The sequence below is a fragment of the Gracilinanus agilis genome, chromosome 3 (assembly GCF_016433145.1).
Source record: "Gracilinanus agilis isolate LMUSP501 chromosome 3, AgileGrace, whole genome shotgun sequence".
NCBI classification, from domain to species: domain Eukaryota; kingdom Metazoa; phylum Chordata; class Mammalia; order Didelphimorphia; family Didelphidae; genus Gracilinanus; species Gracilinanus agilis.
The window spans coordinates 6,991,479-7,063,567 of NC_058132.1; the positions used below are offsets into that span (position 1 = coordinate 6,991,479).

The 72,089-nt window shown below is 39.5% G+C and overlaps 1 protein-coding gene across 1 annotated transcript; it reads left to right on the forward strand.

The window, feature by feature from the left end:
- Positions 1 to 16,483: 16,483 nt before the first annotated feature.
- LOC123240691 (zinc finger protein 260-like) lies at positions 16,484 to 42,707 on the forward strand. Its single transcript, XM_044668411.1, has 5 exons — positions 16,484 to 17,609; positions 17,907 to 18,101; positions 18,891 to 19,012; positions 38,080 to 38,206; positions 42,472 to 42,707. The coding sequence occupies exons 1-5, from the start codon at positions 16,484 to 16,486 to the stop codon at positions 42,705 to 42,707; spliced, it is 1,806 nt and encodes a 601-aa protein (XP_044524346.1).
- The last annotated feature ends 29,382 nt before the right edge of the window (positions 42,708 to 72,089 follow it).

The window sequence follows — 72,089 nt, forward strand, 5'->3', positions numbered from 1 at the left end:
AGTTCAGCTTCCTCTCATTCAGCTTAGGTGTAGGACCCCTGTTACACATACCAACTTCTACATCTGCCTAAGGGCCCCTTGGGTTGGCCTAATACCATCTACACTCTATCCCCTTGTATTGCAGTTAGCTCCTTCAATACAAGAGAAAAGAAGAAAATGTATATTCTACTTTGAAAATTACTGCATGAGAATTTTAAAAAGTGAAGTTTTTTTTATCATATAAAATTTACCAAGAATGATCATGTAATAGTACCTCTAAAATGATGAGAACAGAATATCTGAAAGGTTACCTGAGATTGATAAAATTATAAGAATAATCATCAAGTAAGTTTTAAAGTAAAGATAAAGGGCAATGGAGAAAGACTTTCTAGTACTGTGGACAGAGCATGCTCAAACATAGGTTCGAGTTGTAGTCTAACTGCAAGGAAATTTTTTTAGGTCATTCCTCCATTCTTGAGTTGTGAAGTATGATGAAAATCTTGGGTCTGCCTGTGTCACTGGTCTGTTGTGAGTTTCCATTGTTATTACATGTGAAAGTCTTTCTAAAATCATCCATCTTGCAGTTATGACCAAATGGTGTATCCAAAGAATGATTCTGCTTTCTTGAAGAAATAGGACTTGTTCAGTCACCAGAGAAAACTCCTGCAATTCTCATGTATCTAGGTAACCTTAAGGGAATATCCTTTGGCTCTACTTTAGACCTCATTAGACATCCAAAAACTAAACATGAAGAGATGGTTTTGGGGAATAATAAAGATGGGAGACCTTTAAGTCAGAACTCTGAGCTTTATTCACATCAAATAATCCACTGTGGAGAGAAACCTTATGAATGTAAACACCGTGGAAAGGCTTTCAGAAATAGATCCAGTCTTTCTGACCATCAGAGAATCCACATTGGAAAGAAACCTTATGAATGTAAACACTGTGGAAAGGCTTTCATAAAGAGGGGCCATCTTGCCGCACATCAAAGAATCCACACTGGAGAGAAACCTTATGACTGTAAACAATGTGGAAAGGCTTTCACTGGGAGTGGCAATCTTGCTAGACATCAGAGAATCCACACTGGAAAGAAACCTTATGAATGTATCAATGTGGAAAGGTTTTCATTTGTAGTGACCATCTTGCTAGACACCAAGGAATTCACACTGGAGAGAAACCTTATGTATGTAAACAATGTGGAAAATGTTTCACGTAGAGGGACTGTCTTGTTGTACATCAGAGAATCCACACTGGAGAGAAACCTTATGAATGCAAATAATGTGGAAAGGCTTTTACATGGAAGAAAGATTTTGTTGCACATCAGAGAATCCACACGGGAGAGAGACCTTATGAATGTAAACACTATGGAAAGGCTTTTACATTGAGGGGCAATCTTGCTGCACATAAGAGAATCCACACTGGAGAGAAACCTTATCATTGTAAACAATGTGGAAAGGCTTTCACACACAGGGGCTCTTTTGCTGCACATAGGAAAAGCCACACTGGAGATAAATCTCATGCCTATAAATAGTGTGGAAATTCTTTCACAGAGAAGATTTATCTGGCTAAATATCAGAGTATCCACACTGGAGAGAAACTTCATGGATGTAATGAGTTCGAATTCCATTTCACAAGGAACTTCACAGTTGCTTCATGTCACAAAATCTTCACGGGAGGGAAACCTCATGAGTGAGAAGCCTGAGCTTATAGTTGCCACTTTTGAATTCTTTAACATAAGAGGATCCATATTAGAGAGAAACTTGGGGAATATGATCAGTGTGCTAAGGCATTCAGGAACAATCATCTCTTATTTCCAACCTAGAATTCCTTTTGGATGCAAATCTTATTACTGTCATGAATGAAGAAAGACATTGAAATGGATAGCCCAGAGCTTGTTCAGTATGAGAAAATGTTTTCGGAACAGACTAGTTCCAGATGGATTCCCTATAGGAAGGCTTTCAGCCAGAGATCATCTCTTACTTCATATCAGTACATTTATAATGCAGAAACATCTCATGCATATGCTCAAATTGCATGTGTTTTCCTCAGGAGGATGGTAATCACTATTATTTAGAGAAATGCAAATTATAATAAATCTGAGGGAGCACCCCAAATCTATTAGATTGACTCTTATGACAGAAAAAGAAAGTGACAAAAATTGGAGATGTTGGAAAACTGAGATAATGAACTATTGGGGGAGTTGTAAACTGATTCAGCCAAGAGCATTTTGGAACTATGCCCAAAGGACATTAAAAATAAAAAGGGAAAGGAACTATAAATATTAAAGGAAAAAAAACAGTTAAAGCTGTTGTTTTGGGGGTGATAAAAGATTTGGAAAGTAAGGAAACTCATTAATAGGAAATGGCTGAGTAAATTATTGCATATGATTGTAATGGAATTCTCTTGTTTTGTAATTAATGAGGAGAAGGAGGAGCTCGGAAAACCCTGGAAATACTTGAGAATTGATACAAAGTGAATTTAGCAAAACTAGATGAGCACTGCACATTGTGACAGCAATATTGTATGTAGAATATAACCTCAGTAGTGAGAGTGAACCCCAGTTTGCAAGGTCTCTGAGAAGCCATTGTCTTGCCAGAATCAGTCATACAGGCTTGGCATCACATTAGGCCACAAAACCGTTCTTTTTACCCACCCCCCCACCAGAACTGAATGTTCTTCCAAGGAATAACTGACCTAGGGATTCTGTGAGAAGCTTGGTTAGATGATTACATATTTACCTGAAATTTATGATTGTAAGAGGGTAAACTAGATATTTAAGTTATGGTCGCCAGAAATCAATTAACTCGATTTCAAAATAAAATAGACCCAAGTCAGCATGACTTTTATGGTGGTTTATTTATAATTAGGAAGGTTGAAGGTAGGGAAAATTAGAGAGATAAACTCTGGCCGGGACCAGAGGCCCAAACCAGGTAGGGATTTAGAGGCCCCAGCAGAGGGGCACAGAGGTGAATTAAACAAGGCTTCTAGCCACAAGGCCTCCTCTAAGAAGAGAGGCCTCCTTGAGGTTAAAGCCTCCAGAAATGCCAAGGGAAGAGAAAGAGAGTCAGCCTAACTTACCCACGTGACAATTCAAAGGGAAACAGTCTGAGGTCTCACCAGAGATCCTTCCACACCAAGTTCAAAGTGCCAAAAGCCCCACACAGGAAGTTTCCATCATATTTAAAAGATAGCAGCTTTCATCACTTCCTGCATCCACCTCCAATTTCAAGCGGACAAATGGCAGCCTCAACACTGTTTTGGACTGCCCCTTGTTTTTGATTTGTCACTTACTATCACGTGTGGGTAACAGACCTCTCCACTTAATTCTTTTTTTTAAATTTTTTAATTTTTTTAAACCCTTAACTTCTGTGTATTGGCTCCTAGGTGGAAGAGTGGTAAGGGTGGGCAATGGGGGTCAAGTGACTTGCCCAGGGTCACACAGCTGGGAAGTATCTGAGGCCGGATTTGAACCTAGTACCTCCCGCCTCTAGGCCTGACTCTTAATCCACTGAGCTACCCAGCTGCCCCCTCCCCACTTAATTCTAATTTGGGTGGGGTGACATTATTTCTGGTAGCCAGAGTCTACACAAATGTATGAGGGTGAGCTAATTCCATTTACACATCATCCTATTAAAAAATTGTCTAAGCTTCGGTGAGGTAAACTAGACCATTGTACTAAGATTGTAACTCATTACTATCCATTGTCCATGTTAAAAAGTTACCTAATCCCTTAGCCTGCATCACTTTCTCTATAAAATACTAGCTGTGATCAATAAACCTTGCCTGTGATTGCTACCAGCTTCATTGGCCCTTTTGATGTATCATCCTTCTCCCCACGTCTCATTCTCCTCACCCCTTCCGGACCCTGTGACAGCAGAACAACTGTGAATTTAGGTATTCTCAACAATTCAAGGATGTAAAGCAATCCTGAAGGACACATAATTAAAAAATTTCAGCTATTTCCAGAAAAATAACTGATGGAGTCTGAATCCGGCCCAAAGAAATAATTTTTCACTTAAAAATTTTTTTGTTTGAGTTTAGTTCCACAGAAGGTTCAATACGGAAAAATATTTTATAGGATTGCACGTGAAAAATCTATGAGATTACTTAAAAACCATCAGGCATTGTTGAGAAAATCCAAGACTGATTTTTTTTAATGTTGGGTATTGTTTTTATACATAATTGTTGTCAAAAATTAGAATAAGAAATAATGGAGAAGAGTTGTGTGATCAGTAATGAGCTGTTTTGGGAATGAAGGGGTGTGCAGAGAAAAATTACAGGTAAGGCTTCACCTAGAGCTCATATTTGATTAAACATTGGACACATAGTGAAGATAAGATTCAATATTTCCAATTTACTAGGAAAAGCCTTTTGCTATAGCACAGACTTCATAGACTCCTACAGAGGAGCCCTCATAAAATACCCCAAGTTTCATACTGTGCATAAAATACTACAATGATAAGGACTTTTTCTCTGGCATCCTTATGGTTGCCAATATTCATCACTATTTGACAGCACATATCTGCTTCAGCTTTTTTAGCCATTCCCTGGTTAATTTGGTGTAGTCCCCTGTAGTGAGTGTGAACCCCAGTTTACAAAGTCTCTGGGAAACCATAGCTTAGGAATTGCAAGACGCGTATCCAGCTCCCTAACATGAGAAAAAAAAATTGTATGTTTTTCCAAGAAAGTTCTATGAGAACATACAGTATTCCATGCAAAGCTGGGTCATATGTTGAAGTGTTGAATTGACATGTTAAATACTACCTATAGAAAACGATTCAAAGCCACCTAAGAAGTCTAAATCCATTGTTTCCATCCTATTAATCATGGACTTACTGTGAGTGATCTAATCCTTCTATCTGATCCAACTATGTATAAATAGCAACTTGAAATCAATAAATTTTGTCACTGGTCATTGAGAAGTGTCTGCGTGTCACTTTACTAGTTCAGCCCTCCTGTAATCCCAGAACCATTTTTTTTTCATCCCAGTTCGGTGACTCATGAACTATTTGTAGAGCTCTTTACATATTGCCCCCTACATTGTGTAAGTTTGGATCAGCATATTTGCAGAATTTCAGGTGAGAAAAACTGTTTGGCAGAAAGAATTTTAGGAGTCAAGAAGAGGTTTTTACAGCCAGGAGTAAAACTATAGGAGAAACTAGCTCAAAGGAGTGAGAAATATTTATTCAATCATAGAAGCTTGGGAAGAAGTCATGAAAGCTTTGGAAGAAGTGGGAGGAAGATTAAAATGATGAGGGACTGCTTAGATCCCAACCATAAATTAGACCCCAAACATAAATGTCAAAAAGTAGATCCCTGTCCAAAACTTCAGCGAGACAAACATAAACCTTCCTCAGAGAACTCAAAATTACCAGAAATTTTCGTTTCCCCCCACCAAAAAAAAAAAAAAAAAGCCTCCTCTCTCAGCCACCTCACACAAAGACACCAGTTCTGCAAAAACTTTCTGGGAAATCCTCAAAGAAAAACAGAATCAATGTAGGATAGAATCCTTTCCCTCAAAGTCCAAAGTAGAATCACTAGGAAAGACAACCAATTGTCCTCCTCCTTTTGCTGCCCCTTCCCCTGATAAAATACCAATGATGTCCCCATTACAACTAACCGTAGAGAAAGATCAGGACACAAATGATGAAATGCCACAGTGTTTCTCTTTCCCAGTAGCAGAGCAGCCTGACACAGGGAAATCTTATATGGATACATCAGCCTGTGCCATTAAAATTTTGTGTAAATAGAATTAGCTCGAGCCCATTAATAGTCAAAATTCTACTCAACCCAGGTGTGCTAATGATGTCACTCCCACCTCCCTTAGTGGGGAGGGGAGACGAGTTACCCACACGTAACAATAAGTAACAAATCATCAATGTAGAAACTGCCATTTGTCCATTTGAATTAGAGGTGGACCACAGGAAGTGATGAAAGACACGATCTCTTTAAGTAAGTTAGTGAACTTCCTGTGGGGGCAGTCTCGAACTGGGAGCAGAAGCATCTCCTGAGACCACAGACAGCTTACACTCTATATTGTCACGTGGCTAAGTTAGGCTGACTTCCTTGGCCTAGCTGGGCCAATTCTAAACTCTGCCTATCTGGCTGTTGGGCCTTGTGGCTTACAGCTTCATTTATTAAGCTTTATAACCTTCTTCTCTCTCAGTCTAGGCCTTTGGCCTGGACTAGCCTCTCCTTTTTCTCTTTATTCCTACTTTTTACCTACCAGACTGTAAATAAACTCTTCAACCCGATGCTGACTTGGGTCTGATTTAATTAAGGAATCAACCTAAATTGTTGGTTCCTGGCGGCCACATATTTTTAATATATATTTATAAATACCTAAAATTTCCTTCTTACAATTTTTTAAGAGATTTAAAGCAAGCTGCTTTTCAATATGGTCCTATAGCCCCAGTTAAAATGAAATTGGTAGAGACCCTTTCTAATAATATTCTTTCCCCAAATGATTGGAAAAGGATAGTTAAAGCTTCTCCTAGAGTCTAAAACTCATCTGGTTATAAGATGTCATTAGAAATCAAGAAATTCTGGAATTTCACATTAATAGTGAATACATTATTGCTTACTCAAAATTCTAGATCAGTGGTTCCCAAACTTTTTTGGCCTGCCACCCCCTTTCCATAAAAAAATCTTACTTAGCCCCCTGGAAATTAATTTTTTTTAAATTTTAATAGCAATTAATAGGAAAGATAAATGCACCCGTGACCATCACTGCTGTCCTGGATCGCTGCAGCACCCACCAGGGGGCGGTGGCACCCACTTTGGGAATCACTGTTCTAGAGGAACATTGGCCAATTGTTGTAAACCTCCATATGATATATATACATATAGCTCCAAATTATAATTCCATTGTAGTTGCAACTTTATAATTCAGAGTCAAAACAGTTCTATATAATTAACAAGTTTCTAATTATTCCTCCCTCTGATTATAGCTTTCCCTCTGATTAAGGATTATTTATAATAGGAGAAAGGGACAAGAACTTCAACTGCTCTTATGACTCTCAACCAAAATGGAGATTTTAAAAGATCTCTTTCCATTTTCAATTAAATACTTGGTGAGTGTTTATACTATCAGTATCACATAATATTACACATATTATGGCATATATTACTATTATATTATAATCACTATAATACAATAACCTTAACAAAAAAGTTCTACAACTTTTGTAAAGGATAGCCAAATAAATTCAGAATGAAACTTAATGCCTCAGAATTAGGTTTAGAATTGGAATTAAAATTAAAAGTTCAGAACAACAATGCTTTAAAATGTTACAATAATAAAATAAAATAAAATGTTAGAATACATGGTCAACAGAGTCAATAAAATAATATCAGAATTTTCCAAATGTATATGTGGATTTTCTTTTCACCTTCTTTTAAAAGTTTAGTTTATAATCTAAATAACATCTAATTAATATTAAAGGTTACATATCTCTATAACAGTTTGCCAAATTTCACAAATAATATCAATCTGAAAAATGAAACAAAACTTATTACCAATTTTCAAACTATCTCATATAAAATTTCTTCTACTTGTTAACTTTTGCAGTTTAATACATCTAAAACTCTGTATAAAGTTATTTAGTATGAAGTACTTATATTCCTTTAGAGAAATTATAACAATAGTTAACATTTATGTAGTGCTTGTCACATACTAAGCAGAATGTTAAGTCTTTTAGGTGCTAATATTTCCATTTCCGAAGTTGTTTAGGTAGTAAATTAGACTGGATTTTAACTCAGGTTTTTCTCAATCCATGTGTTTCCAGCATTACTATTTTTAATGCCAAATAATAAATGTATTATTGTTATTTTACACTGTGTTCTGATCTAGTAAAATTATACCCCAATAGGAGAACATGTTTCACTGTTAATGAGACCACAGTATGATTTCTTCTCAGTACCCAATTAAATCTGGAATTATAATCACTAATGAACATATAAATCTCAACTTATCCAAGGGCCATTTACTGTTAGCACTTCACAAAGAAAGATAAGATCCCATTTTATCAATGCTCAGATTTAAAATTTCCCAGCCCCCTCCCCATAACTGTATCTCTATTTCCTTTCAAAGAACTGCATCAATTTTTTTAGTTACCATTCAAATCGGTTCTTTTTGTATCCATTGAAAATTCCCTAAGCTTAAGCTTTTCTCTGTCTCAAAGCTTTTTTAGAAAAGCAATTTCACACTCCTTTCCCCTTACGGTCAGGACTCAAGAACTTTAAGCTGCAATTTTACAAAGAATAATCACATAAAATCTTCTACATAAAAACTGTGTCTCTTTTCATATCCTGGCTTGACCCTTTCTTTAACAATCACATCCCAAATTGTCTATAGAAATAACACCCCTAATTCTTAATTCTCTTATTGTTTCTCTCATCTGCCTTTCTTCAGTTGGAAAAAGAGCAAAAATCTTTTATTTGAAAGCCTGTTAATTCTTACTCCAAGCTTTCCATTCTAGCTTAGGTAGTTCATTTCATCATTTAAGCTAGCCCTATCCATATTGTTAAAAGCTCAAAATATCAGATAAAACAGTAAAGACATTTTTTTTAAAACCCTTAACTTTCGGTGTATTGTCTCATAGGTGAAAGAGTGGTAAGGGCAATGGGGGTCAAGTGACTTGCCCAGGGTCACACAGCTGGGAAGTGGCCGAGGCCAGATTTAAACGTAGGACCTCCTGTCTCTAGGCCTGACTCTCAATCCACTGAGCTACCCAGCTGCCCCGACAGTAAAGACATTTTTAAAAATTCTCACTATAAAAGCAAAATATGCTTGCGAAAATAGCAGCTTTCTTTAATAACCCTTTCCCCACTGAGCTATCTTACCTACTTATACTGATATTATCAAAAAAAGTATTTCATTTTGCAATAGAAAATACACATGCAGTTCTACCAATTTGCATTTATATCTGTTTTTATTAGGCAAGTTGGGTTAAATTTTATAAGACACTGCCTTTAAAATCCTTTTCCCAAGATTCCTTGATTTATGACTCAAGCAGAAAAGCTCTGAAGAATTCTCATCTGATTCTTGCAAGGTAGGTCCTACCTGAAATTCTTCAGCTCGTTTGAAGGACAAAAAAAAATTAAGAAAGCGATTCTCAGTGTGTATGATATAATAGAACAGTGAAGATCACAGCCAATATTCACATAGTGTTGGATCCACATGATGGAGAAAGACCTGAAGCTAAGCAAAAACTTTCTTGTGAATGACTTTATAGGACACTATCAGATGCTTATCTACCATCGCCTGAACTAAAGAGTAGCTTATTGGTTATGTTAAAAGAGAAAGATTTGAGCAAAACTGACTTCATTGTTGGGTCACAAAAGTTGGGGTTTACAGACCGGCTGGGATGGCCTGAAACTCCCTGTTTTAAAGGTCATGGACATTTGGAATATCTGTTTAAGCATAGGCAGTGCTGGAGTGAGCAGTTTCTGAGCTACTTCTTGCTTAGATGGGCCACTGTGGGACCTTCCCTTTTGGGTATGAGGATTGCTAAAAGGAAAACTCCACCCCTTTGATCCTTTTGTAACCTTTATTTAAGAGAAAATGAGGGAGTTTCCCTGGCTGAAATGAATTAACTGCCCCCGAATCTCCTCTTGTTTCAAAGTTCCCTCCTAGGCGTGGGATTGGTCCTTATATAGACCAATCCTGTGACTGGAATAGGGAGGCGTGGTCTCCCCTAGCACAGGATTGGTCCATTTAGGACCAATCCCACACCAGGAAGTAAGGGCTAAGAGCTCCTGGGGGCATGCTGGGGAATGTACTTTCCCCAGCTACAACATTTCAAAACCCACATGTACCAGATGGGCAGCAAACCATAAGGTGAGCTTTCTATGCCTCTCCTGCCCTGTGACAGAATTCTGAGAGTTCAGGATCAAAAGTGCACAGAGAATTCATCTTATTTTAATTAATGACATAGCGCCATGATTACTTCTTGATTATTCTCATTGATCTCTTATACACAGCTTTTCAATCTGCTAATAACTGGGGCTCAGTTATTAAGTTATATCTTAACTAATTAATCTATAACTTAATTAAAATTAAGTTATATCTTAATATACTAATAAACTGTTTATAAGCTAATTAATTAAATTTTTTCTTATACTCGCCTCTTTGGCCCAAAGTTGGACATGTTCAACAATGGGCCAATACTAAAAACTTAGAGCTTATTATGGGTGATGCATGGTCCAGAGATGGCACTGATGACAGTGGAAGGGGAAGAAGAGGGGAAAGGACAAACCTATAACATTCAATTACAAAAAATATAGGTAAGGCAAAGATTTATAAGATCTTCAAGGGAAAGTGCAATCCCCACCCTTCTAACAATGCAAAATGAGGAAGAAAGCAGAAAAAGAAAATCATATAATTATCAATAATTCTAAAAGATAAGTAGGTCAAACAACAAATTATAGAAACAATCAATTATTTTATTAAGGAGAATGACAATGGATTTGGGAGGCAGCATTTTTGCCATCCCTAAAATAAAAATATTTCTTTAAGTGACATCCAAAACACTCTGCCTTCATTTTTGTAGTCTCCATCCCCCAGCAAACAACTGTGCCTCTTTTGGGGGGAGTTCTTCTGAAAAATCAGTGACAGGGTACATAGACAATAAATCCATAACTCTTATGACCAAAAGAAATGTCCCCACAAATTTGTCAGAGTAACAGACTTAGAGTTGGTGGTCAGGATGGAGAGAAGAACAAGCTGGTTGGAGATTCTGAGACAGGTGATAAAGTCGATTAAGAGGAGGTGGAGATTGTAGGGAGGAAATAGCCAAAAGTGGGTGGCTCATCTAGGGTGGCAGTTATGAATGAGAATTGTTGGTTTAGGCCTGAAGAGATCAGAAAATGAAAGTTCTCTTCTAGGTCAGAGAATTGAATGGTGGGCCAAGGAGATTGGTCTGACATACTGGAAGTAAAATAATCTAAGGAAACATAACTTACTGATAGAATGTCTGAAGTGAATAGTGAGGCCACTGAACAGGAGGAATATCTGGAGTGGGATCCTTGCCTGGATCGGAGGTATAGGGGTCATCCCCGGAGTAGTCATCCTCACAGTAAATGCCATTAACAATATAGTGTGCAACAAAGGAGGTGTCTCTCTTAGTTCTCTACCAGTGAGCACCTGGGTCCCTGAGAACATGTTTTCTTAATGTATGATTGAAGATGGAAACAGAAGGTATCAAGTATGCCATGGACGTCATACCAGTGCTTGGGGAGAGTGACATAGATTTTGTTGCCACAGACAAAAAACCGGCCTGGTGTAACGAGTCCCCAGGAGGGTAATGGCGGGGTGGGTAGCTGAGAGTCATAAAGGGATTTGTTACTGTGAAGGAAGCAGGTAAGTAGGAGGTGCAAAGGAATCATTTCTGACAGGGCCAGTCTGCTCATCATGAAGGTAAAGTGAGACTGATGATAAGAAAGATGAGATCTTATCAGTACTGGACAAAGGAAGAACATGGCAGCCATCAACTTCCCCAACAAACTTCATGTCTTTGTTTCGGGGACCTGATATGAGACATAGTGGAAATTGCGGTGTTGGTTACTGAACTGGGAAAGGTGGGACTGTGCTCTTTCTATTTCTCATGGCTCCCAATTGTGAAATTTATTATTGATGAGGATAGCTAGATGACTCAGGGGATCGTGAGTCAGGCCTAGAAATGGCTGGTCCTGAGCTTAAATCTGACCTTAGGCACTTCCTAGCTGGGTGACCCTGGGCAAGTCACTTAACCCCATTGCCTAGCCCTTACCACTCTTCTGCCTTGGAACCAATACACAGTATTGTTTCTAAGATAAAAGGTAAGAGTTATTTTTTTTTTAAAGAAATTGATTAGTGACTTATAGTTAAGAGCTTTGTTAATCATTATAGTAACCATTATAATCAAGTTTTATCAGAGTAACCAAGCTTTAAGGCTTTGAGGCTTAGATTGTTATTGCCCAGATCTAATGCCAACCTTGAAAAAGTGAGTAAAACAAGATGACATTTGAGAGAGAAAGATGGTTGAAGGATGATTCAATCTGGTAACAAGATGTTTTCCTAGTGTTGGATCCTGATGGTACACAGAATGATCACTAAGAGATTTTCTGGAGAATTTTCCAGAGAGAAGATCAATTCTATGCCCCCTTGTAATAAAGGAAAGTAAAAATATTAAATGTAATATTAATAAAGTATTGATTGTGGTCGCCATTATAAAATCAACTCTCAAGTCAGGAGGCTGTTAATAGCTCTTAACAATGTAATTTTGATAAAAAATGGAAATACATGAAAAGAAGGGAAATGTAGGAAGGGGACAGAAAATCTCACCTCTCTGGAAAAATACCCGAAGCCGAAATCCGAAGCCTGCCAAGCCAGTTAGCCTGTAAAGCCCTTGAGTGCCAACCTTGAGAGAAGGTGCTCTGCCCACACTTTTTATCTTCCATTCCCCTATGGTTGGCAACATACGGATGCAAAAATGGGGTGTGGGATAGGACAAACTTAGGGCCTGGATCCTATCATCACACCCTTCATAACACCATGAACTTGGGAAAGTTCTTGGCCTCGAGAGCACTGTGGGTTAGTTCTTACAAGAGGGTGTTGACCTAATTTGGGTTTTATAATCACCATGATGGGTGAAGACTCGTGGTCAAATGGTCAGACGGCATAATTAAGAACCAATCACAGTCTTAGTTTGCGGATCATATCTAGACCACTGACCTGAATAAAAGAGCTGTTCCGTGTCAGGGGTCATTGGTTACTGAGCAACTACTGACCTCTATTTTTAGGAACCACTGAAAGAATCCAAACTCTGTGTCTGAGCACGCTCTGGCTGGGGCATTAGACAACCTTTCTGAATTGTACTTCCAATCCTTTCTTGCAAGGCTTTTGTGGTTTTAGCCTTTTTATTTTGGTGATCTCGGGTCAACTTTTGGCTCTTGTAGGCTATCCCACCTAAGCCAAGAGATCAGTTTAGTCCCTCCAGCTGTCCTCTGGTCATTTCCAGTAAGATATCCAACTATTCTTTGCTCTTCAGACACAAAGATATTAAGTCATTTGCTGCACCCATACTGAACATTCTTATAATTGTGGCATGGGGGAGGAAGGGGAGAACGTAGAAATGTCAGTGGGTATAGTCGGGATATAGTCAGCAAGGCATCGGGAATGCCCTGGCTTCTATCTACAAGTGAAGGTGCAGCCAGTCCTAGAAGGCAGCCACGGAAGCTGGGCTGAGGGAAGCTGGGCTGAGGGACAGACAGGCTTCGCTGAGATCTAGTGATGGGAGGAATGGGAGAGGGCGAGACTGAAGGTCAAGGGAAGTTTGTTGCTTATGGAATAGCCGGTCCAGAGGCCTAGCAGAAGGGGAGGGTGGAGTTAGGGTGAAACTTTGGGGTGGGAGAGTTGAGGGGAATGAGGAAAGGGGGAGGGGGGAGTGGAGTTGGATTTCCTCTTTCTTTGAATGGGACTCATTTATGAAGTTTTCTTTTTCATTCTGGGCTGGGGGCTGGACTGAAGGAGACTCCTCGGCTGGCCCAGAGGCCTCAGGCTTTAGGGCCCAGAATCCCGGAGACACCCAGAGGAATCAGCTGTTTTCCCACAAAAGCTGGACCATCTCCCCCACAGCCCCACCCCATCCGGCTCTTATTCTTTCAGTTTCACAGTTGAGGAAACCGAGGCAAAAAGTAGTGAAAGGACTTGGCCAGAGTCTCCCAGCAGGGAAGTCCCTGAGGCCACATTGAACCCAGATCTTTCGGGTTCCAGGCCCAGGAGGGCAGCCCCGAGTCACCTGATTCCTCCAGCTGAGGATAGGGTCCCCCCCCCCCCCAAAGCAGAAGGAGCAGCAGGATGTTCAGAGAGATCCCTGGAGGAGGGGAAGCTGTGGGAGGGGGGCCGTTGTCCCGGCCCTGGACAGTTAGTGCTGCTCATTTCCTGAGAGAACGATAATGGATTCAGAATACATTATGAGACATATAATAAAAAACTTGAATATCGAGTTAGTGCTGCCCTCTGCCTCAGTTTCCTTCTCTGTCAGAAGGGGAGGGGGGTCCTAGCACCTCTTCCCCATGCCGCAGGGAGGATCGATCAATTACTCAACAGATACTTATTATGCCCCTGCTGTGTGCTCGGCCCTGCCCTGCAGGTGGGGGCTCCAAATGCACCACAATACCAGGCGAAGGAGGAAGAGGTCCGGCACCGGAAGCGGAAATGTGGGTAAGGGGCGAAGGCCTTCGCGCAGCGGTCCTGGGGTAGAATCAGGCACAGCCCCTCCCAGACCAGACCAAGGCTCTAAACCCAGTGGGAGGAACCCGAGACAGGAGAACTACATTTCCCAGAATGCCTGAGTCGTGAAGTCTGTGTCTGTCTCGCTCACACACGCCAGCGCAGCACGCGCGCACGCACGCGCACACACAGCCCTTCCCCTGTGGCCGCCCCAGGGCATGCTGGGAATCTCCTGTGCGCTGCTTTAGCTTTCCGTAGTGACTGACCACACTTGTCAGTGCGCAGGGGCAGCTCTGGCGACTAGCGGGTTGTGGGGAGTCCGCGCCCCTTCTACCCCGGGGGCGTCCGAAGACCAGCATAGGCCAGGCTGGGGTTAGTGAGTCTGAGAGTGTGCTGGCAAGCATGTGTGCAGGAGCCGGAGGGGCTGAGGGGGTGTGCTTCAGCGCAAGTGTGAGGGAGGGCTTGGGGGTGGGGCGTCTGTTTGTCGGTGTGTGAGTGACAGCAGCTCCAGCCCGGGGCAGTCCGTGCACCAATTGGGTGTAATTGCGCTTCCGGGTCCGGTGTATATGTGTATCTGCTGGGAGGACCTTGGGACCCTAGACTCTGAGCAGTTCCGGCCACTCTCCTCTTCCTGTCCCATGCAACAGTTTGAGCCCGCTTTTCTGCGTCCCTTATTCCACAAGAAAGGAAATGTCCAGAGTCAGCATTTCTGTGGCCCTCTTGGATTCCTCAACAAGTCCCGTGCTGGGTAGGTGCCCATTATATAGATGGGGAAAGTGATTCAGACAGAGATGAAGTGACTTGTCCCAGGTTACAGGGTCCATTCCATCCAGGCTTTTGTCCTTCTGTGGTTTCTTTGGACATTCCTGCAAATACCCAATGAACAAACATAGCGAGGAGGGCAAAAGGGAGTGAGACTTGGACCTCAGTCTGTCAGCATCTTTTGAGAGAGAGAGAAAGTGTGTGTGTGTGTGTGTTTTCTTGGTCTTAAAAGGGCTGTTGAGAAGGAGAAGCCAAGGAAGTGCTCCTGTCAGGCCATGAGGAAGGAGCCATGGTGGAGTTTTGCCCTCCCCTAAATGGAAGAATGGGCCAGAGGACTGGAGTCAGGAGGCATCTGGAGGACTGGGGTGCAGTCACAGGATGGGGGTTAGGGCTAGTCTAAGCCCTTCCTCAAAGGGATGTTCAGATCAGAAGGGGCCAAGGGGAGAAACAGCCATGGGGAAAGAACAGTTGGGGGATGTCCATGCCCATATCTCATGAAAGGAGCTCTGATCTTGGACACTAAAGAAATGCCAACACATTTTTCTCAATACTTATCAGATGCACATCTCCATCTCCAGCTTCTCCTACTCCCATTATGCAGTAACTTCTCCTCCTAGGAGTTTCCTTTATTAAAGGGATTTTCTTAATCTCTTCATCTGTCTCTTTAGAAGGCAAGAGAGCAGAACAATTTCTAAGTGGAGGAGAACAGGCAGGTGCCAGTGAGCCAGAGCTGAAGATTCCATTACCTAGGAGACGAGGGAGTTAAGGAAGGGACAGTTGGCATCCCCCAACTGTTCTTTCACTATGCATGTGAAATTTACCAAGAATGACTATGTGATAGTGCATCCAAGCTGATTTGAACTGTAGTCTAGCTGGGAGGTTAGGTCACTCCATTCTGAGCTCATGGCCTGAGTTATAAAGTGTGCTGAGTAGGCCGCACCTGCCTGTATCATAGATGTGTCATGGCAGTCAAATGTTAAGTTATTTCTAAAATTAACCATCTTGCAGAAGTGACCAAATGGTATATATCCAAAGACTGGTTCTGGCAATTTATGTTTGAAAATTCTTCTTTTTGCCTGGGAAAATAGAATAAAAATTGAGTTTACTATCTGCCATTAGAAGAAAGAAGTTATATTTCTGTGTGCATATGTCTTTCTATGTATATATCATTTTTTTCAGATGCAGACACGAGGTTTGAAGTGAATGAGATGAATACAAAGCTAAGCCTTTTTGTGGAAGAATCTGACCAGCAAAAATTCATAAGTGACAGCCCCTGAGATTTCAGTTTAAGAGAAATCTGTGACTCTTATATCAAGGTAGATAAAAATCTAAAGAATAATTGAATTTGATGAAACCAGAAAGAGATTCAGCCAGTATTCAGTCCTAAATCAGTGTAAAATAATGACCTCAGGGAATGGCAGTTTTCAGGATAGTGAATATAGCAAATGCTTTATGAAACATGGAGAGCTTCTTCAATCCAAAGAAAAGACTTCTGAAATGCACATGTGTCAGAGTAATCTTGGGGAAATGGCCTTCAACTGGAGTTCAGACCTCATTAGACAACAAAAATGTTATTCTGGAGAAATGTTTTATGTAAATAGTAAAGGTGGGAAGGCCTCCAGGCAGAACACTAAGTTTGCTAGACAACAGAGAATCCACACTGGAGAAAAAATTTATGAATGTAATCAATGTGGAAAGGCTTTCACACAAAGGGGCAGTTTTCATGAACATCAGAGAATTCACACTGGAGAAAAGCCTCATGAATGTAAACACTGTGGAAAGGCTTTCACAAAGAGCTGCAATCTTGCTATACACCAGAGAATCCATACTGGAGAGAAACTTTATCAATGTAATCAATGTGGAAAGGCTTTCACACAGAAGGGCAGTCTTGGTGAACATCAGAGAATCCACACTGGAGAAAAACCATATGAGTGTAAACACTGTGGAAAGGCTTTCACATTGAGCTCACAACTTGCTAAACATCAGAGAATCCACACTGGAGAGAAACTTTATCAATGTAAACAATGTGGAAAGGCTTTCACAGAGAGCTCCAACCTTGTTGTACATCAGAGAATCCATACTGGAGAAAAACCTTATGAATGTAATCAATGTGGGAAGACTTTCACACAGAGGGGCAGTCTTAATGTACATAAAAGAATCCACACTGGAGAGATACTTTATCAGTGTAGTCAGTGTGGAAAGACTTTTGGAAGTAGTTCTGATCTTCGTAAACATCAGAGAATCCATACTGGAGAGAAACCTCATGAATGTAATCAGTGTGGAAAGGCTTTTACACAGAGAGGCAGTCTTGGTGAACACCAGAGAATTCACACTGGAGAGAAACCTTTTGAATGTAAACAATGTGGAAAGGCTTTCACAGGGAGATCTAACCTTGTTGTACATCAGAGAATCCACACTGGAGAGAAACCTTATGAATGTAATCAATGTGGAAAGGCTTTCAGAGAGAGCTCCAGTCTTGCTAGACATCAGAGGGTACACACTGGAGAAAAATCTTATGAATGTAAACATTGTGGAAAGGCTTTTACAACAGGCTACAATCTTGCTGAACATCAGAGAATCCATACTGGAGAGAAACCTTATGAATGTAATCAATGTGGAAAGGCTTTTACACGCAGCTCCAATCTTAGTAAACATCAGAGAATCCACACTAGAGAGAAACCTTATGAATGTAAACAATATGAAAGGGCTTTTACACTGAGCTCCAATCTTGCTGCACATCAAAAAATACATAATGGAGGAAATACTTTCACAGGAAAGGGCAGACTTGCTGCACATGACAGAGAAAAACTTTATGAATGTAATCAGTGGGGAAGGACTTTCACACAAAGGTCCAGTCTTGCTAGGCATAAGAGAATATGCACTGGAGAGAAATCTTATGAATGTAATAAATGTGGAAAGATTTTCACAACTGGCTACAATCTTGTTGAACATCAGAGAATCCACACTGGACAGAAACCTTATGCATGTGGTCAATGTGGAAAGGCTTTCACACAAAGGAACAATCTTGCCAAACATCAGAGAATTCATGATGGAAAGAAACCTTATGAATGTAATCAGTGTGGAAAGGCTTTCACTCAAAGCTCCAATCTCGCTAGACATAAGAGAATCCACACTGGAGAGCAAGGTAAGGAATGGAGGGGTAGAAAGGGGTAGGGATGGCAGAGGGGAGCTCTCAGTGATGACTGGCCTGGCGGAGGTGGCACAGGTGGAATTCTAGCCCTGGGGTGGTGTTTGAAGGCTGGGCAGAGGCCAGAGGGGGAAAATGGCAATTTCAGAGCCCAAGGCATTCCTCTTGTTGGAGGGCAGAGCTGGGGGAGGAAAGGTATATAGGATTCAGAGGTCCTGACCCTAGGTGTGATTGCTTCTTCCCTTGAAGTTGAATTCTCTCTGGCTTCTGGAAATCACCCCTGCATGTGCAGATGCCAAGTAAGTCTGAGAGAGGACCTCTAACTGCACCCTGCTTCTGCTGGCTACTCTTTCCTTTGGGCCTCCTGTTTCCTATCAGACCTTTTAGTCAGTGTCTGCCTGTTATGTCAGGAGTACCTTCTTCCAGATCTGGCTTCTGGGACTGCTACTTGTCTGGATTCCTCATCAAATCCCAAAGGTCCTGGAATGCCATCCCCACCTTTACCACTGGGTTACAGTTGCCCAATCTTCATATCTCATCCATAGTATCAGGGAGATCTGAGACAAGGGTCATTGTGGCTTCACTTGTCTCATCTCATCTGGGATCCTAAGCCCCTTCTACCTTTTGACTCTCTGTAAGAGAATGGGGGAGAGCCTAAAGATGGGATTAAAGAGGATGGGAACTTCTGGTTCAGTCCAACTTCATTTTTAAGGTGGACCCTCCCTGAGGGCAGGGCTAAGACCTTTGTATGCCCTCTAAGACCTCACCCTTTGTAATTCCTTATAGGCATGCAAAGAGAAAGTCTCCCCACTTTGAAGATCCTCCATGAAGAGGTCCAAAGCCTGGTCCAAGGAGAGAATGTGGACCCAGAGGGAATGACCTCTGGTTCTCAGCAACCCCCATCCCAGGTGAGTGCAGTCCATCTCTAGACTTGACCAACCTCATCCAAAATGAAATCCAACAGAGGTAAGGAGGCTTCATCCTGTTAGACTTTAAGCATCTTTTGCAGTATTGTCCACAGAGCAGAAATTGTGGCATCACTGTATCAAGCATTGTGCTAACCTCCTGAGGATATACAGAAAGAGAAATAAAATCAGTCCCTGCCCTCCAGGAGATCTCATTCTAAACCAGAGAAACCATGTGAGCATCTGTGTCCAGAGAAGCCCTGTGTACTCCCCTGTGTAGGTGGGAGCCCTCTGAGAGAAAAGGCCCTAGCAGTTTCAGGGACCAGAAAAGACTTGTTTTTATTTTATTTTAATTTAATTTTTTTTAAACTCTTACCTTCTGTCTTGGAGTCAATACTATGTATTGGCTCCAAAGCGGAAGAGTGGTAAGGGCTAGGCAATGGGGGTCAAGTGACTTGCCCAGGGTCACACAGCTGGGAAGTGTCTGAGGCCAGATTTGAACCTAGGACCTCCTGTCTCTAGCCCTAGCTCTCAATCCACTGAGCCACCCAGCTGCCCCCCAAAAACTTGTTTTTAAAAGGTGAGATTTGAGCTGAGAAAAGAAGGAAGCCAAGAGGCCAGGGAAAGAGGGAGGACATTCCAGTATGAGAGACAGTCATTAGAAAGGGATAGAATGAGGGATAGAATCAGCCAGCAGGGCAGCATCCCTGGAGGAGGTTGAAGGGAGGAAGGTCTAAGAAGACTGGAAAAGAAGTTGGGGCTAGTTATGTGGTATCTGCTCTGTGCCACCAGCCCTCTCAATATGGTGTCATATAATCCTTTTGGGAGAATTGTCGGGGTCCTTGCCAGGGGCATCTAGACTAAGGCAGCAGAGGATGCAGACAGACCTAGGGCAGTTTTTTATCCACTCAGAGTATAACCCATATCCTCAATAGGCAATTAATACTTTTGGTCTTTCAGTTCTAGAGATCACATATAATATATTTTTTGTTGTTATATGGTTTTTTTGTTTAGTCATTTCAGTTGTGTCTGAATCTTTGTGACCCTATTTGAGGATTTTTTTGCAAAGATACTGGACTTTCACAGAGTCTCAGGGAGCCAAGAACATGTTCTCTATCTCTGTTGGCTGCATCCAGACTCCTTTTCAGAACCTTCCCATGTGACTTTAGGCCCCTCAGTTTGGCTTAAATTGCTTCCATCAAGTTACAAAGCTTCTGAGGGATCTTTCAATGCTTGCTATCAGTATGAACCCAAAGGTCAATACTGCCTGCTCCTACATATATCATATTGCATGAATTTTCCATTAGTAGCCCCTGCCCGAATAAGTGAATCCAAGGTCCAGACAGACAGGTATACTCTCATTTATTCTTCTATTCAAGAGCATGACACACTCCATCAACTCCAGGAAGGCATAGGGATAGTCTTTCTTCCTGATCCAAATGGCCCAGCATTTGGATAGGTCAGTCAGATCTGTGAGGCAAACTTAGAAAGAAATTTTGGATACAGTCAGGTTAGGGCACATAGATACAAAAAGGTACATTTTTAGCTAAAGAAAAAGGAAGGAAATTTAGGGTTAAAGTTAGAAAGATCTATTAAGAAGGTCTTTATCATAACTACTTACTCCAGTCCAAAGAAAACAGTATCTGTTTCCCTAGTCAAGTAAATGTTCACTAAGCCCATTTCCCGGGACTTCAGAGGCAGGACAGGTAGGACTCTTGGGACTAGGGGGACCTACCCAGAGCAGGCTGACTCAAAACAGAAGCTGCCTCCTTCTTCTGGACCTCAGATCTCTTTGCTTTCTTCCCTTGCAGCTAAAATTCTCTCTGCCTTCTTTCCTTGGACTGGAGTTCACTCTGACTTCTTGCTTCAGGGCTAAAATCTTTCTACCATCCACTGGAGATGAGATATCTTTGCCTTCTTCCCTCGAGACCCAGATTTCTTTGCTTTCCTTTGGGGCTTAGATCTCTCTGCCCTCTGGAAGCCAGACATACTCCACGTGTATGTCTGAGGAAGGACTTCTCACTCTAGCCACTTGCATTGGCTTTTTTTCCTTTGGAACTCATATACCCTGTCTTACCTCTTGGACAGTTGATCTCCAGGTTTACCAGGGGCAGTTCTGCCTCCCAGACTTGACTCCAAGGGCTACTACCTTGCCTGCAATGTATCCAGGCTCCCATCCTATGCTAAAGGTCCTGGAGTGCCAGCCTCACCTTTATCATTGGGTCACAGTTGCCAGACCTTCATATCTCACTCATTATATCACTTGGATCAAAAGGTCTGCTTCAGGAGTCATTGATGCTCTGATTGGTCTCATCCCCTCTCAGAACCCAAGCTCCTACTTCCTTCTGGGTTTCTACAAGAGGATGGGGGCCAGGAATGGGATAGAAGGGAAGGAATAAGTGAATGTGGCAATTAATCTTCATTTTCTGACTTTTTTTCCTTTAGCCTGACCCTACCTGCTACCCTCTTCTTTGGGTTGGATTCTCTCTCCTGAGGGCAGGACAAGGAGCTTTGTAACTGCTTGGGGCCTCTCCCTATATAAATCCCTATAGGCCAGCATCCTGCTTAGGAAGAGAGGGGAAAGACATCTCCCCTTTTGGGGATTCTTGTTCTTTCCCAGATCAGCCTGAGGAGAACCAAGGTCTGTCCCAAAAGCAGGGAGCCTGGAGCCAGTGAATTTCCTCTGGGACTTGGAGATCCTCATCTGTGGTCATTCTAGTCCATCACAGACCTGACCAAAATCAGCTAACGTGACCACTTCCATCCGCAAAGAGGATTTTATTTGATGCCAACTATCTCTCTCGTCTATGGATTATTTCTTTTAAAAAAAAAGCCCTTATATTCTTAGAATCAATAGCGTGTTTTGGTTCCAAGGCAGAAGATCAGTAAGAGCTAGGCAATGGGGGACAAGTGACTTGCCCAGGGTCACATATCTAGGAAGTATTTGAGGCCAGAATTGAACCTACAACCTCCTGTCCCTAGGCTATGGGTTATTTCTTTACAAATATAGACATAAAGTTGAATACAATAGTAACAACACTGCCCTGCTCTCTTTACCTGTGGCACTTTTTCATCTGGAGCTCTGACTTCCTGACACGCATCCTCCATTTCTGCCCTCTGTGTTTAAATTCTCCATCATTACAGCTGACCAACAAGGAAAATGCACTTTCCTCATTAGTCTCTATGCCTTAGGTATCATGTCTTAGCTCTCTTTTTGCATGCCTAGCCCATCTCTCCTCTCCTTTTTGTTCCTTTTGGCTACACTCTCCCTTGTAGCAACCAAGGGGTCAAGGAAAACCCTTCACACTTGTTTCTTGTCTGAATAGCCCCGGAACAGAGCCCTGAAGGCTTCCCCAGCTTTTGTACTTTCCAGAATTGTCATTAGAGTAGGGGATTGATTGTGTAAGATTAAAAATTAATATCCAAATACTCCAAGTATTAGATTTTATAAAGTTTATTAATAATAACTTGAAGCAGAATGAAAGTAGCAGCCTCAGTAAAGAAAAGAAACTTCCCAGACTGCACATGCAGGAGAAGAAAACGAGGGTGGGTTAAGGTAATCTGATGTGCCAGAGACCAAAATGGAGGATCTGGCTGCAAAGATAAGGTGGGTTTGGGGTTTGCATTTGTCTTCCTAAAAGAAAATTCACTCCAGAGGGAGAGCCGGGAGCCGGGCAGTTAGGGAGTTTAGGAGGCAAGCTGGGGTGGGTGGAAAAGACAGGGACTGGGGTTTTTCCAGAACCTCCACTGGGTTTTAGCCTGGCAGGGGTGAGGAGCTAACCAGCTGCCCAGTAGGGGAAAGGGGACCCTCCCCCCACCTGCTGGGCTGGGGTTGGGGCTGGGCAGGGAGTTTAAAATTTACCAGCAGGTACTATGGCAGGGCAGCAACAGGAAGCAGTGGCCTTAAACAACTGGGGAGAGACTCAAATAGGGGGAGCAGGTGTGGCCTTGGCCACAGGGTGGGAGAGCACAGCTCTCATGGTGGGGTGTGGACCCATCACCGGGGAAGCTTAGTATCTTTACTGAAGGGCTGAGTAGAGAAAATTTGGAGAATTCGAGTCCCTTCATGGTCTCCAAATATGTAAGATTAAAAATTAATATTCAAATACTCCAAGTATTATATTTTATAAAGTAACTTGAAGCAAAAGGAAAGTGGGAGAAGAGAGTGAGAAGGTGGAGTTACAGCAGACTTATAAATAAAATGTGAGGACACAAAGTGGTGGAGAGAATAAAGGAATTCTGGGAACATAGCCCCGGGGTACAACATTCTAACTACACAATTGGCTTAGAAGACTAAAGGCTTAGGTTGTTAATTTTCCTTTCTGGTTTCCTGATTTCCCACAACAGCAGTGAAGTTCAGATGTGCCTAGATGTTTGGCTGATATAATGGAATCCAATGGGTGCTTCACTAAGTTGAGGCAGTGGTAAAGGTCTGGTAGTGATTGCAAAGATAACAATTTAATGAATACAAGGAGAGTATAGAAACAAGCACAGTCTTGGAAAATAGACACAGCTTGAGGTTGTGATATGGTTGGTGGTCCATCAAAGATGACTAAAAAAGTGTGGTTAGATATGTAGTAGGTAAAGTAATATAGAGAAAACTCCCAAAGGAGTGAGGATCCTGGAGGAGAGAGTGGTCAACAGCATTGAATGAAGCAGATTGATTGGTTAGGATGTGAACTGAGAAAAGACCATCACATTTGGTAATAGAGTTCAATGAAAACTTGGAAGACAGCACTTTCATTAGAGGGAGAATGAAAGCCAATTTGTAAAGGATTAAAGAGTGAGTGAGAAGAAAGAAGAGTTCAGATATTTTTTAAGGAGTTTGGCTAAGAAAAGTAGGTAAGGTGCAGAGCCAAGATGGCAGAGTAGCAGCACAGAGAGCTGAAATTGCTCTGAGAAACCTCTCAAACCATCCTTAAAACAGTACTTAAAAAAGAATACTAGAGTCACAGAACCAACAAAGTGTAATGGTTAAAATGAATGGATGGACAATTATATGAAATTATGTGGTTGCCAGTATTATATCTTAAGTCAGAAGTTTATTTACAAATATTTACAAAATGGAGAGGAAACAATAAAGTAGAGAACTATGAAGGGGATAGAGAAGTTATCTATCCTATCTTAATCCAGGCAGAGATTAATTGGCTCTCAACCAGGAAGGCCCATAGTGAGTAACCACACGGTCTCCTTCAAGAGGGAAGCTAGTCTCTCCAAAAAGTAGGAAAGGAATCAGCCTTTCACTCACCCCACGAAGTAGTCCAAGAGTCAGAGTCCAAGTTGAAGCTGAGCTCCAAGTCCACGATCCAAGCTGAAGTCTCCAGCAAAGCTCCTTCAAAGACTGTCTCCAGAAGACATTCTCTTCAGACTATCTTTTCAAAGACAATTTCCCCAGACTGAGTTCAGGGCTTGCCTTTATGGTGACTTCTTGTCCCTTCTCCTCTTCTCAGGGTCCAATCATGGTTTCCAAATTGTCTAGCACTGCCCAGGGGGAAGTGTCTATGGGATTCACACCTCTCATCCTCTGGAGGTGTCAGCTCTTATCAAAAGATTCACAAGTTTCTGGAGTTGTCACTCGTTTTAGTAAGTGACTTGCAACTCCATCTAGTTCAAGCTTTTGTTGGTTCAATCAAAAGGTAGAAAAAGAAGAGTCAATCCTGTTTTCAGTCTAGTGAGGGTACTAGGTAGGGGTACTTAAGTTAGTGTTAATTCAAGATAGACAATAGAGTAAAGAATTCTCTTTCACAAAAGGGATGGAGTGAAATAACTTCTGCAGAAAAAACTTGAAAGGTAGGCAGAAAGGTCCATTTCAGCAGGAAATTGGAAGTAAAACAGTACATAAAGGAGTGCAAGCTGCCTCCTCCCCCGCCCCTCCACCTGCTCCTCCAAGTTCAAACCGGGGACAAGCTAATTTTGAGACCTGGTCCCCTGCCTAAGCCAATAGCAAAGCACTCCATGCCCCTTCAAGTCCCAAGACATGGCATAAGCCTGCAATGACACTCCAAGTCTGTGGCACTTATAGCCCATTCAAGCCTGTAAGTGAAACTCCAAACTCCAGGGCAAGATATCTCAGAGTGCTCTGAGCCCTATGAGCCATTAGCAGTTCCTACAGGAGATTGAACCAGGAGCAAGAATCAGCATCAGAGATCTCAGCCCACACACCACAGTACCACCTTGGAAGAACTGAAAGTTGAAGAAAACCAGAATTAAAGCTAAATGTAGAAGCAAGGAAAAATTGAAGTTCAAGACAGTGTATTCTCTACTCTGAAAACACAGTCCACCTTTAAGATAAAAGTTTTTAAAAAAAAAAAAAAAAAAGGTCAGCAAAAGAAACACCTAACCATAGGAAAATTTTATGGAGACAAAGAAAAGCAAGGCATAGACTCAGTAGGACCTGATGAGATCAAAATAGACACATGTAGACACGTTACAACCAGTGGAAATGTGCATCGGCCATGGGTGGGGAGAGAGCGGGAGGTGAAGGGGAAAGTAGGGGCATAAAGTATGTAAACAGGTTAAAAATGAATATTAATAAATGTTTAAAAAATTTTAAAAATAGACACATGTAAAACTTCAAAGAAAAATGGGAATTGGTCACAGGCACTGGAAGAGCTCAAAAAGGAATTCAAAAATCAAATAGAGGCAGAAGAAAAATGGGGAAAAGAAATGAAAGAAGTGCATAAAGAAAGTAACAGTTTAAAAAGCAGAATCGGTCAAGTGAGAAAAGAGACACAAAAATCCAGTGAAGAAAAGAGTTTCTTTGAAAACCAAATGTAAAAAGAGGTTCAAAAGCTCATAGAATAAAACCAGTCTTTAAAAATTAGAATCGGGAAAGTAGAAGCTAATGATTTCATGAGACATGAAATAATAAAACAGAATCAAAAGAAAAGATAGAAGAAAATATGAATTATTTAATAAAAAATTGACCTGGAAAATAGATCAAGGAGATACAATCTAAGAATTATTGGACCACCTGAAAGTCATGATAAAATAAAAAGTCTATGACAATATAACAACAAAAATATTACAAGAAACTATCACCTGATATTCTTGAATAAGAGGGTAAATAGAAATGTACAGACTCCATTGATCACCTCCTACAATAAATTCCCAAATGGTAATACCCAGGAATATTATAGCCAAATTCTAGAGCTCCCAGGCCAAGAAGAAAATACTGCAAGCATCCAGAAAGAAATAATTCTAATATCATGGAGCCAGAGGCAGGATTACACAGGATTTGGTAGCTTCTACATTGAAGAATTGGGAAGGTTTGGAATATGATATTCCAGAAGGCAAAGGAACTAGGTTTATAACCAAGAATCACCTACCCATCAAAACTGACTATATTCTTTCAGGGGGAAAAATTGTCATTTAATAAAATAGAAGCTTTACAAGCATTTCTGATGAAAAGACCAGACATAAACATAAAATTTGATGTCCAAATACAAATTCAAGAGAAGAATAAAAAAGTAAATAGAAAATCTTAGGAACTCATTAAGGTTGAATTTTTTTATTCCTACATGGAAAGATGATATTTGTAAGTCTTAATTTTTTATCTATACTTCTATTATTATTATCATAATAGAAGTATAGACATATACTTCATAGATAGAGGGCATGAGAGTACGTTGTTTAGGATGACATAAAAAAAATTATCACGGTGAAAAAGAGGAGTGTATTGAGAGAGAAAGAGATAAAATGGGAGTAAATAAATTTTTTATTTACTTACTATTACATTTGAGTGGAGGATGAAGGTGGTGATGGGCAATGCTTAAACCTTATTCATCAGAATTGGCACAGAAAGGGAATAACAACCAATTTCATTGCAGTGTAGAATCCTATATTACCCTATAGAGCAAAAGGAGAGAAATATGAAGGATTTTGTTAGGGAGAGGAATAATATAAGGGAGGTAGAATTGCAGGAGTGGCAGTGATTAAAAGAGAAAACACTTGTGTGGAGGCACAGTGAAGAGAGAAAGTGCAGGATCAAAAGGGTAAAGCAGAACAGAGGGTAATACATAGATGGTAATCATAACTGAATGTAAATGGGATAAAATTACCCATAAAACAAAAGCAGAATAGATTAAAAACAAGAATCCCATGATATGTTGTTTACAAGAAAACCATTTGAGGCAAGTAGACACACTGTAAGGGGTAAAAAGAGGTTTTGATTGGGTGAATATTAAAAGGTTTGTCCCAGGGAATTGAATAATTATCAATCCCCAATTAAAGAATAACATCAAGTCAAAATGATTTTAAGGAAGTTTATTTACAAATATGGAGAGGAAGAGGAAATAAGGAAATGAGAGAGAGGATAAGATAAGTAATCTAACACACTAGGTAAATTGCTCCGATCCCCTAGTTTAACCCAGGCAGATCTAATTAACTCTCAGCCAAGGGAGGTTCGGCCTTGAGCCCAAGGCCAGAAAGTCAGAGGACCGAAGGGCCTCAGAGGTGAATGAAGCAAAAGCTTCAGTAACAGAGTCTCATTGAAAGGGAAGTTCCTTAAAAAAAGTTCAGGAAGATTTGGTCTTTACACTCACCACGTGGAATTCCAAAGGAAAGATTTAAGAACAGTCTTACCAAGGTCTCAGGGTCCCAGGTCCAGTGCGCCTCCAGGTCCAAATTAGGAACAAGAAAAGATCCTTCAGGTCCAAGACACGAACAAGAAGAGCCCAGCTGAACTCACTGAACTCTCTTTTAAAGGGGTTTCTTATGCGTCACTTCCTGTGCCTTCCTCCTAGTTTATGTGTCCAATCACAGCAGACACTTTTTTTAGGATTGCCCAGGAGGCAGTTAGTAAATTCTGATTTGTCACTCACTCTAGCACATGTAGGTCACAGACCTCCCAACTTGTGAGCTAAGTGGAGTTAATTACACTTTTGGTGATTAGATTTGAGAATGGGCAAGGTAGATTTAATCTCATTATCACAACACACAGAGGAATGGTAAGGGAATAGAACAGAATCCATTGGGCTTCAACTGAGATTAGAAAAGCAGGAGTAGCAATCATGATCTTAAACAAAGCTAAAGCTAAAATAAGTCTAATTCAAACAGAAAAGGAAGGAAATTATATCTTAATAAAAGGCAGTATTGACAATGAAGTGATATCAATACTTAACATATTTGTTAACCAAATGGTAAAGCCTCCAGATTTTTAAAGGGGAACAAAGTGAGCTTAAGGAGGAAATAGACAGTAAAACTAGTTTGTGAGGATCCTCAACCTTCCCCTTTGAGTGCTAGATAAATCTAACAAAAAAATAAGCAAGAAAGAAGTAAAGAAAGTGAGTGAAATTTTAGAAAAGTTAGACTTATTAGGTCTCTGGGGAAAATTGAATGGGGATAAAAAAGAATATACCTTCTTTTCAGCAACACATGGTATGTACACAAAAATTGCCCACAAACCAGGGCATAAAAACTTAACAACCAAATGCAAAAAAAGGAAATAATAAAATACATCCCTTTCAGATCATAATGCAGTAAAAATTATAATCAATAAGGGTTCATGGAAAGTGTAGGAAAATATAAGTAATGGGGTCACCAGGGATATTAAAAATCAACTATGGGGTTTGTGGGAACACTCTCTGGGATGTAAGAGAGACTAAAACTGAACACTGAAGTCTTGTACAGCTACACCACTCCCAACTGAAAAAATAATAGCCAACTGTCACTCTGGCCAGAGGCCTTGAATTAACTGACAAGGTAACAAGGTGAAATTGGGTTTTAATTAGAAACAACTAAAAGGAGGGATAGGAATGAATACTCTAAAATCTTAACACCTAATAACAAAACCCAAAGGGACAGGGAAGGACTTATTCAACTACACTAATCTAAGCTATCTAACTAACAGGGCCCAAGGAGCTATACTGGAGTCTTTGGGTTTCTGCCTCACACCTGGAACCTGCCAGGATTGAGTGCAGCTAGGGTTTGTGGCTTTGGGATTTCTCACTGCAATCCACTGATGATCTCTGGATGCCAGGAACTACAGTTGTCTCAGGAACCAAGCAGTAAGGGTTTTGCTTGGAGCACTGTCTGCCAGAACTCCAATTTCACCTCTTCTCTTGGCTTTGTAGATCTTGTCCTTTTTAGATGCCACACCACACAGGATCCAGGGGAAAACAGGAAATAGGGTGTCCTTTGCTCTGAGGTCTCCCAGGCTGGCAACAGTTTTTGCCTACCACTAATGGAGTCCACATACAGAACACAGATAGACTTCCTCCTCCTTCATTCCAACCTGGAATTCCCAGCTCCAACTCCTTCCTGCTAGGTACTTCCTAATCAATATATAATCAATACCTAATAACTAGCTAATCTAATCTTACTCATAACAAAAGGCAAATTAAAAATTAATTGGAGGGGGCAGCTGGGTAGCTCAGTGGATTGAGAGCAAGGCCTAGAGACAGGAGGTCCTAGACTCAAATCTGGCCTCAGACACTTCCTCGCTGTGTGAGCCTGGGCAAGTCACTTAATCCCCACTGCCTAACCCTTACCACTCTTCTGCCTTAGAACCAATACATAATAGTACTGATTTCTAGGATGGAAGGTAAAAGTTTTTTTTTTAACTAATTGGAAACTAAGTAATCTAATTCTTCAAAAATGAGTCAAGGAACAAATTATAGAAACAATCAATGATTTTATTAAAGAGAATGCCAATGAGAAAACAACTTATCCAAATATATTGGATACAGCCAAAGTGGCACTGTGAGGAAAATTTATATATCTGAATGTAAGTTTATATCAGTGATTCCCAAAGTGGGCGCTACCGCCCCCTGGTGGGTGCTGCAGTGATCCAGGAGGCGGTGATGGCCACACTTTTTTTGTATTACATTCTATTCTGAGTTCAATAAATAGTTTCATAATTTCCAAGGGGCACTAAGTAATATTTTTCTTGAAAGGGGGTGCTAGGCCAAAAAAGTTTGGGAACCACTGGTTTATAATAATAAAACAAAAAAATTAAAGAATTGTGTGTGCATCTAAAAAATTAGAAAAAGAACAAATTAAAAATTGCCAATAAAATGGAAATCCTAAAAAATCAAAGGAGAAATTAATAAAATCAAAAGTATGAGAACTATTGAACTAATAAATAAGTCTAGGAGGAGTTGGTTTTATGAAAATAAAGTAGAGAACATTAGTTAATTGTCTTAAAAAAAGAAAAGAAGAAAATCAAATTACCAGTATCAAAAATAAAAAGGGTGAATTCACTTCCATTGAAGAGGAAATTAAAGCAATCATTAGGAGCTATTTTGCCCAATTATATGACAATAAATCTGACAATCTTGGTGAAATGGATGAATATTTACAAAAATATAAATTGCCCAGATTAACAAAAGAGAAAATGTAATACCTAAATTATTCCATCTCAGAAAAAGAAATTGAATAAGTCATCAATGAACTCCCTCAGAAAAAATCCCCAGAGCCAGATGGATTCACAAGTGAATTCTATCAAACATTTAAAGAACAATTAATTCCATTACAATATAAACTATTTGGCAAAATAGGCAAAGGAAGAGTCTTAAATTCTTTTTATGACATAAATATGGTGCTGATACCTAAGCCAGGAAGACCAAAAACAGAAAGAAAATTACAAACCAATGTCCTTAATAAATATTGAATAAAAAATCTTAAATAAAATCCTAATAAAGAGACTACAACAATATATCACAGAATCATTCACTATGGTGGGATTTATACCAGGAAAGCAAGACCATTTAATATTAAGAAAACTTGGTATAATTGACCATTATGAATAACCAAAATAACAGAAATCACACAATTATCTCAATAGATGCAGAAAAAGCCTTTGACAAAATACAACACACATTTCTATTAAAAAACACTTTTAAAAAGCATAGGAATAAATTGGCCTTTCCTTAAAATAATAAGTAGCATCTATCTAAAACCATTAGCAAGTATTATCTGCTATAGGGGTAAATTAGAAATCTTCCCAGTAAGATCAGGGCTGAAGCAAGAATGCCCATTATCACTACTATTATTTAATATTGTACTATAAATGTTAGTTTTAGCAATAAGAGAAGAAAAAGAAATTGAAGGAGTTAAGTGGACAATGAAAAAAATAAACTATTAATCTCTGCAGAAAATATGATGGGTATACTTAGAGCATCTTAGAGAGTTCACTAAAAAACCAATTTAAATAATAAGTAAATTTAGCATCAAAATAAACCCACATAAATTATCGGCATTCCTGTATATTACCAACAAAATTCAGCAGCAGGAGATAGTGAAATTCCATTTAAAATAATTCCAGGAAATACTTGGGAATCTATTTGCCAAGTCAAACAGAAATTATATGAGCACAATTACAAAACATTCCACACAACTAAACAGTTGAAAAAACATTAATTGCTCATGGGCTGGCTGAACAAATATAATAAAAATGACAATTCTACCTAAATTAATTTATTCAGTGCCTTACAAATCAAACTACCAAAAAGCTATTTTATGGAACTAGAAAAAATATCAGAATTCTTATGGAAGAATAAAAGATCAAGAATATCAAGGGAATTAATGAAAAAAACTGTGAAGGATGGTAGCCTTGTAGTAACAGATCTCAAATTATACTAATCATCAGAACAAGCTGATACTGGCAAAGAAATAGAATGGTAGATCAATGGAATAGATTTGGGGTAATTGATCTTCACAATCTAACGTTTGATAAATCCCAAATGCCAGCTTTTTTAAAAAATAAGAACTCACTATTTGACAAAAATGCTAGGAAAATTAGAAAAAATTATGGCAGAAATTAAGTATAGACCAATATCTCACACCCTATACTAACATAAGGTCAAAATGGGTATGTGATTTAGACATAAAGGGTGATAGTATAAATAAATTAGGGGAATAGAATAGTTTGCCTGTCAGATCTGTGGAGAAGGGAAGAATTTATAACCAAACAAGAGAAAGAGAACATTACAAGAAGTAAAATGAATAATTTTGACTATGTTAAATTAAAAAGGGTTTGTACAAACAAAACCAATAACTAAGTTTAGAAGGAAAACAAAGTGAGGACAAATTTTATAACAGATTTCTCTGATAAAGGTCTCCTTTCTGAAATATATAGAGGACTAAGTCAAATTTAGAAGACAAGTCATTCTCCAATTGACAAATGGTCAGAGGTTATGAATAAATAGTTTTCGATGAAGAAATTAAAGCTATTAATAATCAAATGAAAATATGTTTAAATCACTTTTGATTAGAGAAATGCAAATCAAAACAACTCTGAGGTACCACCTCCCACCTATCAGATTAGCCAATATGACAATAAAATTATAAACATTTGAGGGGATGTGGCAAAATTGGGATATTCATGCATTGTTGTTGAAGTTGTGAACTGATCCAACCATTTAGGAGGGAATTTGGAATTGTGCTCAAAGGGCTATAAAACAATGCATAACCTTTGATCTAGTAATACCATTACTAAATCTGTATCCCAAAGAGATTAAGAAAGGAGGGGTGAGGAAGGACCTACTTGTTCAAAAATATTTACAGCTGCTCTTTTTTGCCCTCATTTCTATCAGCCCTCTCCCCCTTCCCTTAATACTCTTCCTCTCCTATCTTCCTGTAGGGTAGCACAATTGATTTCTATATGCAATTGATTGTGTATATTCTTCTCTCTTTTGAGCCACTTCAGATAAGAGTAAGCTTAAAGTGATTCCCTCCCCATCTCTCTCATCTCCTGCACTGTGAAAGTCCTTTCTTGTTTCTTTTATGTGAGATACTTTACCCCATCCTATTTCTCCCCTCCCCCTTTTCCCAATGCATTCCTCTTTCTCACTCTTTAATTTTATTTTTTAGATATCATCCCATCTTATTCATCTCACACCCTTGGCATCTATGTATTCTTTCTAATTTTTCTAATAATGATAATTCTTAGGAGTTACAAGAATCATCTCATGTAGAGATGTAAACAGATTAAGTTATTGAAAGTCTTTGATAACTTCTTCCTATTTATCATTTTATGCTTCTCTTCAATCTTGTATTTGAGAATCAACTTTTCCATTCAGCTTTTGTCTTTTTCTTCAGGAATGGTTGAAAATCCTCTATTTCATTGAATGCCCATTTTTTTCCTCTTTAAGGTTATGCTTAGCTTTGCTTTGTAAGTGATTCTTGGTTGAAGTCTAACATTCTTTGCCCTCTGGAATATCATATTCAGGGCCATCAAATCCTTAAATGAAGAAGCTGATAATTCTTGTGCTATTCTGACTGTGGCTTCACAATGTTTGAATTGTTTCCTTTTGACTGCTCACAATGTTTTCTCCTCGATCTGGGAATTCTGGAATTTGTATAGGATATTCCTCTGAATTGTCCTTCTGGGATCTCTTTCAGGAGGTGATTGATGGATTCTTTCAATTTCTATTTTACCCTTTGGTTCTAGACTATCAGGGCAGTTTTCCTTGATAATTTCTTGAAAGATGATGTCTAAGCTCTTTTTTTTTTTAATCATGGCTTTTAGGTAGTCCAGTAATTCTTTGATTATCTCTATTGGGTCTATTTTCCAGCTCAATTGTTTTTCCAATTAGGTAGTTCATATTTTCTTCTATTTTTTCATTCTTTTCACTTTGCTTCATTGTTTCTTGATGTCTCATGGAATCACTAGCTTCCACTTACACAGTTCTGATTTTTAAAGCATTATTTTCTTCACTGAGCTTTTGTATCTCCTTTTGCACTTGGCCAATTCTACCTTTTTTTGGTAAAGCTATTTTATTTTACCAATTATGTATAATAAAAATTTTCCATATAAGTTTTATGAAGTTATATAATCCAAATTACCTCCCTTCTTCCCTTCCTTCCCCTTTCCTAGATATGGAAAGCAAATTGATGTTTCACATATATTATCATGCAAAACATTTCCATATTGTTGATTTTTGTAAGAGAATAATCATATAAATCCAAAACCATAAAACAAAAACTGAAATAAAAAGTTAAAAATTGCATGCTTTGATTTGTATTCCAACTCCAACAGTTCTTTCTCTGAAGGTGAATAGCATTTTTTGTCATAAGCTCCTCAGAATTGTTATGGATCATTATATTGTTGAGAGTAGCCAAGTCTTTCACAGTTGACCATTCCACAATATTGCTGTTACTATATACAATGTTCTTCTGGTTCTGCCTATTTCTCTTGGTATCAGTTCATGTAGGTCTTTCTAGATCGTTATGAAATCTTGTTCATTATTTCTTATGTCATAATAGTGTTCCATCACTTTCATGTACCATAGTTTGTTTAGCTATTCCCCAATTGCTGGATATGCCCTTAATTTCCATTTCTTTGCCACAACAAAAAAGGGCTGCTATAAATACTTTTGGATAAGTAGTTCCTTTCCCCCCCACCTTTTTTTAAAAAATATTTTTGGGATACAGACCTAGTAGTGGTATTATAGCCCTTTCGACTTAGTTCCAAATTGTCCTTCAGAATGGTTTGGATCAGTACACAACTCCACCAACAATGCATTGATAGTGTCTGAATTTTGCCACATTACCTCCAACATTTATAACTTTCCTTTACTGTCATATTGGCCAATATGATAGATGTGAGGTGGTACCTCAGAGTTGTTTTAATTTGCATTTCTAATCAAGAATGCCAATTCGACTTTTTAAAGGAGTTCTTTTCTTCAGTGAATTTTTGTCCCTTTTCCCCCATATGGCCAACTCTGCCTTTTATGGGGTTCTTGTCTTCAGTGACTTTTTGTATATTTTTTTCTCATTTGGCCAATTCTAGTCTTAAAGGAGTTCTTCTCTTCAGTGGATTTTGTACCCCTTTTTACCAATTAGCCTATTCTGTTTTTTAAGGTTATTTTCTTCAGTATTTTTTATGCCTTCTTTACCAAGCTGTTGTCTCATTTTTCATTATTTTCCTGCATTGCTCTTATTTCTTTCCCCAATTTTTCTTCTATCTCTCTTATTTGATTTTCAAAATCCTTTTTTGAGCTCTTCCTTTAATTCTTTTTGGGCTCTTGACCATTTCATATTTTTCTTAGAAGCTTTGGATACAGCAGTATTGAAATGATTATTTTCTCCCAATTTTATGTTTGGTTTTCCCTCTCACCAAAATAACTTTTTTGTTGAACTTTTTTTGTTTGTGCTAATTTTCCAGCCTTTTTCTTTTCTTTTAACTAAAAAAAACTGTTAAATTTGGTCTCTGTTCTTATGGTGAAGGCAGCAATGTTCAAAGCTTCAGGTTTTTTTGTGCAACTGTCTTCAGAACTAGCTTTGGGGAATCTATAATTTTTCAGTTCTTCCAGGCTGACATGATGTAAGGAGAGGTATGTTTATACTCTCTTGACATGTGTTCTTATCTGTGACCATATGTACTCTTTTCCACCTTGAAACTTTGACTAGGTTCCCTTGCTCCCCTTCATTCACAAGACTGAAATACACACTCGTGTGTACTAGTGCTTTTCCTCTCCATGAGACCACAACCCAGGAGTACAACCTGGATCTCTGTATGAGCAATGCAATAAAAGTTTTGTATCTAGAACCAGCAAGGGGACCCCTATAATCTTTTGAGCCTGACACCCCCATTACTATCCATGACTGAGAGCTCCAGAAGTCTTTGTTGCTGATTCAGCCACCCCCAATGCCTATTGCCATTGTGGGACCTACTTTCATGTGTTATTCTACATTCCATTTCTGCCTCTATACAATAGATCATTTATGAAGGCCTTCTAAGTTGTTTTGGGCTAAAGAATTATTCACCCCATCCTTTTGTGGATTCTGCTGCTTGATAATTCATTTTGAGGCATTATATCATAGTCGTTAACAAGGTAATTTGATAGAGATCATGAGGGTCTATGTACTTTCTTTACCATCTTGGCTCCAATTAACATTTATTAAATTCCTACTATGTTCCAGGCACTGTGCTTAGTGGTGAGGATTCAAAATAAGGCAAAGAATAGTGCTTTCCCTCAAGGAGCTCACATTCTAATTGGGGAGACAAGAAGCCCACAAATATATTTAAAAAACTGTAGATAGGGCAATAGGGTATAATTCAAAGGCAGATGATAATGAGTTAGGAAAAGCTTTCTGTGGAATGTTGGCTTTTTATTGAGATTTGAAGGGATCCAGGAGGCCAAAATGAGGAGGCAGAGAACTCCAGCCATTTTGGAAAGCCAGAACTTAAGAGATTGAATGTCTTCTTCCTGACATAAGAGGCCAGTGTCATTCAAAGAGTAAGTGCATAAAAGTAAGGTGGAAGAAGACTGACAAAGTAGGTAATGTTTAGGTCCTTCACTTTGAAGGAGAAGACAACACAGAAAAGAAAGATATAAAGGGGACAGGAGAAGAATATACTAGACCCTGGGGCATAGTGGAGAAGCCAATCAAAAGTCCTATGGGGACATATGTGAGCTGAGCCCTGTTCTTAAACAGATATTTGGAGTCCGTGACCTCAACCCATGGTAGTAAAGAAAGTGTGTGGATGAAAAAAGGAAAGAGCGTCTTCTGTTGGGAACAACTTAGGAATTAAATGGATTATTAGTGCATAAAACAGTGGCCTTCCTATTGTAATTGCTCATAATATGAATACATATCATGCAATGAAGAATCATAACATGGCAAACCCCAGTCAAAAGGAAAATGTAAATTCTTGAGAATCTAAAAAAATGAGGAAAAAAAGTATTAAATTCTTTCATTGTTCAGAAGTTTGATAATAGAAAGGAAGGAAACTAAAGGTGAAATATAGATTACAAATAGAAGAGAAATGATGTTTTTAGAAAGAGATCAAAATGATAAGCAAGTGAAAAGAGATGTTTATCTAAATGAAAGAGAATTGCTCCAAAATAATAGAATCTCTGGAAAAGTGAATTCCATAATTCTGCCAGAAATGGAAGAAGCTGAAATGGAAGAGCATTCAATACCTAGTGTAACCTGGTTTTTCCATGGAGCAGGTTAGAAAAGTAGCTGATGTCTGCCAAGTATCTAGGTATTTTTAGATCTGGCCACTCTTTTCTCAGTTATCCATCTGTCAGATTTTTAACTAATTCTCTTGACTCTTGATCCCCAGGGTTCTAGAGTGCCGGGGTATGTGTGGATAATTTGTTTTTCATTAAAAAATTGTCAATTTAATTCCTATGAATTAGCTCAATCTCCAACCTGTCTTTTAATAAATAAACACTTTTCTTTCCTCATCATATTTACCCTTCTTTTTATATGATTAAGTATTAAAATGAATTAATATATTCCATTAAGAATTTGATTTCCATTCATAATTCCATTATGAAGGTGTTTTGGGCAAGACACATCATAACCAAGTTACCTGAAGCTCTCAATATAAGACCAGAAAACTCTTCTTCAATTGGCTGGAAACAGAATCTGATACCATGTATTTCTTAAGAATTCTCTTTGTGCTCTCATGTAGATAAAGGAATTTCAACTTTTTAGGAAATTAATTTGATAATTCCTTTTTCTTTATTGTCACTAATCACTGGCAATGTTTTTACCCAGAATAAACAGTACTTGTCACCTTCTCATGAACTCTTCTTAAAATGTTCTTACCCTATCACTTTTTTTTTTAATTTTAAACCCTTAACTTCTGTGTATTGACTTATAGGTGGAAGAGTGGTAAGGGTGGGCAATGGGGGTCAAGTGACTTGCCCAGGGTCACACAGCTGGGAAGTGTCTGAGGCCGGATTTGAACCTAGGACCTCCCATCTTTAGGCCTGGCTCTCAATCCACTGAGCTACCCAGCTGCCCCTTACCCTATCACTTTTAACACTTGTAATGAGGAGGAATTTCAGATCACCTTCTGTCTTTTCTACAGAATCTCATAACTCACTTCGAAGGCACTGATTCCATAGAGAGAAGCTTTTCGGAGTAAAACATTTCTCCAACGTTCATTCTTCCAACATGATTCTCATTTCAAATAGAAAATGCTTTTCTTGATATTCTATTAGACTCTGAATGATTATGGTTTCCAGTGTTGGCTCTGATGCTCTTAAAGTTTCTGAGTTTGGGGTAAATCCTTTGTATGCTACAGTTTCTTCCTGTAAATTGATGAGGATTGGACCAGATGAATTATGAAATCTCAGATCTAAATTTTGTAACTTTTGTTGATTTAGGAATTGGTGACCTTCAAGGATGTAGCTGTGGACTTCACCCAGGAGGAGTGGTGCTTGTTGGACCATTCTCAGAAAGAACTATACAAAGAAGTCATGCTGGAGAATGTCCGGAACCTGCTTTTCGTGGGTAAGAACCATTTCCTCTGGTAACTCTTAACCTGCCATCAAAGGAATATCTTTGTTTTATGCTTAATATTGTTAAAGGGATTTTCTTAATCTCGCCCTCTGTCTCTTTAAGAGGCAGGAGAGCAAAAAGATTTCTAAGTGGAGCAGAACTGGCAGGTGCCAGTGAGCCAGAGTTGAAGATTCCATTACCTAGGACAGGGGTCGGCAATGTATGGCTCTTTCTGCAGGAGTCATAAAGTCAATTTTTTTTCAGGTGCTGTTACAGGAGCGCGCATTGTGAGCACTGTACGGCTCTCACGAAATTACATTTTAAGAAATGTGGCGTTTATGGCTCTCATGGCCAAAAAGGTTGCCGACCCCTGACCTAGGAGATGAAGGACTTAAGGAAGAAACAATTGGCAGTTAGAAGTCTTTTGCCTCTGAATATCTAGAGAGCTGAGGGTCAGTCTCTCCTACTGGCAGTTAAATACTGACAGCTGGATATAGTAACTGAATGAGGGAGTTTGTGAGTGGTGAATGTCTGTTTATTTAGAAAGATAGTTAGCGAATCAATTTAGATAGTGTAGGTTATATAGGCCTGGTCTGGCCAGGCAAGAAGCACCTGTCTGAAAACAGTTAGAATAGGTTTTTTAGAAATTTTACATAGTATTAGGAATTTAGGTATAGTCATAGGGTATTCAAATAATAATCTCTCTTTCCTCCTTTCTATTTTCTATCTGTACTTCTCAAATTAAGTGTTTTATTCAAACTGCTCTCCTCACTTTTATCAAACTCCTACCTTTTAACCCTTACAATATGTAGGATTTTGAGCCCTTACCATTAAAAAAATCAAAAGGGCTTGTCTCTCCATAGGATCCTCTTGCTGCCCAATTTTCATTAAAAATTTTTTTTCTTAAATTGTGTGTCAGGAAGCTAGGACTTTCCTTTGTTGCTCCTGAAGCTGTTTCTTTCTTATTTTAGGTAGCTTAACTTAAAAACTGAAACCAGCATTACAGATTGGAGGTCTTGGAGGTCATCTGGTTTAGCCTCTAACTGGACATGTGTTTTGTCTCCAAAATCTCTGTTAATATCCATGCAGCTTTTTCTTGCAAATAGGCATCGAAGGGAACCCTCTACCTGCCATCCTTCCTTTTTGAGAAGGGTGTAGTCTTTAGGAAAGTCTTATTAAAAAGTATAAAATGCCCTTAGTTCTTCCTAATCTAGCAAGTTTATTCTCTCTAAAGTCTTTTCTGAAATTCTAGCCCAGATATTAGGAAAGGAAAGGAAGGAAATAAGCACCTATATATACCTGTTCTATGTCCTGATCTGGGCAAAGGACTTCATAATTATTATCATGTGATCTCACAATATCCCTATGAATCTGGTTCTATTGTCATCCCCATTTTATTGTTGAGAGAGCTGAATCAAACAGAGGTGACATAACTTGCTCCAGAGGCATCCAGATACCATGAATTTGAGTCTGGTTTGAACTTGTTTTTCTGACTCCAAGTTCAGACCTCTTAGTCCTATATTCCCAACAGCCTTTAATTTCTAGATAATGGAAGCTGTGGAATCTGTCCATCCTTCTATGAAAGAGGTAAAGATGGACGTTTTTGATTCCAATTGGGCTACATGATCTCTGCTCTCCTCCAAAGGCCCTAACAATTAGTATCACAGAAATCATCCTTGAGACTTCCTGGAACCATTCTATAGGCCTTTCTTGCATGTCCCCTTTCCCTATGGAGGAATAAATTATCTATTGCTTTCTGTCCTCATCCCTTCCTTCTTCCATATGCCTGTAGTTTCCAGATCCCAGAGAGGGTTCAATCTTCTCTTTTCAGCAAAGGGAAGCCCCATGGCTCCTAGAGCAAAAAGCCCCAACGAACTCCTGTCCAGGTGAGATGAAAGAAGGTATATGAGGGCTCTTATCCAAAGAGGCTTCTATGTTGTATTAAAGGGAGTGCTAGACTTGGGGCAGGCACACCTGACTTGGAATTTGTTTTTAAACACATTTTAGCAATGGGATCCTGGGCAAGTAATTATACCTCGGTTTTCTCATCTGTATTAAGAGAGAGAGAATTGGACCCTATGGCTTTTCAGTTCCCTTCTAGCTGTGATCCTCTAAGAAGTCATAGTTGGGAACTTTGGAGCATGGAACTTTCCTACAAGCATCTAAGAAGGGCCGAGGCTATCCAATGTGAACTCTTTCCTAGATTTATTGAAGACAACAAATATTTTAGAAGTCTCTCTGTGTGTCAGAGCCTGGGGTGAGCACCAGGGATAAAGAGAAAGGCAAGGGAGAAGCCCTGCTCTCAGAGAGTCCTCTTCCTAAAGGGGAAGACAACATGGACACAGCTATGTACAAGCCCATCAGTTCCAGAATTCATTGGCGTCAATCTAGAGAGGGAAGGCCCGAGGGCTAAAAAAGCCTGGAGAAGACATAGCGTGGGGTGAGAGGTTAGAGATGGAACTTCAAAGAAGCCAGGTGAGCATCGTCAGCCTGAGGGGCAGCCAGAACTCATCTGACTTTCCATGAGGGTGAATACAAGTGTTTATGAGCAAGTGAGAGATGATAAGTGAGTGATGCCTTGGGAAGGACAAGGCTGTTCCTGCTTTCCTGGAACTTTCTATCTAATCTACAACCATGGAGAAGAAGCAACAGATCATGAACCTCACTGAGTTGAGAGGCAAAAGTGAGTCCTTTGTATGGAAATGCCTTAAGTCAGGAGGGAAAGAATGGAATAGAACAGACAAGAATGACGGTTTCAGAAGGAGAGTAGAGTTGTGGGGGCAACAGTCAAAATCTCAGGAATAATGATAATAATAATCGCTAACATTTGTAAACATCGTGCTCACTGCCATGCAATTTATAAATGTTGTCTCACCGAATCTTTGCAAGAACCCTGGGAAGGAGGTGCTTTTATTATTTCTCTCTTAGAAATAAAGACATGGAGACCAACAGATATCTTGTGACTTGTCTGGTATTATAGGGGCAGAAAATGCCCGAGTCTGGATTTGCACTCAGGTCTTCCTGACTTCAGGAATAGTGCTCCATCCATGGTGCCATTTAACTCCCTCTTGGTAGAAAAGAATTTTGCATTATAAAGGCAGCAGCTGCCTCCAGGGGAGATAAAAGGATAAGAGATTGTTTCTGAGGATTGAATTAAGATGAAAGGAGGACATCTGGGAGAAAACAATTCATTCTCCTAACAAAATGTGCATGGGTTGAATGTCTTAGTAAAAGGAGAGGAGGGTAGCAGAATTGTATGTTGGACCCTTATGGCAGTGTGGAAACAACTTTAGAACAGATTGAGAGACCAAAATAAAATGTTGTACCTGGTTTTAAGGGGTCAGAATTTAATGTAATCAATCACCGCATGAACATCAAAATTATTTTATGCTCAATCATGCGGTTTGAAATTGCTACACAAAGACACTTTTTAGGCCTCAAACATGTATATGTTTATTGTTCTGGGGAAGAAACATAATGATAACCCAACTGGACTGTTCTTCATCATATCAAGTTCTGTTAAAGAATTTTTAGCTATATACACTTGGACATCATCATGAACTTCCAAAGTTTTCATGAGCCCCTAAAGAGACGTAGCATAAGAGGACCAATACTAAATTATGCTTTTCTCTTCCTGAGAAAGGGATAATGGGCTCAAAAGAGAGTATGAGATATAATGTAGATAAAGAAACAAAATGAAAATTTAGTCTATCTGTAACAGATGGCATATCTTGAATTTGAATCAAAAAGAAGAAAACTTGAAAATAACAATGAAATTACTGCATGATAGTTTATAGAGTAAACCTATTTCTGAGCTTAGCTTATTAAATTTACTAAGAATGACCATGACCCATACAGAATGTCAGGAAGTTTGCCTGAGATGGATAAAAGTATAAATAGGATCCGAAAAAGGCATTTAAAGGTAAGAGAGAAAGCATAGTGGGAAAGGACTGTCTAGTGCCATGGACAGAGCATGCTCAGTAAGAGGACGTGCGTTGTCTAGCCACAGAGAGCTTGGTCAGGTCCCTCTTCCATTTGGAGCTCATGGCCTACACTGTGAAGTATGACAAGAATCCTGGGCCTACCTGGGTCATGGGTGCATTATTTGTAGGTGTGAAGCAAATGTGACCACCTGGGTTACCCAGAGACCGGTTGTGCTGGCTTAAGTCTGAAAACTCTTTCTCCCTGCCTGGGGACATAAAAATCAGCTCACTTTCTGCCATCAGAATAAAGGCCTTCTCTTTGTACAAGTCACCATTTGTTTTCTTCACATGCAGAGGCCACATTTGAAGTGAACGAGACTACAAAGATGAGCCTTTTGGGGAAGGATCTGGCTAGTAGAGATTCACGAGAGACGAAGAGAATCCGTGACTCCGACATCCCTGTAACATGGAGTCAGATAGAAATCCAGCATGACTGTGAATCTGATGAAACTGGGAAGAGATTCAGACACGATTCGCTCCTAAATCACCAAGAAAGTAACCTCAAGAAACGATCGTCCTCAGGGTGGTGAGCAGAGCAAAGACTAAACAGAGAGAAGCATTCTGAATGCGCTCGAATCAGAAGAATAGAGGGGAAACGCCTCCTGCTGGAGTTCAGCCCTCGTTGGACGGCAGAAATGTCCTCCTGGAGAAATGCTTTCTGTCAGGAACAAAGGGGGGAGGCCTCCCACCACACACGAGGCCTGCTGGACAGCTGTGGGATGGCTGCGGAAAGGCCTCCAGAAGTAAGTCCAGGTTTGTGGGAATGGCTTCACCTCAGGCGCACGCACGCGCACACACACACACACACACACACACACACACACACACACACACACACACCCCTTCCCGGAGAAATGGGCTCAAGGAGCCCTGCGGGCATCCAGTTCCCAGGAGAAGGCCTCTGGCTATAGCTCAGAAGGCATTAGGTCTCCCCACAGAGGAGAGCTCATTGAGTACCCCAAATTTCATGCCTGCATAATATCCTACAATGAGAAGGAATTTTTCTCTGAAATCCTGACGTTCAGCATTTCTCCTCAATGGTTCATGACATTCACATAGTGTGATTCCTTCAGCTCTTCTCCGATTCATTGGCACTCGCTTTGTTTCCTCTTGTTTGCTGGCACAGAAATCCTCCTCTAAATATTGGGGTAACTGTTGGGCTCTGATTTCTGCAATGCTTTCTGTAGCAGCGAGGTGGCCCACCAGCTGATGGAGTCACGAGGCCTTTATTCGAGTGGGCTCTCTGGCCCAGACCAACTGTAGGACTCTGGGTAAGTCACTGCTAAAGGGATTGTCTCAGGCTCTCCCTCTGTCTCTTTAAGAGGCAGGAAAGAGTGCAGGAGCCTGTGTAGGAGAGCCCAAGAGTCTGTTACCGAGCAGACAAGGAGGTTAAAGAATGAGACCGCTGGGAGTTTGAGGTCTTTTGTCTGGACCTGGAGGGAGCAGGAGCTCAGGCTCAGGCTCGGTCTCTCAGTCAAGGGCCACTACTGGCAGTTTTTTACTACTGACAGTTGGTATAGAGAAAAGGATTTAAGGAGTTCTGGGTGATGAATGTCTGTTTAATGAGTGTAGATAGGCAGTTAGTAAATATTTTATAGAGTAGATTAGATAGGCCTGGCCTGGCCAGGCAGAAGAACCTGTCCTTGAAAACAGAGCAGGTTTTTTACACATTTTACTTAGGATTAGGAATTTAGGTATAGTCATAAGGTATTAGAATAATGATCTCTCTTTCCTCCTTCCTATTTTCTATCTGTACTTCTTCTCAAATTAAACTAAGTGTTTGATCAAATTGCTCTCCTCCCATTTGTCAAACTCCTACCATTTAACCCTTACCAGTCTAATAGTCTATTCCTGCCTGAGTTTCCCCATGCGCAGATGGGCATCATAAGAGCACAGACTTCCTAGGGTTGATGTGAGAAGTAAAGGAAGCATTGTAAAATGCTTCTCAAGCATTAAGTTGGTATGGAAATATGGGCTTATTTTAGGATGATCATTCCTTGGATCATAAGTATCATAGTAAAGTTGATAAACTAAAACATATGGACAGATTAGGCACTTTCCTCTGGATTCTAGCTGATGTGTAGAACAATGTAGTCCAAGTCATTACTTGTAAAGGATAGAATTTTGGGTTTGGAATCAGGAAAACTTGACTTCCCATTCTGATCCAGTGCTCCTTAAATGTATAACTCTGGATTCAGACTCAGTTTCCTCATCTCTAAAATGAGGAGTTTGGGCTCAGTGGCTTCCACAATCCCTTACAACTCTGTGTTCCTGCCAAAAACGTTCATTTGTCTCTTTCTGCCAGTGTCTTCTAGCATTCCAGGAAGGAAGCCACGCAAGACCAACTCTAGAATGAGACCAGAAAGCAGTGATCCTCCAAGCTATTTTGTCCTCCCTAGAAATAAAGATCCTGAGAAATTGAAGCCATCAGGCTCGGGATCCGCAAAAGAAACTGAGTGTATGTAGGAACCTTTTGTTGAGACAATCCGAAGAGCTCTGCTACTGGGCCAGTATTTAACTAACCACTACAAAATGGTAGTCAAGCAGAAAATAGATAAAGATCAGCATCTCATCCTGTAGACTAAGATTAGCTGCTCATGAATAGGTGACTTAGAAATAAAAGGTCATCTTAAACTAATTAGGAACCATGAAAAAGACAGTTATGGATAGTGGAAGAGTTCCTTTACAAACAATGGACAGAGAGGATGACAGAAAATAAAATGGTCAATTTTCATCATATATAAAAAGACAAACACAATGCATCTAAAATTTAAAGGGAAGCTATTAATTGGGAAACATACTTGTTGCAAGTTTCCCTCATAAAGGCCAAGTTCTTGTTTGAGGTATATAAATAACCGATAGTGACTACATACTGGTATGTAAAGACAGTACAAATTAGACCTGGTAAAAAACTATGCACAGACAATTTTCAAAGGAAGAAATGCAAATTATTAACCACTAAATGGAAAAAACATATCTATAACCATTCATTTGAGTGATTAATAATTAGAAAGATTTTCAGATTGATAATAAATGTGCATCCCAGATATGTTGGGGATATTCTTTCCCCACAATTGTGTATATGTTACAAGACTTTTGTACCTAATAGTGGAGACATCAGTGAGTGAGAGAATTAAATGTAATTTTTTTGGGGAAAAAAACCCAACCTTAAAGAAAAATGCTCTAAATCAATAGTTATATCAATGCAAATCAACTCTCAGGCTCTACCACACCCCCATATAATTGATAAGCCTAATAAGCAAAATAAAGAAGTATGAGAAGAGCTCTGGGAAAAGTCACACTAATTAATTTACTATTTGTAAGCTGTTAAGTCTTACCATCCCACCAATAAAAAAATTAAGAATACTCTTTGACTTGGTAATACCATTAAAAGGCATATTCCCTCAAGAAAGGGAAGGAAAGAGGCCCAAGTGTACAAACACATTGATAGCCTGCAACTTTTGTCTTGTCAGAGAACTAGAAAGTAAGCTGAATACATTTTGGTATATGAATGCCATGGAACAATAATGCACCAAAAAAAAAAAAACCACAAAAAAACAACCAGGCAACTTCAGTGAAATCCAGAAAGACTTGGAGGAACAAATGGAGAGTACCAGGAAGAATTGGTAACAAGAACGATCTGGTGAAGGCTGACAACTTGCAAATTTGTCTCACCTCTTATCAACCACTAACTGTGCAACCTGCTTCCTGCCTGAGAGCTGATGGATATCAGATTTAGAATAAAAAGGCCATTTTGGCAAATGGACAGGGTGGGAATTTTCTTTTCCCTGGCTTTGTGCTTTCCTTACAAATATTTTGTTGGATGCTTTTTTTTTAGTTTTGGGTAGGAGAGGATAGCAGGGGGAGGGTTTAGGAATAGGATTTCCCTGTCCCTACCCTCCACACCTCTAAATAAAGAAGAAGTGTGACATTTAGAATTTCAGAGAGACTGGGTCCTGGGTAAGAAAATCAATTTATTGATCAGGCTAGCAATTACCAGTTAAATTATTGGTCAGTAATGTTGTTAATCAAGAACTCCCAACTTCCCATGTGCAGATCCTTAAATACATTTTGGGAGCTCATCATTCAGCCCCTTGGACATCCTAAGACATCTTTAATTGGTGAATAACAGTGAGGAGGCTGTTCATCAAAATTCTCAATGACTCTGCATTAGCTGGGTGATTGATTATGTTCAGTAGCATAATTGATCCAGCGTCCCCCAGCGATGGGGGGAGGAATCAAGTTCTGCCTGGTTAGGATTGTGTTGCTTAATGAGAAATTCAGGGACTTAGTTCTACTAAACTAGTCCTTATGTGCTAATCAAGATGAGCTCATTATCTTCCTTTCTACCTATAAGGCTTTAGGGTGGGGCATTTGTTGAAATTCCTAATCCAAAACCCAAATATAGAGATAATTCAATATATTAAAATGAATCCTCTCAAACCCCCTTTCCTCCAATAGTTGGGAGACCCCTCAGACTCCCCAGTGAATCGTTCCAAATGTACTTATAAATTTCAGGAATAATTCAATAGGCTGTATAAGGTCCTGAAGCTACTCTACATTTCACAGTGGGTCTAGCTATCATGCTTGGGTCGTTTTGAACATGATGTGATAAAGTGATTAATCGATGCATGAACAGAGAGCCATCAAGAGGACACTCCTGCCAAATGGGCCTTATAAACAAAATAGGAGTGCACGGGGAAGGTATGGTAGGTAGGAGACCTAACCCTGACTGTTGTTACATTGAGGAACGCAGCACTTGTCTGATTTCTGTGGACGTTGGTTGCCGTCATCTAACTCTTCTTGGGCCTTCTAGAATCCTGTTGGCCCTCAGAGCAATTTTTCTGGCAGAACCAGATCATTGGTAACATCTTTTTTTTTTTTTTCAAATTCATTACTAGAGTAAAATATATTCAGTTACCAACCGTCTCGAGGAAATTAGATGTTACTCACACATAGACTGCGGTTCTCTGATCTTCTCCAAACTTCTGTGGAATTTGTTTGCATTATAGAATGTTAAGAAAACATCTGGGAACAAATTGATTTATATATGGCAGCAAGCAAAAGGATACGAGTCAAAGGTCTGCAGACATACCTGGCGCAGACTGAGCCCCTGAGCATCAAGGGTGGCAGGTCTTTATAGAGAAGAAGAGGAGCGTACAGACTTGTTACTGACCTCTACAGTAACAGGGTCCTGTGCCTAATTAGGGCTAACCACTCATGTACTGTCCCTTTCGAAAGGGCTCAAGTGTGTGTGTGTGTGTGAAAGAGTGTGTGTGTGTGTCTGCGTGTGTGTGTCTGAGTGCGTGTGTGTGAGTGTGTGTGAAAGAGTGTGTGTGTGTCTGCGTGTGTGTGTCTGCGTGTGTGTGTCTGAGTGCATGTGAAAGAGTGTGAGTGTGTGTGAGTGTGTGTGTGAGTGCTCAGAGTGATAATGGTGAAAAGTCTGTCCTATGGTCATCTTTCTCTACAGTTATTTTTCATACTTTTCTCAAAAGCAAGTCCCTACATTGAATTGTCGATGACAAAAGCAGGGAAAGAAATTGATTACTCACAAAAGGAAAGTTATTACTTCTACAGGTCTATGTGATTATATGGATTCGTAGGGTTATAAATGATTACTACTGCTACAGATTATATATCATAAGTGTCATACTCAGTTATTCAATCAACTAATAACTGGGACTATCTCTTATCAAATCAACAGTTACAACTTAACAATACAGTCTACGATGATAATACCAATCTATAATCAATCTTATCAATTACCCCCTCATATCCAACTACAGATGTGTCTCCCAATAGATTGGTGCAATCCAAGTGCACAGAAGGCACACCTCTATGGGTGGCACAAAAATCAGAGGGGACAGGACCCTACCGAGGTGCAAAAGTGGCATTTTCTTCAATCATTTTAACATTCTTTTAAGCCTTATGAGCCAGAGAACCCACAACTTGAGTAAGAGAATTAAGCTGGCCAAATAAAAGGTTTAGGTACTCAGACCTTTACTATCCTGGCCATGGGGACCCTGGCCCCCTTTTCCTGGGTAACTTTGCCACTTGAAAGCACTCGGTGAGGCAACAATGAAAATGGGTTCTTCCGGGGACAGGTGTGATGAGGCAGTTGCCAGCTGGTGGAATTATGGAGGTAACGACATGCTGTTTACGTTGATATCTTTGGAAGAACTCTTCCCACGGGGCACAAGTTAGCACTCCATAACTATATCTGCCTGCCATATTCCTGCACAGTACACAGTTCAGAAAGTCTCTTGTAGATAAAGCCTCAGTGTCTGTTGAGGAGAGAAGCGAGATGTCTGGAGAGGCTGTAACAGGAGTGCCGGGGCTAGCAGGCTATTAGTCCAGAGGGAGAGAGAGAGAGAAGTCAGGAGAGGAAATTCAGCTGCAAAGTCTGGATTCTAATGAGAGGCAAAATTCTGGGCATGTTGAAACATGATGTTCGTGAGTGTCTAAGGCAGGGGTTCCCAAACTTTTTTGGCCTACCGTCCCCTTTTCAGAAAAAATCTTACTTAGCCCCCTAGAAATTAATTGTTTAAAATTTTAATAGCAACGAATAGGAAAGATCAATGCACCTGTGGCCATCACCGCCTCTCTGGGTCACTGCAGCACCCACCAGGGGGCGCTGGTGCCTACTTTGGAAATCACTGGTCTAAGAGAATGGAAGAACTTACAGATACAATAACTATTATTATAATAACATGCCATTACATGAATCATATAAAAGTTAGGATAATTTGCTGTCGACTATATGGAAGCAGAAAGTATATAATTGATTCATTTATCTAAGCAGGCTAAATATTTCTTCAAAGGGTACTTCACTGACCATGAGGCTTTTCAGAGTCAGAAATCATTGAAATCCTCACTAAAAGGATCATCTGGGCATTCGTTTTCACTGTTAATGTTGTCAGTGTCAGTTACTTCATATTAAATTTATGAACCATCATAAATGGTACAGAGGAAACTGATTTAGTGCAGATCTTAATATACCTAGTGCAGTACCATACTGGGGCAAGGAAAATAATGATCAATATAATAAGAACACATCAAAGTATAGTGACTAAAATTCCATTTGCTGAAAATCAAGAGAAAACTTTAAATAACCAAGAGGTTCCCACCAAGAGTAAGATTCAGAAACAGAAGTCTCTTCTGCAGTTTTCTGATCTTAGCAAAAATTTCTTGGAGAAAGTAGACATCTGTGATAATTTTACCAGAATAGTTTGCTTATGAGCAATAAGTTTGATTTATGACAGTATGAGCTCTGCCTTGGGCAGTAGTCAGGATAACAACAGCCATGCAGTTTTGAATAATCACTTCTGCAAGGTAATTAGTTTCTATTTTTTGGTAGGACAAGAATAGCATGATTAGTAGAAGTTAGGGCATGTGAAGCCCACCTCTCAAGCTCAACAGATACTTCTGATGGATTTCATAGCAAAGTGGACATCTGTCCATGGGAAGATAGTTGCCATAATGCAAATGTAGGGATTTCAGCTCCCAGTTGTCAGCCACTCTTTACTATCATTAGTATCCCTTCTAGCTCTCCAGTGCCAATAAGCACCTGAATTCTTGTCATGGTCTTTCTTATTTGTTGTTGTGACTAAACCCAGTGGTAACAGGGGGTACTAGGTAAGTAATTCCACAGGTCCCATCCCAAGGGCTAGGAAGGGTAATATAAGCTTTTGCTTTTGCCTTTGCAGGCAAAAAAGAAATGGCCAAGTATAACCAATCCCCATGGATGACCCAAATGGACCCTCCTTGTATCTGAAGTTGTCTTGTTGTAAGTAAGTGACATATGTGTATGCTGTAGACACTTTTCCTTTTCTGTCAAGGACACTGACATTAGCTCACATATTGGCTTTGGCTATATTTCCATCTATTTACATCTGGCAGTTCCTCAAAATCAAGAGTGCCCACATGTTAGCCTTCTATGACTTTCACAGAGGGAAAAGAGAGACACAAGCTGTTCTACTGGGAAAAGGAGAAATTCTGATTTTGGAGACAATAGTCTCCTCATTCTTTATTCTGAAAGCAACAGATTTATTAAGGCTATCAAAGGTGATGTCTACTGAGTTAGAGAAATCTGTCTTGCCAATAGAATAGCTTGAATCAGTAATTAAACAGTGAATATTGTTAAAGGTAGATTATAAGATAAGCAATGAAGGTAAGATGGGAAGCAGGCAGCCTAAAGCAAAAACCTTTGGCTAGACCATGGACATTCCAATATGGAATGCAGGGAGAGGTTTGAGTGGAGAGAGTGAACTTGGCTGTGCTGGAAGGAGTGTGGAGCTGTTATTCAGCCCAGCTGAGCCTCAAGCTATGGATTTGGGGATTGTGAAGAAGACAAGAGACCATGAAGCAAGATAGCCTAGGGAAGGTTGCAAATCTGTGGTTGGTGGACAACTAGCAGATAGCCTTTCCTCTCTAGTGCTTTGCTGGATTTATTGACTGAGCAAGGATTTGGTTCCTGTGTCCTGAATTCATCTAAGGATCAGCTTGTTGTGAGAATCCCAATCTCTCAGCCCTCTCCAGCCTGCCTGTCTTTATTTTGTATAGCAGGGAAGCCAGCTTAATTCTTAACAGTACATTGACAGCTGGTACTTCCCTGATAGTTAGAAAAGACCTCACCCTCTTTCCTTACCTTAACAACATTAAACTTGTTTCATATACTTCCTGTTGTTCCTCCTCAAGACCAATAGAACCCACATTGTTATTTTCTTATACCCTAGTTAGTTTGGTGGGCAAACTGTCAACTGTTAGTTACCCAGCCTAGTGCATTTCTCTGTCACTACCCATTCCCCAAATCCCCTGTGTGGTTTATTTAGTGTATTCAGTCCTTTCCCTTGTGGGGTGTATGTTCCTTATTGTGTTTATTCCCTGTCTGGCACCAGTCCGACCCACTTGCCTATTTCAATATAAAGAAAGAGAGCAAAGGGGGCTATTGATTCTACCAGAATTTTGTCCTTGCTGATCAATGGTGGAATTATATCACTGACACTAATAGGCATAGTAATCCATAGGTTGTGCTAGAATTGATGGATAACATCCATTAACTGAGCTTCTCTCAGTTGTGAACCAATGAGGCTGTGAGTTCTTATAGAGATGCTACATTTTGACCAATCTTTCTGTTTCTGTGTCTGGTATTTGAGTAGCAGTGTGTTTTGAGTGGTTAATGGACTTTTCTCCTAAGAAAAGATTGACTTAGGTGTGATCCTCAGGTAGAAAGTCATCTTCTGTATGGTATATTCTGTCAAGGTAGAGGCATGCAGGCTACAAAGGCAGGTATGGGAGACGGAGACTCCTCCCAGGCAGTTTAGTTCCCTCCAGTCCACTGAGAGATTTTCATGTGGACCTTGTCACCAGGCTGGAAGTTGTGCAACAAAAAGTCTACCTTCTCTGAAGAGATATTATGTAAGAGTAAATTAAAAGGTCTTCTTCCATCAGTGAAGTGTATCCTGAAAAGAGAGTGACTAAACAACATTTCATAGAGTGAAACATATAATTTCCCCTTGGGTCTGCTCTGCAGAGAAAAGAGAGCTAGAGGTAAAAACATCAAGCCATTTAAGTTCACTAATCATGGACTTATGTTCTCTATTTATTCTTTCAACTTGGCCTTGGAGCTTTGAGGGTAATAAGCAGTGTGATAACAAGACTTCACACCAAGGTAGGAGTGGATTTGAGTCAGAATTCAATCAATAAAGTGTGACTGTATCAAAATCAATGTGTGCAGGTGGTCCAAATCTAGGGACAATCCCTTCCAAGAGGACCTTAATGACAAAAGCTATAGTAGTTCTAGATCTAGGTAAAGCTTCAACTTGCCTGGTGAGTTGGCCAACTATGATAAAACATACTTTGTAATGGTCAGCTTTAGGCATATTAAGATAGTTAATTTGGAGGTGCTCAAAAGGAGTTGTGAGAATTTAACACTAAACTGTACCCCTTTTCCTTTATTTGGTACCCTCTCTGAGGTTGTAATTCAACTCTACCCTTTGATTGAATTAAGAACAAGACCTGGGGCTTATCTGTAGAAGGGGGACACATGCACACTCTGGGAGGATAACAAAAGCCTCATGACTCCCTGGAATCTACAAGATGCTTGTACTTCTTGACCTATGTGACTCCTGAGGTCTGGAAGACCAGCCTCTGATCCCAACTAAGGTCAAATACAACAAATTAGAAGGACTCAGAAAAAGTGACTTCATGGAAAGATATAAAATTGGGTCCAAAGGGGAAGGGAGTCTCTTGGCCCAGCTAACAAAGTGCTAGTAGGTAAACATTGGCTAGGGGTGCCCCCATGTACTTGAGGTCTCATTCAGAAGCTTGGCACAACTGGTGGGGAGAGGAGGCTTGCAAAGGCAATAGAGGTGACGTGGCTGGTGCCTTTTCTTTCTCTGACCCACTTTTTATTATTTAATAAATAATTATAAATTGAGGTTCAGTCTCCATAGAATTTTCATCTTAACAATATGGTGACTATGAAGTGGGATTCCAAATTCCTCCTCATATATATGAAACATTATTTATATATAAAAGTTCCAGGTTCCTGAGAAACTCAGATTATCAAGGAGAAACTTTGGGTTAGATTACTCTTTCTTTTGTGTGTCTACTACTTATGAACAGGCCTCCTGTATGCCTATGTGTGTTGTTCAATTTTATTATTTCCTTTTTGGTTAAAGAGAGAATCAGTGAAATCAGCAAGATAAATAACCAGATACTAAAGTTAGAAAATGCAAAGAAAACTTCAACAGCATTAGTTTAGCTTTTAAAACAAGAGAGAGACAAGACTCTGTTTTCTCTTTTCCTTTCTTTAATCTTCATTTAAAAAACAAATTAAGTGATTAGTCAGTTTAACAAAGAGTAGTTTAACAATTAAGAGAGGGTTTTGACTCAGTATGAGTTATAAAGTGATTTTCATTTATAAAATATTAGCCCCAGGGGCAGCCGGGTAGCTCAGTGGATTGAGAGCGAGGCCTAGAGACGGGAGGTCCTAGGTTCAAATCCGGCCTCAGACACTTCCCAGCTGTGTGACCCTGGGCAAGTCACTTGATCCCCATTGCCTACCCTTACCACTCTTCCACCTATAAGTCAATACACAGAAGTTAAGGGTTTTTAAAAAAAAAAGAAAGAAAGAAAGAAAAAATATTAGCCCCTAAGTCGAAATGACTTGGTAGCTTTTATTTACAAGGCAGAGAAAGTGAAAGTGGGAAATATAGGAATGAGACAAAGCCTGGTCTAGTCTAATAGCCCTAAGTGCTTCTCTGGTGAAGTCCACCAATCTCAGAGGTATGTAGAGAGCTCAACTTTATTCTCCCAACTATTATAACAGAACTAAGTTACTATCATTTTAGGGGTGTGTGGTGAAAAATTATCACACCAATACAGTTTCCAAGCTAATAATAGGTTTATTGCAAGAGGGCCTATTTCACAATAAAGCTGGACTCTGGTCAAGATCAAGACCAAAGATTGGCAAGCTTTAGGAGATAGCCTTTTTTTGTGCACAGAAATCTGATATCATAGTGTCATATTAAAGACACAAAATACAGTCAAAAATTAAAGAAGGATGAACATAAATCTTTCACATGGGAGGTCTTAATGACAAAGTGCTGAATAAGCTGGAAAGTACAGAAATAATCACTATGGGTGGTAACTAATGTCTTTAATTATGTCTTACCTTTCCAAGGCCTTTGTAATAAGGGGACAGGGTCTAATTGTTTTTGCTGACAATTTCTATTACTGTCGGGAGTCAACAGCTGGTGATGACCGACATAGTCATTGCACCTAGTCAGGCACCCCAAGGTCAGCCTTCTACCTTCTAACTCACTGTCTTATCAGACACCTGAAAGGCAGCCCTCCACCTTCTGACTGACTGTCTTATGCTTATGTGCAGCAGTGTGGTGAGCTTGATAGAAACTTTTGGGTTACAGGCTTGTGGTCAAAGTGCCTGTCAGTAAGATTTAATACCACCCTAAGCTACATTTTTCTTAACAAACTATATTATTTGACTATTAACTCAAAAACTAATGATTGTGCTATAAAAATAATCATAAAGGCTAATACTGTTATAATCATAAAGGGGATAGGGAGTTTCACATTCATAAGTACCCCTTTAATTCAATATGTATATGATCTACTTTTAGTGGCACAAAATGGAGAGACATGCCAGGAAGATAGCAGACATATCCTCTTAGAGTTCCACCAGAAAGGTTACAAGGTCTCTGAGTCAAAGTTTCAGTGGTGACTTCAAAAAGTAGAATATTTAGGCTTTATTTTAGCTACTAATACCTGCTCTATTTCTCCCAAGTGCACTGAAGTTTAGCAACTCTCTGTTCCCTCTTCTAAAAGGTAGCTGACAGTAATCTTGGGGGCCACAGGTTTCTGTAGATAATGGATACCTCATTATGGGGGAAATTACTAAGCCCCTTGTAGCTCTGACTAAAAATTCAATCCCTGACCCCCTTTGGTTAGATTCCCAAGAGCTATTTGCTCTCACACAATTAAAATAGGCCATTCTGTCCACCTCTGCTCTAGGAATTCTAGACTACAAAAAGTCATTTACATTGTATATACATGAACAGAGTGGGGTGGCTTCTGGGGTCTTGACTCAAACCTTGGGACCAACACAACATCTAGTAGCCTACTCTTCTGTATAGATAAAAGCAGTGGCAACTGGAGTACTGCCCTGTCTTCAGGCTATGATGACCATAGCTCTTTTACTGGAGAAAGCTTCTGACATGCTCCTGGGTTCTTCTTTAACTGTTCTCTGTTCCCATGAGGTTGAAGTATTACTGCTCTGACATAGAACACAGGCATTTTCAGATCATAGACTTGCTAGTGAAAAAAAGGAATTTGTGCAAAATGCAAAGTGGCAGAGTGAAGATACAGGAGTACTGGATTGCAGAAGATAGAATGTGCAGGAGGGAATCTTAGAATTCTCAGAGAAGGTTCTGAAGTGGTTAACTGTCAGCTTGGAGGAGGGAGTGAGAGAGCAGTGAGATAGTCACAGCTTTTGGGCTTGACTCTTCCTCTAATCCAGCTTGTGGTCCTTTATAATTTCCTACTTTGGTCCTGATCATCCCTGTGGTATCCCAGCTAGCACATTCTTCATCATAGTGACATCTACTGAACTCCTGAGGAGATAGCAGTTACTATCGTGGTTGATTCAGTCTGCTGTAATACCTTTACAAACTCAACCTGGACTATTTGGTGACTAGATCAGTCTTGTCACCAGACTCCTGATCCAGCTACTAGGCAGAGAGGGAGATAGTGTAGCTCCAACTTTGTTGGAGAACAGAGATCCTTGTGGATCAGAGAATACTGGGATAGATAGTTTTTATTAGCCTAGGGAATCTCCTAGTCCTCTATTCCTTACCCAATCCTAGTTATCAACTTTAATAAACCTATTTTTTGTTAAGATCAAGAAGTTAGATTGGGTTTGTAAGAGTCCCAGAGCAGAGAGTAGCCATCTTGCTCTCTGTGCCTGAGAGGAGTCATCACTAACAGACTTGAGTTCACCAACTTCATTTACCTGTCAATCTCCAATCTTTCACTAAGTATGAGATAACTTTGTTAGGAAATGAAAATATCACTTTTGAAAGTTGTACAGTTCTTCATCCTGCAACATTGCTTCCTGATTTGCCTGTCTCTGAGGAACTACTACATATGATTGTATATCTGTAGTGGACATGGTTAAAAAGCCCTGTAGTGACCTCTCTGACACACCTTTAGTAAACCTTGATTTAGTCTTACATTGATGGTTCTTTTATAAGGGAAGGTACATGCCACACTAGTATTGCAGTTATTTCAGACCATAATACCAATTGGGCAGTTCATTACCTTCATACTTTAGTGCTCAAAAAGTGGAATTAAAGGCTTTGAAAATGGCATGTGAGAAAGCTAAAGGAAAGAAAGCAACAATTTACATATACTCCAAGTATGCTTTTGGGGGCTGACATGCTGTTGGGATGCCCTGGATGCAGAGGGGTTTTCTGACTTCTGCTGGCAAAACTATTGTAAATGTAGAAATCATTAAAGAACTCCTGTCTGCTCTTCAGCTATGCACAGCCTTGGCTATTGTTCATTGCTTTGCCTATACATGAGGGAATGTCTCTAGGGGAAGTCAGCAAGTAGGCACTTCAGATTAGCTTGCAGACTTAGAATGACCTCAGTTAATTTTGACTTGTATCTAATGATAAACCAAATCTCAATCTCTCTCTCTCTCTCTCTCTCTCTCTCTCTCTCTCTCTCTCTCTCTCTCTCTCTCTCTCTCTCTCCCCTCCTTCTCCACCTCCTCTTCCTCCTCCCCACTCTCTTTCCCATCCTTTCCCCCTCCTCTTCTCATAATGAACAGAAAGTGGAAAGATAGAAGCAGAGGATTAAAGCAAAGCAGATTAAAGGAGTTTGGATGTCTTCAGAAGGAAAACTCCTACTTCCCAGAAGCGTCTTCCATCAAATATGCTTATTACAGGAATGACCACTTTGGTACTCAGGGGATTGTGGACTCCATTAAAAGAGTTTGGGTGACCTCAGATATTATCTACATAGATTCCCAAGTGTGTGCCTCCTGCCATGCCTGCCAGACATATAATTACATGCTTTCCATGCCAAGGCTTTTGGTGAGCATCCCCTGGTTTACACACCTTTGAACATTNTCTCCCTGGCTTTGGAATCAGTACCATATTTGTGTCATAAAAGGAATTTGGTAGGACTCCTTCTTTGCTTATCATATCAAATAATTTGTATAGTATTGGGATTAGTTGCTCTTTGAATGTCTGATAGAATTCACTTGTGAATCCATCAGGCCCTGGCGATTTTTTCTTAGGGAGTTCTTTGATGGCTTGTTCAATTTCTTTTTCTGATATGGGATTATTTAGGTATTCTATTTCTTCTGCTGTTAATCTAGGCAGTTTATATTTTTGTAAATATTCATCCATATCTTCTAAATTGTTATATTTATTGCCATATAATTGGGCAAAATAGTTTTTAATGATTGCCTTAATTTCCCCTTCATTAGAGGTGAGGTCTCCCTTTTCATCTTTGATACTATCAATTTGGTTTTCTTTTTTCCTTTTTTTATTAGATTGACCAGTACTTTGTCTATTTTATCTGTTTTTTTTCAAAGTACCAGCTTCTAGTCTTATTTATTAATTCAATAGTTCTTTTGCTTTCGATTTTATTAATTTCTCCCTTGGTTTTTAGTATTTCTAATTTAGTTTTCATCTGGGGATTTTTAATTTGCTCGCTTTCTAATTTTTTGAGTTGCATGCCCAATTCATTAATCTCTGCCCTCCTTAATTTGTTAATATATGGACTCAAGGATATAAATTTCCCCCTGAGTACTGCCTTGGCCACAACCCACAGAGTTTGGTAGGATGTCTCATCATTGTCATTTTCTTCAATGAAATGGTTGATTGTTTCTATGATTCCTTCTTTGACAAATTGGTTTTGGAGAATCATATTATTTAATTTCCAATTAGTTTTTTATTTTCCTGTCCAGGTGCCCTTACTAATTATTATTTTTATTGCATTATGATCTGAGAAGGTTACATTTATTATTTCTGCTCTTTTGCATTTGTTTGCAATGATTCTATGCCCTATAACATGGTCAATCTTTGTGAATGTGCCATGTGCAGCTGAGAAGAAGGTGTATTCCTTTTTGTCCCTATTTATTTTTCTCCACATATCAATTAAATCTAATTTTTCTAGGACTTCATTCACCTCTCTTATCTCTTTCTTATTTATTTTTCGGTTTGATTTATCTAGATCTGAAAGAGGAATATTTAGATCTCCCACTAGTATGATTTTACTATCTATTTCCTTCTTGAGCTCTGCCAGTTTCTCCTTTATGAATTTGGGTGCTATGCCACTTGGTACATACATATTGAGCAGTGTTATTTCCTCATTGTTTATACTGCTTTTAATCAGGATGTAATGACCTTCCCTGTCTTTTTTAATCATATCTATTTTTAATTTGGCTTTGTCAGAAATCATAATAGCCACCTTGCCTTCTTTTTCTCATTTGACACCCAAAAGATTTTGCTCAAGCCCTGAACCTTAAACTTGTGTATGTCCACCCGCCTCATATGTGTTTCTTGTAGACAACATATGGTAGGATTTTGGTTTCTAATCCACTCTGCTATTTGCTTCCGTTTTATGAGCAAGTTCATCCCATTCACATTCAGAGTTATAATCATCAGTTGTGCATTTGCTGACATTTTCAAATCCTCCCCTATTCCTACCCCCTTTTTCTAATACTTTTTCCTTTTAAACCAGTGGTTTGCTATTGAGCCGCTATCCCTTATCCCCTCCCTTGATTGACTTCCCTTTCTACCCCCTCCCTTATTTCCCCCCCTTTTTGTTTTTAAAGGCCTTATGAATTCCCTCCCCCTTCTTCTCCCCTCCCTTTTTTTGACCTCCCCACTCCCCTGCTCCCCTTGGTTTATCCCTTCTAACTTTCTCAGAAGGGTTAGATAAGAGTTTTATGTCCCAATGGATAGTATAGCTACTCTTCCCTCTCGGGGTTGATTACACTGAGAGTAAGGTTTGATTATTACCTCTTAATGCTCTCTTCCTCTCCTTCCCATGCCCTCTTTGTGTGTAATAGAATATCCTATTTTTCTTATTCACTCAAGTTTCTCTTGGTGTCCCCTGCTATTCACCCCCTCTTTTCCATCCCCCATGTCATCTTAGATTATTTAGTGTTCCACCCTCACCCTGTGAATTATTCTTCTGATTACTATAATAGTGAATAGAGTTCACTACAGAGAATTATACATAATATTTCTCTACATAGGAATACAGATAATTAGATCTCACTGAGGCCCTTAAAAAGGCAAATTTAAAAATTATAAGTTTCCTTTCTTTCCCCTCTGTATCTTATTTACCTTTTCATGTTTCTCTCGATTTTTGTGGTTGGATATCAAACTTTCCATTTAGCCCTGGTCTTTTCTGTGCAAATACCTGGAATTCTTCGATTTTGTTGAATGCCCATACTTTCCCCTGGAAATATATAGTCAATTTTGATGGGTAGTTGATCCGTGGTTGCAGGCCCAGCTCTCTTGCCTTTCTGAATATCGTATTCAAAGCCTTGCGATCTTTTAGCGTGGAGGCTTCCAGATCCTGTGTGATCCTGATTGGTGCTCCTTGATATTTGAATTGTCTCTTTCTGGCTTCTTGTAAGATTTTTTCTTTTGCTTGGAAACTCTTGAATTTGGCAATTATATTTCTGGCCGTTTTCTTATCTGGATCGAATTCCGCAGGTGTTCTATGAATCCTTTCAATGTCTATATTGCCCTCTTGTTGTAGGACTTCAGGGCAATTTTGCTGAATAATTTCTGTTAGTATGGAGTCCAGGTTTCTATTAATTTCTGGTTTTTCTGGAAGACCAATTATTCTCAAATTGTCACTTCTAGACCGGTTTTCTTGGTCTGTCACTCTCTCATTGAGATATTTCATGTTTTCTTCTATTTTTTCAGTCTTTTGACTTTGTTTTATTTGTTCTTGTTGTCTTGAGAGATCATTAGCTTCTAGCTGCTCAATTCTAGCCTTTAGGGACTGGTTTTCAGCTATTATCTTTCGGTTTTCGGCTATGATCTTTTGGTTTTCGGCTATAATCTTCTGGTTTTCGGCTATAATCTTCTGTTTTTCGGCCATAATGTTCTGGTATTCCTTTTCAATCTGGTCATTTCTGGTGTTCAATTTGCTTATCAGTTCATTTGGTTTCCGAGCCTCACTTTCCAATTGCAAGATTATACCTTTTAAACTGTTATTTTCTTGCCAGATCTCTTCCATCTTCCTCAAAATCTGTTTTGAATTGTTCCATAGCTTGTGAGGAGTTTTCCTTATTTGAGGAGGGTCCGGATGCTTGTTTGTTCTCCTCCTCTGTTTGCTCGGTTGTCTGGATTTTCTCTGTGTATAAGTTGTCGAGTGTTAAAGACTCCTTTTTCTTGTTGTTAATCTTTCTCTTCTGAACTTCCTGAGACTGGGTAGCCATCGTTAGCCCAGCAGCTTCTCAGGTTTATCCTCGTGCTCAGGGTCTGTCCTCGGTCTTTTGGCTCCTGAGGTCTGAGTTCTGGTTTTTTCCAAGGTCAAGCCCCCTGGTGGACCCCCTTGCTTGATCCTCTGCCGGAGGTTTCTTTACAAGTCTCAGGGCGCTGCTCCCACAGTTGTATACCTGTTTGCACTGGTTCCCCACTCAGGGTTTCAGAGCTTTAGCTGGTGGCTGTGTCTGCCTCTACCCACGCCTTCGCCTGCGCCTGTGTTCTGAGCCCGTGTTCTGCGCCCTGTGTCCACTCTCTGCGCCCTGCTCCCGCACTTGGAGTTTGTGTGTTTTCTTTAGCTTTTTGGGGTCCTAAATCTTGCTGCTCTCAGGAACAGGCCCCGGAGCTGCCAATGACTTGATGAGTGCCCCAAACTTGCTCTATTTCTTTTTAGCTGGCTTTGGTGCTATAGGTGTTATGTGTGGAGGGGGTGGGGGTGGGGTGGTTGCTCAGCCCACGATTTAGTGAGAGCTGTTTCACCCCTTTATAGCATGGAAATGCCCCAATTCCACGTACCTTCCACTCTGTGTCCTGTTGTGGGGTTCCTCCGTTCGTCTCGACTTGTTTTTATGTCCCCTTGAGGAGTTTTGTGTGTTTTGGTCAGGAGAGGTTAAGAGCTGCTTCTTACTCTGCCGCCATCTTAACCCGGAACCTCTATTAAATTTTTTTAAAAATTAATTTCCAGGAGGCTAAATAATATTTTTTCTGGAAAGGGGGCAGTAGGCCAAAACAGTTTGGGAACCACTGCTCTAGATGAATAGAGGCCTTCCCTATTACTCATGTCACTGCCACTTTTGTTTCTAAAATTCTATTAAGGGAAATTGTTGCCCCAATTTTCCCCACCTGTAAACATTGATTCAGATAAGGGCACTCATTTAACTGAATCTGTTTGATCATAGATTTATTCTTGTTTGGGAATTAATCCCAAATTCCACGCACCTTATCATCCCCAAAGCTCAGGCCAAGTGGAACACATGAATAGAGAACCTAAAACCATAACTGGCAAACTATGCTCTGAGACTCATTTGAAGTGACCTGAGATTCTCCTTTTAACTCTATTTTACCTGCATATCAGACCTAGGACAGATCTACATGTCTCACCATTTGAAATGTCTTTTAGACCTCCCCATATTCAGGCCAAACCTTTTCCCCCTGTGTATACATCATTACTGGGGGTGGGGGTGGGAGTGGATGGTGGTGTAGGGGGTACATCTCTGTCACTTCTTATATAGGGGAATCACAAGTTGAGATTATGTGGATTTCACAACTGAGGGGCAGCAGTGCAGGCAGGACTCTTTTCTAGCACAAAGATTTTACAATCAAAATTGTGAAGATGGTATTAGCTCTCCCCTGTCCATTTTTAGATTTAATCACCAGAAGTATATGCACAGCACTTACACTTGAGAGGGGAGGTCTGTGTGTGTGAAAGTGGGTGATGAATCAAAAACCACTGACTGCCCTCTGGGTGGTCCTAAACAAAACTATAGACTATAATTGATCCACATAAAAGTGGAGGAAGGCACAGGAAGTGACACAAAAGAAGCACCTTTAAAAAGGAGTTACAGTTAAAAAAATAAGAAATTTAAAAATAAAAGGAGTTAAGATCTCTTTTTGCCTCAGAGTTCTGAGTTTGAGTTGGAGGCATATGAAGAATCTACTTCATAGACCTGAGATCCCGGACTTGGTGAGACTGTTCTTAAATCTCTCCCTTGGAACTACCATGTGGGTGAGTGAAAAAGATTGACTCCTTCCTGGATTTTCTGAAGAGACTAGCTCCCCTTTACAAAATAAAATATCAGCATATGGGAAGGATAGAAGTGGATGGAAGGCCCAATCCTCACAATTCAGCTCATTATATCCAAAGGCTCATTTAGAGCCTCATGATGTAGTGTCTGATTTCTGGGAACATCATCTATTGCTATCATCTTTATAGTCTATCTGGAATCATGAGGGACCTTACAGCATTTTCTCTGGAAGATCTGCTTTCCTGTTCCAGGTTACTGCCAATATGTTTCCCTAAAGTTGCTTTTTAAAAAATCTTAATCTATGGACCCTTAGGATAACTTTGAAATCCATGCTCAGAAGCATGGGATACTTCCCAAGATCTAACCTTACATACAAGAATATACGTAACCTGATAGTAATACAAAAGCATGTTCCGGTACAGCGTATATTCTTTTACGACAACAATAGACTTGGTATAGGATGTATGGTTAGGTTAATCATTTAAGAATACAATAATTCAATATAATGAAATAAATAATTCAATCAAATAACATATCAACCTTTCCCCAAAATAAGATTCATATAAGGGTTTCTCTGACAAAGGAAGGTCAGGAAACAATAAAGCTTGATTGAGAACGGAAACCATTTGAGAGACATTTTATTGTCCTCATAAAGTCACTTCATATCTAGTAAGTAAGTCTCTGATCTGAAAAAGCTTGAGGACAGTGCCTCAGCAATAGACCTTCTACCTCTTGTGGATATAACACAATAAATGAATAGCCCAACACCAGATCACAGGCCTTGTCCACTAAAAGGGCAACTGCAACCATGGTTTAGAGGCAAAGAGGTACCCCAGAAGCTACAGGGTCCAGCTGTCCTGAATAGTAGGCCAAAGGATGGAGAGATGGTCCATGGTAAACAGAGACTACTTGAGATGACAAAGCCTTCCATTCACGCACAGAAAAAATGGCTTACTCTAATCTGGGAAGTCAAGTGCAGAGACTTCTTCAAAATGTTCAAGACTGTTAAACGCTTGGGCTGAAGAGGCAAAGGACCAGAGTTAGGGCAGTCAGAGATTTAGTAATCTCATCAAATGATGGAATCCAGTGATGATAGTACTTTACTGTTCCCAAAATGGCATGGAAATGCTTTTTAGTCTCTGGTGTTGAGAGATATTGAATTCACACACTTGGGAGAAACAAGGTAGGAGCCTAGGTATTCAACCTGGGAAGTCACCACGACCTTTGGTTTTAGAACTATATCTTCTTTCATGTAACTGCAACAGCAACTGTCCCTCTTATCATCATTAGACCCAATTTCCTTATGAATTAACAAAAATAACTCATATAACTAACAGATACCCTTAAGTAGGTTTATTCCTTTCTGTTCACCAAGTCTCTGTTAGGGCAATTGTTACAATATACTAACCCATCCACTAAGGATATGAAAACAGACATACAAACAATAAAGTATCTATATATGAGAGGAACTTTTGGCAGGTTTCTCCCTAAATTTCCCCCTCCAGAATCCATGAAGGACAATTAGGGGTGACCAAATACCCCTCCCAATATGAGGTATATAAAACTTGCTAAGTCAGTCTCAGGGCAGAGAGCTTTTAGAAGCTGCAGGAGCTTTCAAGAGCTCAAGCAATAGTACCCTTCCTGACACCTCAAAAGAGATATCTCAGGTTTCCTTCTTAACAACAAAAACTTACCTGTGCACAGAAAAGTCCAGGTCTTTGGTGAAGCAGAGAAAATACTCAGTGAATCTGGGAAGTTCCATAGCAAGGGGCCCACTGGAGCCTGGAGTTCAATTTCTCAGTCCCTTGAATTTAGATACAAGTCTTCTGAGAAAATTGACTTTTATATGTAAGGGGCATAAGTTTAAAAGTAGGTGTGTAAGCAGGCTAGGAAAAGCCTTAGCTGTAGGTCATAGACATTCTGAATGGAATGCAGGGGAAAGAGGAAGTGGCTTGTGCCTGAGAAGGACTCCATGGTGGTTGGCTCAAACTGTTGCTGGCCCTGGGAGATCTCAGAGCTAGGGGAGTTGTATCCAGATTCCCTGGGATCCTGAGAGTGGTGAAGGCTTACAGCAGAGGACATCAGACTTGCAGAGCAGCACCGAGTAGGGAAGTGGTTTATGATCTGGTGGACAGCATTGCAAATTTTCTCTCCTTACATGGATACCTTGGATCACCTGTTCTGGTGGAGTTGACTTCTGGCATCCTGAAACCATCCCTGAATTAGCCGTGAGATCCCAAGTAAAGCCACCCTCAGGTCCTCAGCTAAGCTGACCAAACCTGGCTGGAACCAGGTTGGGAGGAACTTTCTCCTTGTGACTCCAGTACAGCTTTCTTTGGGGCCTGTCTTGCTTAGACCATAGGAGAGTGTAGTTAAGTCCCCTTTTCCTTTTACCCTGTGGATTGCCCTTAGCTTGTTGTATAGAATCCCTTATACCCATCTTTTATTATTGTTTCCCTCATTAAACTGTTATAAACTTTTACCTGATGGTTCCATAGGCCCTTGCCTAGGTGGGCTGAGTGACTGTTGGGCGTAACTGCCATTCCTGTTGACAGATAGCTCCTTGGCAGTAAACCCTGGTCTCCCTAACCTGTTTGGTCCTGTCCATCTGACATTCCTGTCTCTTTCACCCCAGTGTGAACCCACAAATAATAATAGTTAACATCCCTGGTAACCCTCCATTACATATATGACATCAAGCAAAAACAATAGAAGTAAATGATCTTGTAGACACACCCAACACAGTTTGAGACATTGAGAATCATATGTGTCAGGTCTTTGTAGACAAAAGAGAACTTGTGGACTTGTTTACAATAATTCACAATAAAACAGTTCTTTTTTTTTTTTAGATTTAAATATTTTTATTTTTTCAGAAAAAATTTCCATGGTTACATAATTCTTGTTTTTACTTTCCCCTTCACCCCCCCTTCGCCACCACCCATATCTACCGAGCATTTCTACTGGTTTTAACATGTGTGATCAATCAAGACTTATTTCCATATTATTGATAGTTGCATTGGTGTAGTAGTTTTGAGTCTACATCCCCAACAATGTCCACATCAACCCATGTGTTCAAGCGGTTGTTTTTCTTCTATGTTTCCACTCCTGTGGTTCTTCCTCTGAATGTGGGTAGCGTTCTTTTCCATAAATCCCTCATAATTGTCCTGGGTCATTGCATTGCTGCCAATACAGAAGTCCATTACAATCAATTTTTACCACAGTGTATTAGTCTCTGTGTACAATGTTCTTCTGGGTCTGCTCCTTTCACTCTGCATCAATTCCTGGAGGTCTTTCCAGTTCACATGAAATTCCTCCAGTTTATTATTCCTTTTCAGCACAATAGTATTCCATCACCAATAGATAACACAATTTGTTCAGCCATTCTCCAATTGAAGGACATACCCACGTTTTCCAGTTTTTTGCCACCACAAAGAGCGCAGCTATAAATATTTTCGTACAAGTCTATTTATCTATGATCTCTTTGGGGTACAAACCCAGCCATGCTATGGCTGGATCAAAGGGCAGGTAGTCTTTTAGAGCTCTTTGGGCATAGTTCCAAATTGCCATCCAGAATGGTTGGATCAGTTCACAACTCCACCAGCAATGCATTACGGTCCCAATTTTGCCACATCCCCTCAAACATTCATTATTCTCCCCTGCTATTATTTTAGCCAATCTGCTAGGTGTGAGGTGGTACCTCAGAGTTGTTTAGATTTGCATTTCTCTAATTATTAGAGATTTAGAACACTTTCTCATGTGCTTATTGATACTTTTGATTTCTTTATCTGAAAATTGCCTATTCATGTCCCTTGCCCATTTATCAATTGGGGAATGGCTTGACTTTTTATACAATTGATTTAACTCCTTGTATATTTGAGTAATTAGACCTCTGTCAGAGTTTTTTGTTATAAAGATTTTTTCCCAGTTTGTTGTTTCCCTTCTCATTTTAGTTGCATTGTTTTTGTTTGTACAAAACTTTTTAATTTAATATAATCAAAATTATTTATTTTACATTTTGTATTTTTTTCTAACACTTGGTTTTAAAATTTTCCCTTTCCCATAGATCTGAGAGGTATACTATTCTATGTTCACCTAATTTTCTTATAGTTTCCTTCTTTATATTCAAGTCATTCAGCCATTCTGAATTTATCTTGGTGAAGGGTGTGAGATATTGATCTAAACCTAATCTCTCCCATATTGTTTTCCAATTTTCCCAACAGTTTTTGTCAAATAGTGGATTTTTGTCCCAAAAGTTGGGCTCTTTGGGTTTATCATACTGTTTTGCTGATGTCACTTACCCCAAGTCTATTCCACTGATCCTCCCTTCTGTTTCTTAGCCAGTACCATATTGTTTTGATGACTGCTGCTTTATAATATATAGTTTAATATCTAGTACTGCTAGGCCACCTTCTTTCACAGTTTTTTTCATTATTTCCCTTGATATTCTTGATCTTTTTTCTTCCAAATGAACTTTGTTATAGTTTTTTCTAATTCAGTAAAGAGGTTTTTTGGTAGTTTGATAGATATGGCACTAAACAAGTAAATTAATTTGGGTAGAATGCATCCCACAGAGTTTGGTAGGATGTCTCATCATTGTCATTCTCTTCAATGAAATTGTTGATTGTTTCTATGATTTCTTCTTTGACTGATTTTGAAGAATCATATTATTTAATTTCCAATTAGCTTTTGATTTCCCTGTCCAGTGCCCTTACTAATTTTTATTTTTATTGCATTATGATCTGAGAAGGTTACATTTATTATTTCTGCTCTTTTGCATTTGTTTGCAATGTTTCTATGCCCTATTACATAGTCAATCTTTGTGAATGTACAATGTGCAGCTAAAAAGAAGGTGTATTCCTTTTTGTCCCTATTTATTTTTCTCCATATATCTATTAAGTCTAATTTTTCTAGGATTTCATTCATCTCTATTATCTCTTATTTATTTTTTGGTTTGATTTATTTAAATCTGAAAGAGGAATATTTAGATCTCCTACTAGTATGGTTTTACTATCTATTTCCTTCTTGAGCTCTTCCAGTTTCTCCTTTAGGAATTTGGATGCTATACTGTTTGGTGCATACATGTTGAGTACTGTCTATACTGCCTTTTATCAGTATGTAATTACCTTCCCTGCCTCTTTTGATCATATCTATTTTTACTTTGGCTTTATCAGAAATCATGATCTCCACTCCTGCCTTCTTTTTCTCCTTTGAAGCCAAAAAACTTTTGCTCCAGCCCTTGACCTTAAACTTGTGTATTTCCACCCACCTCATATATATTTCTTGTAGACAATATATGGTAGAATTTTGGTTTCTAATCCACTCTGCTATTTGCTTCTGTTTTATGGGCAAGTTAATCCCATCCACATTCAGAGTTATAATTATCAGTTGTGTATTCACCAACATTTTGGTATCCTCAACTAGTTCTGCCCCCTTTTCTTAGGCTATTTCCTTTTAAACCAGTGGTTTGTTTTAGACCAGTCCCCCTTGTCCCCTCCCTTGATTTACTACCCTTTCTACCCCCTCCCTTATTATTCCCCTCTTTTCTCCATATAGGAATACAAATAATTTGATCTTATTAAAGCCCTTAAAGAGGCAAATTTAAAAATAAGAGTTTTCTTTCTTTCCTCTCTGTTTCTTATTTACCTTTTCATGTTTCTTTTGGTTTTTGTGGTTGGATATCAAACTTTCCATTTAGTCCTGGTCTTTTCTGTGCAAATACTTGGAAATCTTCTATCTTGCTTGTAAAATTGGAATTTGGGAGATGCCATCTAAAAGTATATATATTTTCTATGGACACGTGGGAACTATCAAACTACATTTCCTGTGGTCCAACGGGTTTCTGGTTCCGGTTCTTTGGACGTGGGGACACCTGCGTCACCATGCAGAGAACAGTTTAAATGAGAGGAAACCCAAAAGTAAGCCCTCTTTAGATACCTGGGCACGAGGAGGTAACAATAATGGCTGGGGCGGCAGTCTTGAATTCTTACAAGCGTGTTGTCTAATGATTTTACCAGCATGGCCATGGCTTTAATTAAAATACTAATTTCTATATTTATATCAGTCCTTATTATTTTTAATCCTAACATGCTGAATGCCCATACTTTCCCCTGGAATTATATAGTCAGTTTTGATGGGTAGGTGATCCTTGGTTGTAGACTCAGTTTTCTTGCCTTTCTGAATATCCTATTTCAAGCCTTGCGGTCTTTTAGTGTGGAGGCTGCCAGGTCCTGTGTGATCCTGATTGGTGCTCCTTGATATTTGAATTGTCTCTTTCTGGCTTCTTGTAATATTTTTCTTTTACTTGGAAGCTTTTGAATTTGGCTATTATATTCCTTGGGGTTGTCTTTTCAGGGTTTAGTGTAGAAGGTGATCTATGGATCCTTTCAATGTCTATATTGCCCTCTTGTAGAACTTCAGGGCAGTTTTGTTGAATAATTTCTTTTAGTATGGAGTCCAAATTTCTATTAATTTCTGCTTTTTCAGGAAGACCAATGATTCTCAGATTGTCTCTTTTAGACCTGTTTTCTTGATCTGTCAATTTCTCAGTGAGATATTTCATGTTTCCTTCTATTTTATCAGTCTTTTGACTTTGCTTTATTTGTTCTTGCTGTCTTAATAGATCATTGGCTTCTACTTGCCCAATTCTGGTCTCTAGAGACTGGTTTTCTGTTATAATCTTATGATTTTCCTTTTCGGTTTGGTCTATCCTGTTTTCCAGCTGTTTAATTATGATTTCCAATTGGGAATTTCTGTCTTTTAACCTGTTAATTTCCTTTTGAGTTATTTCCCACTTCTCTTGCCAAATCTCTTCCATCTTTCTCATGATCTCAGATTTGAACTCTTCAAGAGCTTGTGTCCAATTTTCATTTTTTGGGGAAGGTTTGGATGGGATTATTTGTTCTCCTCTGCTGTTTGCTCTGTTGTCTGGATTTTTTCTGTGTAAAAGTTGTCGAGTGTTAAAGATTTCTTCTTTCTCTTTCTCTTTTGGGTTCTTGTGACTAGCTTGCCAGTATTATTATTTCTTTCTCAGTCAGAATTCTGGGTGAGGCAGACAGGCTCTCTGCCTATGGAGCTGTGGATAAGTTTTTCGCCTGAGTCACAGGGCTGTGCACCATCTCAGTTTTATCCTTGTGGCCACAGTTAGTCTGCACTCTCTAGGCTCCTGAGGTCTCAAGTCTAGTTGTTCTCAGGGTCAAACCTCCTGGTGGTCCCCTTGCTTGCTCCTCTGCCCAATGCTCCTTTAGCAGTCTCAGGCCACTGCTTCCACAGTCATGCACTCCTCTGCACTGGGTCCCCACCCAAGGTCTGTTCCTGCGCTCAGGGTCCGCGTCCACACCTGAGCTCAAGGTCTGTGTTCAAAGTCCTGTTCTTTAGTCTCTTGGGGTAAGTCTTGTTGCTCTCAGGAGCAGGCCCTGATGATCCCAGGTAGCTGCCAAGAACTTAATGAATGCCCCAAACTTGCTCTATCACTTGTGCTCTGGCTTTGGCCCTGTCGGTGGTGTGTGTGTGTGGGGGGGAGGTTGCTCAGCTCGCGTTTTAGTGAGAAGTATTTCACCCCCTTATAGCATGGAAATGCCCCAATCCCACGTATCTTCAATGCTGCACCCTGTTGTAGGGTCCCTTCATTCATCTGTCTTTGTTTTTATGTCCTCTTGAGGAGTCCTATATGTACTGGTTAGGAGAAGTTAAGCAGCTGCTTTTTACTCTGCTGCCATCTTAACCCAGAAGCCAATAAAACAGTTCTATAAGATGATTAAATCCCTAATTATCCCCTCCTTCTGATAATTAATGTTCCTCTAATCAAGGAGTAATTATTATGGAGAAGGGGATGAGAATTTTTATTGCCATCATGAGTAACAAGGAAACATAGAAATTTAAATAGAGTTCTTCAATTTTCTCCTTTAAAATATATCCAATGAAATACTTGATGAGTTTTAATATCATTATTGTATAATATTATGCATTACTTTATGTCACCATCATATTGTAGTATTGTCATGTGATAATATAATTTGTGAAGAAAATTATTGGGGGGGGGGCTCTGATCACGAAGATAGAATGGAAATTCTGGTGCCCCCTGTAGTCAACCAGAAAAACCAGCAATTGAGGTAGGGAATCAGGAGATAGGGGGCAAGACAGATATCCCCTGGAATGCCTCCCTGGGTGGCCCAGGCAAAAGAGTAAGGCCATAGTTGGCTCACAAAGTGTGACATGTAAGAATCAGTGGGTAGAAAGTTTGATAAACTGAGGCAAAACTGGATTTTTTCAGTCTCATGACTTCTCTTTGTTGACACTTACTGGGATACCCACATGGCTGCTGTAGGAAAATAAGCCAAATTGAGAAACTAGAAAAGTAATCTCTCTCTCTCTCTTTCATCCTTTCCTCTCCACTCCTTTCAAATTAGATAAAATCTTTAAATTCACTGCCACTTTCACAATTTTAATCTTACAATATGATAACATTATAGATAATAAAATATCAATATATTACAATCAATATTTAACAATAACCATATAAATTATTCCCTCATTTTCATAAGGGTGAGCTAAATAACTTCAAAATGAAACTTGGTGCTTTAGAATTAGATTTAGAATTAGAATTAAAATTAAATTGCACAACTTTAGAGTTTTAGTGTTTTAGAATACTAAAACAAATGGTCAACAAGGCTGATAACATAACAATTTGTCCAGATTCTATTTTTTGGCTTCTTTTAACAGTTTAGTTCATAAACAACTTACAGATTATAAGAGATTCTGCTTTTCTATAACTTTACAATAGTTTACAAATTTTAACCTTATTATAAACAATATTTTCAGGGTAAAACATGAAACAAAACATCAGATTTTCAAATTATCTTATAAAGAATTGCTTCCAATTGTTAGCCTTTGCCTTTTAATCACATCTAAAACCTTAAAGTTATGTAATATGAAGTATAATTATAATAATGACAAAAAACAATTATTTGTATAATGCTTGTCATATACCAAGCAGGATATTAAACTATTAGGTGCTAACATTTCCATATTATCTACCTGTCCAAGCGATTCTAATAAACTTTATTAAATTATAAGGATAGAGTCCTAATTATAACACTAATAATCTTATTCCCCCACTGTCTGTCTATGTATAATCCTTCTAATAGTTCTACTACTACTAAGAATCTTAAAGAATTACAAATATCCCCTTTCCATGTAGGATTGCATATAGTTTGACCTTTTCAAGTTCCTTAAATTTTCTCTTTTTTATTTACTTTTTTAGGCTTCACTTGGGTCTTGTGTTTGGACTTCAGATTTTCTATTTAGGTCTGGTCTTTTTCTCAGGAATGCTTGCTAATCTATCTTATTGAATGACCATTTTTCCCCTGAAGGAATTGTTGTAATTATTAATCTGGGATAAGATGGATGCCACCTTGACTGACAGGGATGGCAGTTGAGAGATTCGGAATGTTCCCAGGTGCCGTGAGCCAGGGGTAAACATCGTTTAGCTCCCACCATATATATATATATATATATATACACACACACATATACATATATATATATATATATATATATATGCCCCCTAACAGCTACAGCGGAGGAGGTCTCTGAACTCAGAGGCTCAGAACTGGGGGTCTCATATCTCTGAGCTGAGAATTGAACAAACATCTGTGATTCACACTAGGCAGAGGAAGGTTGAAGAGTGATTGAAAAAGAAGAGGGTAGGCCAAAGCCTGAACTTATTTCTTTGCTTGACTGTGAGAGCTAGTGAACCATCAATACTATTGGTGAGAGAGCTGAGAGAATACAAAGACCATCAATATCTATCTACAGCAATAGCCTTCCCTATTCTCTGGCTTGGTTGTGGCCAGGTCTGGTCAGAGATAGAGAGAGGGTGAAGACCTCAAGCCTCTACCAAACTAGCAGTCTCCAGTCCTGATTATCAATTAGTTTAATAGTCACTAGAGCAATAGGGTTTCCAATCCCCAATCCTGTACCTTGTTATCCTTTCCCTATCAATAGATAAACAGTGTTTAATAACAAGTACCTTCCTGAGTGGTCATTCTGTCACGGCCCTTAGGAAGGGAGATCAATTACACAGTCAGATCCTAATCATTATCCAAAGCTAATCAATAGCCCATTACCA

Coding starts and splice junctions, on each gene's coding strand:
- LOC123240691 (XM_044668411.1), top strand. CDS start 16,484: ATGGCCTTCAACTGGAGTTCAGACCTCATTAGACAACAAAAATGTTAT. Junction 17,610..17,906: donor CAGCTCCAATCTTAGTAAAC/ATCAGAGAATCC, acceptor ATCTTGTTGAAC/ATCAGAGAATCCACACTGGA. Junction 38,207..42,471: donor CCGGAACCTGCTTTTCGTGG/GTAAGAACCATT, acceptor CTTCACATGCAG/AGGCCACATTTGAAGTGAAC.